Consider the following 72,089-nt stretch of genomic DNA (forward strand, 5'->3'; position numbering starts at 1 on the left):
TTTTGACTCTGAAACTTATTCTCTCTGAGCCTCCAGCAATTTGCCAATTGCAGCTTAGGGTTTCCTACCCCAGTACTAATTCCTGCAGTGGCTCCTGCTCATGGATTTCTGTCCCAGTAGATTACGATTCTCTGTGCTCACCTATCTGTTTCTTCAATTTGAGAAACAGAGATTGGTCCTGTGATCACACTTCTCTGAAAGATCTGGAAAGCATTGTTGATTTTTCACTGTGTTCAGTTTTTCACCTGTTGTTAGGATGGGATATATATACCCAGGCTTATATACCAGATAAGAACAATAATAACTTTTTTGAATGCCCGTTATCTTTCCCCTAAGGACTGTAAGTTCACTTAGTTATCTCCATAGTTTCCTTGGGCCTGGGTTCCTCTGGCTGCAACCCCAACCTTACCATCTGCTACAGTTTGGGTATGCTCCCCAACATTTCTGTGTTGGAAATGTAATCCCTGATGCAGCAGTGTTGGAATGTAGAGCCTAATGGGAGGTGATTGGGTCATGGGTGCACTACCCTTATAAATGGATTGATTCTATTATCATCAGAGTGGGTTTGTTATTTAGGGAGTGGTTTCCTTACAAGAAGATGAGTTTGGTCCCTTCTTCCTCCCTGTCTCTCAGGCTCTCTTTCACACTTTTACCTTCTGCCATGGGAAGATGCAGCAGGAAGGCCCTCAACAAATGCCAGCTCCTCAGTCTGGGACTTCCCAGACTCCAGAACCATAAGCCAATAAACCATAAGCCGGTAAATTTACATTTATTATAAATTACCTATTCTGTTGTATTCTGTTATAGCAGCACAAAACAAACAAAGACACCATCTATTATCATTGATTTTGCCAAACTTTTTTTCTGACAGTTAAGTACCAGCTCCTGGCATCTGTTATTTCATTCCCTTTGACTCAAGTTACACAACTCTTGATAATATCGCCTCCCAGCAGCCCTGGACTCCAGTAGAAAACCACAACTGAACATCTCAATGACATTCGTGTTTCTTTTACTGTCATATTTCTTATTGTTTTGGAGAATGGAGTTTTCTCTGGCCTTTCCCAAGAAAATAGTTAACTGGTGGAATTTCCTGATTTGTTGTATTCTGACATACCCATTTTTTCTACCTTTTGGTTGTTTTATTCGTCATGTGCCATGGCATTTCTGATATTTCTTCTTCAGTTTGTGTGAGCTATCACTCTCTCCAATATTCCACAGTCTGTCTCACCAGTGTGTTGACAATGTCTCCTAGGTTCTTCCTGGGGTAATAAATCCTATAAAATTGGAGAGTGCTCTATATTTATGAACTCTACCTTCTCCAGTTTTGTATTCTGTACCATGTAATCCAGCATTCTCAGAATCCAAGGCTTTAAAGGTAGATCTCGAGATGGGGGCAGGAATTGTCATAAAGGCACCTGCCTCATTTGAGACTTCTGCATGATCTGTATCTAAGATATGGTATGTTTTGCTTTGTTTTTTGTTTTCTTTCCAGGGGGTATACGCTTTCATAAGGGGAGGTAGACGATTTTATCACATCCAGTAGGTTTAAGGGAATGTGGGAGTTCAAGATTTTGAGTTGTATATACCCAGATATTTCAGTCTCAAGTCTCAGTATCTCAGTATTTCCCTATTTGGGCACTCACATTGGCATATGAGACATGGTCAGCCTTTCTCTGAAGCTTTATTACTCCTCCAATTAAATCCTGAGCCTGCTTTTCTGCCCTGCTTGCCTTTTAGCTATACAAAACTCACATCAAGAACATCTTCTGACTTTCACATTTTGTCTAAATTAGTAATCAACTTCCCAAATCTGACATTATCTCTTTTAGCAAATCATTGGTACTTAGTAATAGCTGCCAACCTCCCAAATCCTCATATGCATCATTTCCTTTACTGTGGATATATTTCAACAGACAGCACATCTCCTTTCACTAAGATTCTCCCTCAGAGAAGGTTTACATTAGTGAAAGTCTAAAGAGTTTGACTTCTGCACAATAGTAGTTATCTATGCACCATCTATTAAAAGTAAGGGTCTTTATTGTCCAGCAGCCAGGCCCAAAATTACATTTCAGAGTTTGCTACTTAGGACCACTTCTGGAATCAGGAATCTGAATCCGAGACAGAGAATTTGCTATAATGGACACTGTGTATGCTACCTGGATCCTCGCTTACAGACCAAGGCACCCGTTGCCCTAGTTGCCAAGAGTGTTGCCTGCTGATGGCTCAAAGGAAAGTCTTTTCCCAAGATTTTCCTTCTGCTGAAAAGAGCTGCCTCACCCAAATCTATGGGCCTTTGTCAGGGGCAGCCTACATTCTGTTAGTGCTCTAGGTGAAGGTACAAGGGCCTAGATCCCTTGCCTTGATTCAGTAAGACTTTAAAAGGCTATCCCAAATCTGAACTCCCTGGAATTAGATAAAGCTTTAATTGCAATTGCATCACAATTCAACTTTTTCCTCCACTCTTACTTCCCTAAAGGTATTGTTACTGAGGACACTCATCAATAAAAACTTTTGCATACAAATCCCTGCTTCCCGGGATTACATGGCTAAGACAAGTGCAATAAATTTGCTAAAAAGTGCTCTGGAGAAATATAATTATAAGGAGTAGAGGAAGGCAGGATTGGACAGGGGAAAAGGTTGACCTCTGGGGCAGCTTCAAATCTAACATTAGGGATTCCTATGGGGAACTTTGTAGCTATAGCTGGAACTGCCCCTCAGAATTTTGTTAAATTGTCATAAGGGGGTCATTGACAGTGACTAGCCATTGTTGTCACTTAGGAAACATCATGCTTGAGTGAAGCAGTTCTGAAGTTGAGAACACTTTCCAATGAGAGACACAACTGTGAGCATCAGGAACAAATATTTCGACAAGCTGAGGAATGAGTTCACTGACTCAAAAGCAATTTTGAAAGAGTACCAGGTGTTCACTATAGTGTATTATTGTATACATTTTAATATTTCCATATTAGCTAACAATATTAAAATGTATATAGATTACAAATAATCATAAGCAAAACTCAATATGAGCCTTTCTGCCCTTAAGATCTATATACATAACTATTCTAGCTAGCAGTCTATCAATCTTATTTATTCTTCAAAATACAAACCTCTGATTTTGTCGATCTTTTGTCTAGTTTCTTGTGTCTCAATTTTATTCTGTTCAGCTCTAAATTGGTTATTTCTTTTCTTCTGCTAGCTTTGGAGTTGATTTGCTCTTGTTTCACTATTTCCTCTAAATGTGATGTTAGGGAGGCATGTGGCCAGGCACTAGTGTGTGTGCACCATCTTCCACCCCCTGCCCTCCTAAAATATAAAAATTAAAAATTAAATGTGATGCTAAGTTGTTAACTTGTGATCTTTCTATCTTTTTGATGTGCATGCGTAGTACTATAAACTTTCCTTTTAAGGTGGCTATAACTGTGTCCCAGGTATTCTAATATGTTGTATCTTTGTTTTCTTTAGTTTCAAGGAATTCTTGGATTCTGCCTTAATTTCATTCATTGTTTACACAGAAGTTATTCAGAAGTAGGTTGTTTAATTTCCACTTAATTTTATGGTTTTGAGTAATCTTCTTAGCATTGATTTTTATCTTTGTTGTGCTATGGTCTCAGAGTGTAGTTGGTATGATTTGACTTTCTTAAATTTGCTGAGAATTGTTTTATTGCCAATTGTGTAGTCAATTCTAGAGTATGTGCTATATGCGGAAGAGAAGAAAGTATATTCTGTTGTTTGGAGGTGGAGAGTTTTGTAGATGTCTGTTAGGTCTATTTACCCAAGTGTTTAATCCAGGTCCCAAATATCTTTGTTAGTGTTCTGCCTTGATGATCTGTCTAATACTTGGCACTTTTGTCTCACACAGTGACATATTGAAGTCTCTCGCTGTTATTGTGTGGTTATCTAAGTCTCTTCATAGGTCTCTAAGAACTTGTTTTATGAATCTGGGTGCTCCTCTGTTGGCTTCATATATATTTATTTTCATATACATATATTTTATTTTAAAATGTTGTGAGTACATAGTAGGCATATGTATTTATGGGATAAATGAGTTATTTTGGTACAGGCATGAAATGCATAATAATCACATCATGGAAAATTGCATCTCCAAACCCTCAAGCATTTATCTTTTGTATTACAAAAAATCCAATTACATCTCTTAGTTATTTTTAAATGTATGATTAAATTATTATTGACTATAGTCTCCCTTTTATGCTATCAAGTATTTTTTTTTTTTTTTAGGTTCTAGACACTGTGATCTGGGCTTTTATTTTTACCTTTTAATTTACATTTACATTTACAATTTCTTTTTTTCTCTTCAACTTTTATTTTAAGTTCTAGTGTACATGTGCAGGATATGCAGGTTTGTTACATAGGTAAATGTGTGCCATGGTGATTTGCTGCATAAATCAACCTATCATTTAGGTATTAAGCCCAGCATCCATTAGCTATTCCTGATGCTCTCCCTCTCCCCACGCCCGCACAGGCCTCAGTGTGTGTTTTCCCCTCCCTGTGTCCATGTGTTTTTATTATTTTTTATTTTTTTATTATTATACTTTAAGTTCTAGGGTAGATGTGCACAATGTGCAGGTTTGTTACATATGTATACATGTGCCCTGTTGGTGTGCTGCACCCATCAATTCGTCAGCACCCATCAACTCATTATTTACATCAGGTATAACTCCCAATGCAATCCCTCCCCATAACCCTCCCCACAATAGGTCCCGGTGTGTGATGTTCCCCTTCCCATTTCCAAGTGATCTCATTGTTCAATTCCCACCTATGAGTGAGAACATGCGGTGTTGAGTTTTCTGTTCTTGCAATAGTTTGCTGGGAATGATGGTTTCCAGCTACATCCATGTCCCTACAAAGGACATGAACTCACCCTTTTTTTTGGCTGCATAGTATTCCATGGTGTATATGTGCCACATTTTCTTAATCCAGTCTGTCACTGATGGACATTTGGGTTGATTCCAAGTCTTTGCTATTGTAAATAGTGTCACAATAAACATACATCTGTATGTGTCTTTATAGCAGCATGATTTATAATCCTTTGGGTATATCCTCAGTAATGGGATGCCTGGGTCAAATGATATTTCTAGTTCTAGATCCTTGAGGAATTGCCATACTGTTTTCCACAATGGTTGAACTAGTTTACAATCCCACCAACAGTATAAAAGTGTTCCTATTTCTCCACATCCTCTCTAGCTCCTGCTGTTTCCTGACTTTTTAATGATTTCCATTCTAACTGGTGTGAGATGGTATCTCATTGTGGTTTTGATTTGCATTTCTCTGATGGCCCGTGATGATGAGCATTTTTTCATGTGTCTGTTGGCTGCATACATGTCTTCTTTTGAGAAGTGTCTGTTCATATCCTTTGCCCACTTTTTGATGGGGTTGTTTTTTTCTTGTAAATTTGTTTGAGTTCTTTGTAGGTTCTGGATATTAGCCCTTTGTCTGATGAGTAGATTACAAAAATTTTCTCCCATTCTGTAGGTTGCCTGTTCACTCTGATGGTAGTTTCTTTTGCTGTGCAGAAGCTCTTTAGTTTAATTAGATCCCATTTGTCAATTTTGGCTTTTGTTGCCATTGCTTTTGTTGTTTTAAACATGAAGTCCTTGCCCATGCCTATGTCCTGAATGGTATTACCTAGGTTTTCTTCTAGGGTTTTTATAATTTTAGGTCTAACATTTAAGTCTCTAATCCATCTTGAATTAATTTTCATATAAGGAGTAAGGAAAGGATTCAGTTTCAGCTTTCTACTTATAGTTGGCCAATTTTTCCAGCACCATTTATTAAATAAGGTATCCTTTCCCCATTTCTTGTTTTTCTGAAGTTTGTCAAAGATCAGATGGCTGTAGATGTGTGGTATTATTTCTGAGGACTCTGTTCGGTTCCATTGGTCTATATGTCTGTTTTGATACTAGTATCATGCTGTTTTGGTTACTGTAGCCTCGTAGTATAGTTTGAAGTCAGGTAGCGTGATGCCTCCAGCTTAGTTCTTTTGACTTAGGATTGTCTTGGCAATGCAGGCTCTTTTTTGGTTCCATATGAATTTTAAAGCAGTATTTTTCCAATTCTGTGAAGAAGGTCATTGATAGCTTGATGGGGATGACACTGAATCTATAAAATACCTTGGGCAATATAGCCATTTTCATGATATTGATTCTTCCTATCCATGAGCATGGTATGTTCTTCCATTTGTTTGTGTCCTCTTTTATTTCACTGAGCAGTGGTTTGTAGTTCTCCTTGAAGAGGTCCTTCACATCCCTTGTAAGTTGGATTCCTAGGTATTTTATTCTCTTTGAAGCTATTGTGAATGGGAGTTCATTCAGGATTTGCCTCTCTGTTTGTCTGTTGTTGGTGGATAAGATTGCTTGTGATTTTTGCACATAGATTTTGTATCCTGAGACTGCTGAAGTTGCTTATCAGCTAAGGAGATTTTGGGCTGAGATGATGGGGTTTTCTTAATATACAATCATGTCATCTGCAAAGAGGGACAATTTGACTTCTTCTTTTCCTAACTGAATACCCTTTATTTCTTTCTCTTGCCTGATTGCCCTAGCTAGAACTTCCAACACTATGTGAATAGGAGTGGTAAGAGATGACATCCTTGTCTTGTGCCAGTTTTCAAAGGGAATTTTTCCAGTTTTTGCCCATTCAGTATGACATTGGCTGTGGGTTTGTCATAAATAGTTATTATTTTGAGATACATTCCATCAATACTGAATTTATTGAGAGTTTTTTTCATGAAGGGCTATTGAATTTTGTCAAAGGCCTTTTCTGCATCTAGTGAGATAATCATTTGGTTTTTGTCTTTGGTTCTGTTTATATGCTGGATTACATGTATTGATTTGCATATGTTGAAGCAGCCTTGCATCCCAAGGATGAAGCCCACTTGATCATGGTGGATAAGCTTTTTGATGTGCTGCTAGATCTGGTTTGCCAGTATTTTGTGAGGATTTTTGCATCGATGTTCATCAGGGATATTGGTCTAAAATTCTCTTTTTTTGTTGTGTCTCTGCCAGGCTTTGGTATCAGGATGATGTTGGCCTCATAAAATGAGTTAAGGAGGACTCCCTCTTTTTCTGTTGTTTGGAATAGTTTCAGAAGGAATGGTACCAGCTCCTCCTTGTACTTCTGGTAGAATTTGGCTGTGAATCTGTCTGGTCCTGGACTTTTTTTGGTTGGTAGGCTGTTAATTATTGCCTCAGTTTCAGAGCCTACTATTGGTCTATTCAGGGATTCAACTTCTTCCTGGTTTAGTGTTCAGAGAGTGTAAGTGTCCAGGAAATTATCCATTTCTTCTAGGTTTTATAGTTTATTTGCATAAAGGTATTTATAGTATTCTCTGATGATAGTTTGTGTTTCTGTGGGGTCGGTGTTGATATCCCCTTTATCATATTTTATTGCATCTATTTGATTCTTCCCTCTTTTCTTCTTTATTAGTCTTGCTAGGGGTCTATAAATTTTGTCAATCTTTTCAAAAAACTAGCTCCTGGATTCATTGATTTTTTGGAGGGTCTTTTGTGTCTCTATCTCCTTCAGTTCTGCTCTGATCTTAGTTATTTCTTGCCGTCTGCTAGCTTTTGAATGTGTTTGCTCTTGCTTCTCTAGTTCTTTTAATTGTGATCTTAGGGTGTCCATTTTAGATCTTTCCTGCTTTCTCTTGTGGGCATTTAGTGCTCAAAATTTCCCTCTACACATTGCTTTAAATGTGTCCCAGAGATTCTGGTTGTTGTATCTTTGTTCTCATTGGTTTCAAAGAACATCTTTATTTCTACCTTCATTTTGTCATGTACCCAGTATTCATTCAGGAGCAGGTTGTTCAGTTTCCATGTAGTTGAGCAGTTTTGATTTTCACAGTCCTGAGTTCTAGTTTGATTGCACTGTGGTCTGAGAGACAGTTTGTTATAATTTCTGTTCTTGTACATTTGCTGAGGAGTGCTTTACTTCCAACTGTGTGGTCAATTTGGGAATAAGTGAGATGTGGTGCTGAGAAGAATGTATATTCTGTTGATTTGGAGTGGAGAATTCTGTAGATGTCTATTAGGTCTGCTTGCTGCAGAGTTGAGTTCAATTCCTGGATATCCTTGTTAACTTTCTGTCTCGTTGATCTGTTCAATGTTGACAGTGGGGTGTTGAAGTCTCCCATTATTAATAAATGGTAGTCTAAGTCTCTTTGTAAGTCTCTAAGGACTTGCTTTATGAATCTGGGTGCTCCTGTATTGGGTGCATATATATTTAGGATAGTTAGCGCTTCCTGTTGAATTGATCCCTTTACCATTATGTAATGGCCTTCTTTGTCTCTTTTGATCTTTGATGGTTTAAAGTCTGTTTTATCTGAGACTAGGATTGCAACCCCTGCTTTTTGTTGTTTTCCATTTTCTTGGTAGCTCTTCCTCCATCCCTTTATTTTGAGCCTATGTATGTCTCTGCATGCGAGATGGGTCTCCTGAATACAGCAGACTGATGGGGCTTCACTCTTTATCCAATTTGCTAGTCTGTGCCTTTTAATTGGAGCATTTAGTCCATTTACATTTAAGGTTAATATTGTTTTGTGTGAACTTGATCCTGTCATTGTGATATTAGCTGGTTATTTTGCTTGTTAGTTGCAGCTGTTTCTTCTTAGCATCAATGGTCTTTACATTTTGGCATGTTTTTGCAATGGCTGGTACCGGTTGTTCCTTTCCAAGTTTAGTGCTTCCTTCAGGGTCTCTTGTAAGGCAGGCCTGGTGGTGACAAAATCTCTAAGCATTTGCTTGTCTGTAAAGGATTTTATTTCTTCTTCACTTATGAAACTTAATTTGGCTAGATATGAAATTCTGGGTTGAAAATTCTTTTCTTTAAGAATGTTGAATATTGGCCCCCACTCTCTTCTGGCTTGTAGCGTTTCTACCGAGAGATCTGCTGTTAGTCTGATGGGCTTCCCTTTGTGGATAACCCAACCTTTCTCTCTGGCCGTCCTTAATATTTTTCCCTTCATTTCAAATTTGGTGAATCTGACAATTATGTGTCTTGGAGTTGCTCTTCTCGAGGAGTATCTTTGTGGCATTCTCTGTATTTTCTGAATTTGAATATTTGCCTGCCTTACTAGGTTGGGGAAGTTCTCCTGGATGATATCCTTCAGAGTGTTTTCCAACTTGGTTCCATTTTCCCCCTCACTTTCAGGCACCCCAATCAGACGTAGATTTTTTCTTTTCACATAATCCCATATTTCTTGGAGGCTTTGTTCATTTCTTTTTCCTCTTTTTTCTCTAGACTTCTCTTCTCACTTCATTTCATTCATTTGATCTTCAATCATTGATACTCTTTCTTCCAGTTTATTGAGTAGTTACTGAAGTTTGTGCATTTGTCACATAATTCTCATGTCATGGTTTTCATCTCTGTCAGTTTGTTTATGGCCTTCTCTGCATTGATTATTCTAGTTATCCATTCTTCCATTCTTTTTTCAAGATTTTTAGTTTCTTTGCACTAGGTACATAGTTCCTCCTTTAGCACTGAGAAGTTTGTTCGACCGAAGCCTTCTTCTCTCAACTCGTCAAAGTCATTCTCCGTCCAGCTTTGATCCATTGCTGGCGATGAGCTGCGTTCCTTTGGAGGAGGAGATGCACTCTGATTTTTTGAATTTCCAGCTTTTCTCCCCTGGTTTTTCCCCATCTTTGTGGTTTTATCTGCCTTTGGTCTTTGATGCTGGTGATGTACTCATGGGGTTTTGGTGTGGGTGTCCTTTCTGTTTGTTAGTTTTCCTTCTAACAGTCAGGACCCTCAGCTGCAGGTCTGTTGAGGTTTGCTTGAGGTCCACTTCAGACTCTGTTTGCCTGGGTATCAGCAGCGGAGGCTGCAGAAGGTAGAATGTTGCTGAATAGTGAGTGTTGCTGTCTGATTCTTGCTCTGGAAACTTCATCTCAGTGGTGTGCCCTGCCATGTGAGGTATGAGGTGCCAGTCTGCACCTCAGTTGAAAATGGAGAAATCACCTGTCTTCTGTTTTGCTTGCGCTGGGAGCTGGAGGCTGGAGCTGTTCCTATTCAGCCATCTTGCTCAGGATGCCATCTATAAGTATTAGGTCTTATTCATTCTATCTATTTTTTGTACCCATTAACCTTCCCCACCTCGCTGTCACCCTGTTCCCCACCCTTCCCAGCCTCTGGTCACCATCCTTCTACTCTCTATCTCCATTAATTCAGTCATTTTAATTTTTAGTTCCCACGAATAAGTGAGAATATGTGAAGTTTGTTTTTCTGTGTCTGGCTTATTTCACTTAACATAATTACCTAGTTTCATCCATCCATGGTGTTGCAAATGACAGAATCTCATAATTTTTTATGGCTAAATAGTACCGCATTGTGTATACATACCACATTTTCTTTATCCATTCATCTGTTCATGGACACTTGGGTTGCTTCCAAATCATGACTATTGTGAATAATGCTGCAATAAACATGGGAGTGTAGATATCATTTTGATATACTGATTTCTTTTGTTGTGGGTATATACGTAGGAGTGCAATGGCTGAATCATAAAGTACCTCTATTTTCAGATTTTTGATAAACCTCCAAATTTTTCTCCTAAGTGTTTGTACTAATTTACAATCCCCCCAACAATGTACAAGGGTTCCCTTTTCTCCACATCCTTGCCCACATTTACTATTGCCTGACTTTTGGATAAAAGCCATCTTAATTGTGATGAGATGATATCTCAATGTAATTTTCATTTGCATTCCTCTGATGATCAGTGATGGTGAGCACTTCTTCATAGGCCTGTTTGTCATTCGTATATCTTCTTTTGAGAAATGTCTGTTCAAACTTGTTTTCCCATTTTTAAATCAGATTATTAGATATTTTCCATTAATTTACTCCTCTTGTCTAATTGCTCCAGGTAGACATTCAGTACTACGTTAAATTACAGTGGTGAAAGTGGACATCCTTGTTGTGTTCCAAATCTAAGAGGAAAGATTTTAATTATTCCCCATTCAGTATGATATTACCTGTGAGTCTGTCACATATTGCTTTTAGTATGTTAAGGTATATTCCTTTTACACTCAGTTTTGGGGATAATTAAGTATTCTTATTGAATTGAACGCTTTACCATATGTAATGCTGTTCTTTATCTTTTTTGATTGTTGTTGGTTTAAAGTCTGTTTTGTCTGAAATTAGAATAGCAGCTCCTGCTTCTATTTGTTTTCCATTTGCTTGGTAGACTTGTCTTTATCCTTTACTTTGAGCCTATAGGTGTAATTGCAGGTAAGATGGGTCTCTTGAAGACAGCATACATTTCACTCTTGCTTCTTTATCCAGCTTGCCATTCTATGCCTTTTCATTGGTTCACTTAGCTTATTTACATTCAAGGTTAATATTGATATGTGTGGATTTGATTCTGTCATTATATTGTTACCTGGTTATTAAGCAGACTTTATTGTGTAGCTCGTTTACAGTGTTTACATCTTTCATGGAAACATTTTCATAGAAGTGTGGAGATAAATTATATTATGGCTAGAGGCCATGATGGTGGGAGCAGTCATAAGAATTATTGTATTGTGATGAGTGTATGTAAGTTAAATGAGCCACTTATCAGTAAGACTGATAATAGGATAATGGCTAGGGTGACATCATATGAAATTGTCTGGGCCATAGCTCATAATGCATGGATTAGTGCATATTTTGAATTAGATGCTCATCCTGATCATAGAATAGAATAGATGGTTCGGCTTGATGTGGCTAGTATAAATAAGAGGCCTATATTAAAATTAATTAGATGATCTGGTATAGGGAGGGGGTTCATAAGAGGAGAGCAATAGAAAGGGCTATTGTTGGAGCAGTAATATAAAGAATAATAGTAGATGGTGAGGGCTGTAAGAGTTCTTTGTTGAAAAGTTTTACTGCATCAGCAAATGGTTGAAGCAGCCCAGAGGGGCCTACAATGTTGGGTCCTTTGCATAGTTGTATGTAGCCTAAGATTTCTCATTTGATGAGCGTAAGGAATGCTTTAGTGATAAGAGTGGGGATAATGAGTAGGAGAAGGTTAATTATAGCATGTAGTTAAGAAGAGGAGTTCAACCTCTGATTACAAAGTTTTAAGATTTGTGCAATTGCTGGGCTCTGCCATCTTAACAAACCCTGTTCATGGGTAGTGTGTGTGATGATTTTTTAGAATGAGATAGCCTCCTCTATGGAGTGAGGGCACTTTATGAAAGGGATCCTATTTCTCTTGTCCTTTCGTGCTAGGAGAAATGTTAAATAGACAGAAACCAACCTGGATTATACTGGTCTGAACTCAGATCATGTTAATCGACTTTAATCATTGAACAAATGAACCCTTAATAGTGGCTACACTATTAGGATGTCCTAATTTAACATCGAGGTCATAGACCCTATTGTCAATATGAACTCTAGAATAGATTGTGCCGTTATCCCTAGGGTACCTTACTCTGTTGATCAAATTATTGGGTCAATATGTATTAACTCACCTAGACTAGTGTGGTCGTAGTGTAGGTTGCTCAGAGGTTGAATTATGCTCCTAGATCACCCCAACCAAAATTTTTAATGCAGGAATAGTAGGCTATAGCCTGTAGGCTTGTTTGAGTTTTAATTTGCATTAATGAATGAAAGCTCTGTAGGGTCTTCTCATCTTATTTGTTTATATCTGTCTCTTCATGGATAGGTCAATTTCACTGATTAAAAGTAAGAGACAGCTGAACCCTCCTGTGGCCATTCATACAAGTCCCTATTTAGGGAACAAGTGATTAAGTTACTTTTGCACGGTCAGGATACTGCGGCCATTGAACAAATGTCACTGTGCAGGCAGTGCCTCAAATACTGGTAATGCTAGAGGTGTGCTTTTGGTAAACAGGTGGGGTATGATTTGCCAAGTTCCTTTTACTTTTTGTAATCTTTCCTTACAGCATACCTGTGTTGGGTTAACAGTGTAAATAATAGGGTGTTTATTATATTGTTCATTAATATTAGGCTGTTAACTGTCAGTGGATTATTCTGGTCTGATGTAAGCTCATGCAATGGAGAACATCTTCACGTTACTTATACTAACATTATTGCTTCTATTAAGTAATAGATTAGTCCAATGTGATGTTAAGAATTCAGTAGAGTGATTAGAATTTAAGATAGTTAGATGTTAAGCTTAAACACTTTCTTAATTGGTGTCTGCTTTTGGGCCAACTGTGGTGGTAGTATTTTTTATTCTCTGTAGGAAGGTTGTTTCCTAGGGTCTAAAGAGCTGTCCCTCTTTAGACTAACAGTTAAACTTACAGGTAGATTAAGTAATTCTGTGGGTGAGCTTCAAGTTGAACTAAGAGTCTATCTTGGACAACCAGCCATCACCAGGCTCCGTAGGCTTATCACTTCTACTCATGAATCTTTCCACTATTGTGCCACATAGGTGAGTGTGCTCTTTCAGCTATTCTTGGGTAGCTTGGCTGGTTTCGGGGAACTTGGCTATAGTTCTCTGTGTAAAGTTATTTCTGGTTAATACATTATGCAGAAGGTATAAGGGCTTGTATTTGCTTTTTAGTGCTTGATGCAGTTCTTTCATCTTTCCCTTACGGTACTATGTCTATTGTGCCAGGGTAAAAATTTCTATTGCCTATATCTTTGTTTAAGGTAAATGGTTTGATTAAGATAGTTTGATAATATTTTCACAGAAGCGTGTAGTTAAGTTTCATAGAATGTATATGTAGTTAAGTGTGTTTTAGTGGTGGCCAGTAACAGTCTGTTGTTTTCATATTGAGCACTCCCTTAAAGATCTCTTATTGCTCTACCGTAAAGATACATCCTTGTGTATGTTCATCACAGTACTATTCACAACAGCAAAGATGTGGAATCAACCTAAATGCCCATCAAGGGTAGACTGGATCAAGAAAATGTGGTCATATACACCATGACATACTATGTGCCCATAAAAAAGTATGAGATAACGTTTTTTGCAGCAGCAGCATGCATGGAACTGGAGGCCATTATCTCAAGTCAACAGAAAACCAAATAATGCATGTTCTCACTTATAATTAGAAGCTAAACATTGAGTACACAAGAACACAAATAAAGGAACAATAGATATTGGGGCCTACTTGAGGGTAAAGGGTGGAGGAGAGAAAGGATCTAAGAACTATCTGTCGGGCACTATGCTTATTACTGGAGTGACAAAATAATCAGTACACCAAACCCCAACGAAGTGCAATTTACCTAGATTACAAACCTGAACATGTATCCCCTGAAACTAAAATAAATTAAAAATCAAAAATCCATAAGCATAACCAAGTATCAATTGTAATACTTTAGAAAAATCTAATAATTTATTGGGGAAGCAGGGTTTTTCATTTTTGTTTGTTTGTTTGTTTCTGGAGTCGCCCAGGCTGGAGTGCAGTGGCGCAATCTCGGCTCACTGCAAGCTCCGCCTTCCAGGTTCACGCCATTTTCCTGTCTCAACCTCCCAAGTAGCTGGGACTATAGGCGCCCGCTACCATGCCGGACTAATTTTTTGTATTTTTAGTAGAGATGGGGTTTCACCGTGTTAGCCAGGATGGTCTCGATCTCCTGACCTTGTAATCCACTACAGTACTAATATATTTGGCCAAATACCACCAGTCTAGATATTGCTGTGAAGATGTTTTTTAGATACAGTAAAGAGTTAAATCAGTAGACTTGGAGTAAAGCAGATTACCTTCCATAATGTTGTAGGCATCATCCAATCAGTTGAAGGCTGTAAAAGAAAAAGACTGAGGTCCCCAAAGGAAGAGGAAATTCTGCCTCCAGACTCAAGCTTCACCATCAGCTCTTTCCTAGGTCTTTAGCCTGCTGACTTGCCCTGAAGATCTCAGACTTTGACTTGCTAACCTTTTGCACTGAGTCACAACACACGAGCCAATTCATTAAAGTAAATATTAAAGTACATCTCTCTAGGTAGGTAGGTAGATAGATAGAACACACATACTCACACACACATACACATACTTACGTGTGTGTGCGTGTGTAAATATGTATATACACATATATGAGCTTTTCTGGTGTTTATGTTGCTTAAGGATCTTTATGCTTCTTAAATCTGTGACTTAATGTGTTCTACCAGTTTCAAAAAATTATCTCTTCACATATTTCTTTTAGCCATAAAACATCTGCTAAAGGGCTAAAAGAAATTAAATTTTAAACACACTTGCACCCCAAACGCACACAGAAATACTAGTAACAAACTGTAGAAATGAACCCTGAAAGTATAATCTTGAAATACAAAGAGTTCTTCAGAGTTATATGTCTAGGTGGAGGGAAGGGAAGGAAAAATCAGAAGTACTAAATCTAAAAGAAGGTCATGAAAGAGAGCAAAAGGAACACAAAAGGTAGTCAATAGAAAACCATAGTAAAGAGTTCATTTAAATTCACGGTAGAAAACAAAATGATGGAAAAAGATGTATCAGGCAAAAGCTAGCTTGAAAGAAACCTTGTATGGCTATACTAATATGGTACAAAGTATACTTGAAAGAATAAACATTGGTATTGACAAAAAGGACTTTTATGAGTCTAAAATCATCAACTAAAAGAAGATGTATAATTCTATATTTACATGCTCCTAATAATATAGTCACAAAATAAGTAAACTCAGAACTTTCAGAAATAAAAAGAGAGGCATATCTGCAGTCATAGTTGGTGATTTTCACACACTTGACTCAGTAACTGATAAAATATTTTGGTGTGGAAAGAACTTGCATATGCTGTTGGTTAGAGAGTAAATTGGAACAGTCACTTTAAAAGACACTGACATTGTTCATTGAAGTTGAATATACACATAGTCTATGGCCAGAGATTTTCCTTACAGGGTATTGCCAATAGAATATCAAGAAATATGTACAAATGTTTACAGAAGCTACAGTTGTAAAAAGCAGACTGTAAATAACTCAAATGATCATCTATTGTAGAACTAGGAAATTGATTTGGATTTCATAATGATGATGATGGATTATCATCAGCAGGAAGAAAGAATGAACTAATATTATGTGCAATAATCTAAATGAATCTTACAAACATAATGATAGGTGAAATAAGTCAATTACAAATAATTCAAACCATATCATTCTATCAATAGAAAATTCAAAAAAATTCAACATAGTCTTATAAGTCAACATGCCAGCTATATTTGGAAAGAGACAATAGCTACTGGAAGAGAACACAAGGGAAGTGCTTGAGATTTAAATAAGGTTCTATTTTCCTGAGACATGGATAGCGGCTTTAATGGGTAATTTATCTTTGTGATAATTCAGTAAGCTTCTACTCATGAATATTCCCACTTAAGAGTTGAACACTTTATTTTATCCAAAATCTATTTTCAAGTTAAAGCATGTGATAGCATTTTGCAAAAAAAAAAATGATTTTCTTAATGAATTTAATCATGTTCTATTGAATCATCACTTTCAAGTTCTATTCCTGAAGACAGGCTTGGTGTACCCTTTCAGGGCATTCAGCAATATTCTCTAGTGAGGTCAAACTGAAGACACACTAGCAAAGCATCTTAGAAATTATATGGATTCCTTCCTGAACTGCCATAACATCAGTTTTGCTTACACTTGTGTTTTATACAGCATGTGTTAGGACTTATGATGTTGTCTGAGTATATATTTGGGTGTGTAAAAAGATTATCTGGTACCTTGGCAGGATTTCAGCCTTTTGTCTACATGTCATGACATAAAGTCAACAGTGAGGAAATATTTCTTTCCTGCTTTGATAGATAAAAAATCTTATTGTAAATCCTCAAAAAAAAAAAAAAGTGAGCATTTTCTGGTTTCCCCTGCCACTTACTACCAGTAGCTAAGAAATATGTTCTTTTCCCCTTCTAGATGTTTTTCTCTTATTAGCTTTTTCCTGCGGTTCCATCTTGTTAGATGCCTAGACATGCATACTTCTGTTCCTCTCCTGCATTCACAATGAAGGATGTGTATGTGCGTGGAGAGGCACAGGAGCCTGTGTTGTGGAGAGGGCAAAATCTCTCCTAAGTGGAGATTCAAGCATCTGGGAGTTTCTTTTCAGTCTTTCCCTATTTTCTTACTATAACAGAAATAAACAGTTTCTACTTTTATGGAAGGAACCACTCTTATTTAAAACTACAATTTTTGTATTTGTGTCAGGTTTCTGTCTGGTTTGTGTTGGACAAAAAGATTGTCCAGTGTGTATTTTATAGTTTCACAGACTTTATTCATCCTAGTGGACAAAGGCAGGTAAAATAAATGTTTTTCATTTTATTTTTTTCTCTGCAAAACTGTACTTTCAATAAATGATTGATTCTTAAATAGATGGTGATAACTTTTCTAGTGCAGAAATAAAGTCCACGCAACTTTCATAAAACTTGGACCATACCTTTCAAAGTTCTCCTCAAGTTACACATAGAAATGAGTATGTGATCCATAATTAGTTGCTTTCTAGAGCAACGTGAAGGGAAGAGGAAAATAACAAGAAACGGAGTTCTGGGAATAAACATATTTTCAGTCCCAGTGAAGTAAATATATTTAAGATATATATAATCTGTTCTTATAATTTGGTGTATTCCTTTGAATTAATATTTTCATTTGAGAAATGCACTGCATGCACCCTTTAGGTAAATGAAGAAAAGACTTTCAATGAGGTCATACAGGTTGTGATGTCCCTACTTAGACATGCAAATCAACATAAGGAGATTCACTGAACATGCACAAGCTTCCCAGCAGGGGAGCCAAGAGTGTTTTGGGAAACAATGAACACAGATGAACACAGATGAACACAATGAACACAATGAACACAGATGAACAATGAACACAGATGAAGAGGAACCAAAGCTATCTTATTCATAGGGAGTAGCCCTTTTGTTTTGGACTCCATTTCTGCTAGTCCTTAAAATCCCTCTTTCGTTAAAGATGGCTTTTCCAAGTGAGTATGTCTCAACACAGACTTAGGATATTAAAGTCTCACTTAAAAGCAACAAACTCTTCAACATAGAAAGAAAACAAAAAGAGTTAACAACAGACTACCATCCTCAGTGAATTCCTGGGTATTTTTTCCCAAAGCAATCAAATCTGCATTTATGCTTAAAGAGAGCTCATGAGAGTGCCCCATCTTGAATACCTGAATTGAGCTCCTGACCCTGTTCCCAGGATTTGGTCTATGAGACCTTCGTTTATAATGTGTATCAGATACACTCTTCGTGTAATAAAATATGACTCGGGGTCCTTTTTCTGACCTTTCTCCCTCTTTTTCTTCTCACTTTTACTTTCCCTTCAGTGACTTGGTGAGAGCTACACAAAATTGATAGTGTGTACTTGGCTTGCTGGAGTATTTATAGACAAAGCTGAGCTATGAGAAGCCTCAGAAGCAGAACTTAGAATTAAGTAAGAAAACAATGTCCTTGTTCTCTCCCTCCTCTTCCTTGCTGAAAACAAAAGGCCAAATCTACAAGAAAACATCACTGCAATTCAAAAGCAGGTGTATTTCTACATGCAGAGCAGGTTGTGGGCTAGAAACAGGTGCCAGTGGTTACACAGTAGCAAGGGTTTTACACTACACCCTCAAGGAAATGCTCCAGTCCATCCAAGGTCACCTCTTGTGCACGCGCGCGCGCACGCGCGCGCACACACACACACACACGGTAGAAGCTAACATTTGGCACTCTATCTTTTTCTCTATTTACGGACTAGCATACCCCAAGGTGTTCCAGATACTCATGCTGCTACCAGGTCACCAGGCCACCCCACTGCCATGTCTCTTTAAGCTCCACCCTAACTTAACAGTGCTTTTATGTTCCAGAATTTCCCCTACCTCCTTCCACTCCTTCACCTTCAGATTCATTTCTTCCTGTTCCTTCGCTTTTTGATAAAACTTACAGGACAGGGGTTATGTTAGTTAATATAGTTTACATAGCTGGAAAATAGAGAATCTGAGATTAAAACTCAGACCTTCTTTCTCTTAACCCATCAGGCTTCTTTTTGATCATTTCAATATGATGCTTCACTAGAGCCCAATTTTTTGTCACATTCTCTGCTTGAGTGTAGAAAGGACACTCATTCATGTATTTGATGTGTGCACTGTATCAGATCATAATTTACTTATGCAATAAGAAAGTAGGATTTTACTCTATAAATGTTCTACTTCATCTTTTATGGGGTCAACCATTTTCTTTAGTTGGAGAAAAATTGTCAAAATTTGTTTATCTACATCTTATGTAATATGGTCTAGACAATGATTACCTTTACCAAAAACATCAACAATAGGAGCAGAGGACTTGGATTTGAAAAACTGATATAGGTGTTCAGAAAAGCCTGGAAGAGGAACATGTAATTGAGAACAAAAAACTTTTATTGAACTCAACTCTAGAATTTTTTCACTATTTTTTCTTATATATCTTATAGTGTCTTGGGTACACCGGGTTATCATGGCCAGACCAGCAGGACAGTTTTTTGAATGAGCTCATGTATAAATAACAGCTCCGAGTAGGGGGCGCCAAGATGGCCAAATAGGAAGAGCTCCAGCCTCCAGCTCCCAGTGTGAGTGACACAGAAGACAGGTAATTTCTGCATTTCCAACTGAGATACCGGGTTCATCTCACTAAGGCGTGTCTGACAGTCAATGCAGGACAGTGGATGCAGTCCAATGAGTGAGAGCCTAAGCACGGCAAGGCATCACCTCACCTGGGAAGCCCAAGGGGGAAGGGAGTGCCTTTTCCTACCCAAGGGAAACCGTGACACGCAACACCTGGAAAATCAGGTCACTCCCACCCTAATACTGCACTTTACCAAGGGTCATAGCAAAAGGCACATCAGGAGATTATATCCCGTGCCTGGCTCAGAGGGACCCATGCCCACAGAGCCTCCCTCATTGCTAGCACAGCAGTCTGAGATCTAACAGCAAGGTATCAGCAAGGCTGGGGGAGGGGCACCCACCATTGCTGAGGCTTAAGTAGGTAAACAAAGTGGCCAGGAAGGTCCAACTGGGTGGAGTACACCGCAGCTCAAGGAGACCTGCTTGCATGCCTCTGTAGACTCGACCTCTGGGGACAGGGCATAACTAAACAAAAAGCAGCAGAAACCTCTGCAGATGTAAATGTCACTGCCTGACAGCTTTGAAGAAAGTAGTGATTCTCCCAGCATGGAAGTTGAGATCTGAGAACACACAGACTGCCTGTTCAGGTGGGTCCCTGACCCCCGAGTAGCCTAACTGGGAGAACCTAACTGGGAGTAGCCTAACTGGAGTGGACCTCAAGCAAACTCCAACAGAACTGCAGCTGAGGGCACTGACTGTTAGAAGGAAAACTAACAAACAGAAAGGACATCCACACCAAAACCCCATCTCTATGTCACCATCATCAAAGACCAAAGGTAGATAAAACCACAAACATGGGAAAAAAGCAGTGCAGAAAAGTTCAAAATTCAAAACATCAGAATGACTCTCCCCCTCCGAAGGAACACAGCTCCTTGCCAGCAATGGAACAAAGCTGGACGGAGAATGACTTTGACGAGTTGAGAGAAGGTTTCAGTCGATCAGACTTCTCAGAGCTAAAGGAGGAGCTATGAACTCAGCACAAAGAAACTAAAAACTTTGAAGAAAGATTTGACCAATGGATAACTAGAACAACTAATGCAAAGAAGTCCATAAACGACCTTATAGAGATGAAAACCACGACACGAGAACTATGCGACAAATGCACAAGCTTCAGTAATTGATTCGATCAACTGGAAGAAAGGGAATCAGTGATTGAAGATCAAATGAATGAAATGAAGTGAGAAGAGAAGTTTAGAGAAAAAAGAGTAAAAAGAAATGAAAAAAGCCTCCAAGATATATGGGATTATGTGAAATGACCAAATGTACATCTGATTGGTGTACCTGAAAGTGACAGGGAAAATGGAACCAAGTTGGAAAACATTCTGCACAATATTATCCAGGAGAACTTCTCCAACCTAGCAAGGCAGGCCAACATTCAAATTCAGGAAATACAGAGAATGCCACAAAGATACTCCTCGAGAAGAGCAACTTCAAGACACATAATTGTCAGATTCACCAAAGTTGAAATGAAGGAAAAAATGTTAAGGGCAGCCAGAGACAAAGGTCGGTTTACCCACAAAGGGAAGCCCATCAGACTAACAGCAGATCTCTTGAAACTCTCCAAGCCAGAAGAGAGTGGGGTCCAATCCTCAACATTCTTAAAAAAAAGAATTTTCAGCCGAGAATTTCATAACCAGCCAAACTAAGTTTCATAAGTGAAGGAGAAATAAAATCCTTTACAGACAAGCAAATGCTCAGAGACATTGTCACCAACAGTCCTGCCCTACAAGAGACCCTGAAAGAAGCACTGAACATGGAAAGGAACAACCAGTACCAGCCATTGCAAAAACATGCCAAAATGTAAAGACCATCAATGCTAGGAAGAATCTGCATCAACTAACAAGCAAAATATCCAGCTAACATCATAATGACAGAATCAAGCTAACACAAAACAATGTTAACCTTAAATGTAAATGGGCTAAATATTCCAATTAAAAGACAAAAAATGGCAAATTGAATAAAGAGTCAAGCCCCATCAGTTTGCAGTATTCAGGAGACCCATCTCACATGCAGAGACACACATAGGCTCAAAATAAAGGGATGGAGGAAGATCTACCAAGAAAACGAAAAAAGGCAGGGGTTGCAATCCTAGTCTCAGATAAAACAGACTTTAAACCATCAAAGAACAAAAGAGACAAAGAAGGCCATTACATAATGGTAAAGGGATCCATTCAACAAGAAGAGTTAACTATCGTAAATATATATGCACCCAATACAGGAGCGCCCAGATTCATAAAGCAAGTCCTTAGAGACTTACAAAGAGACACAGACTCCCACACAATAATAATGGGGGACTTTAACACTCCACTGCCAACATGAGACAGATCAACAAGACAGAAAGTTAACAAGGATATCCAGGAATTGAACTCAACTCTGCACCAAGCATACCTAATAGACATCTACAAAACTCTCCACCCCAAATCAACGGAATATACATTCTTCTCAGCACCATATTGCACTTATTCCAAAATCGACCACATAGTTGGAAGTAAAGCACTCCTCAGCAAAAGTAAAAGAACAGACACTATAACAAACTGACTCTCAGACCACAGTGCAATCAAACTAGAACTTAGGACTAAGAAACTCAATCAAAACCGCTCAACTACATGGAAACTGAACAACCTGCTCCTGAATGACTACTGGGTACATAAGGAAATGAAGGCAGAAATAAAGATGTTCTTTGAAACCAATGAGAACAAAGATACAACATACCAGAATCTCTGGGACACATTTAAAGCAGTGTGTAGAGGGAAATTTAGAGCACTAAATGCCCACAAGAGAAAGCTGGAAAGATCTAAAATGGATACCCTAACATCACAATTAGAAGAACTAGAGAAGCAAGAGCAAACACATTCAAAAGCTAGCAGAAGGCAAGAAATAACTAAGATCAGAGCAGAACTGAAGGAGATAGAGACACAAAAAACCCTCCAAAAAATCAATGAATCCAGGAGCTGTTTTTTTGAAAAGATTAAAAAAAAAAAAAAAAAAAAGACCGCTAGCAAGACTAATAAAGAAGAAAAGAGAGAAGAATCAAATAGATGCAATAAAAAATGATAAAGGGGATATCACCACCAACCCCACAGAAATACAAACTACCATCAGAGAATACTATAAACACCTCTACACAAACAAACTAGAAAACCTAGAAGAAATGGATAAATTCCTGGATGCATATACTCTCCCAAGACTAAACCAGGAAGAAGCTGAATCCCTGAATAGACCAATAGTAGGCTCTGAAATTGAGGCAATAATTAATAGCCTACCAGCCAAAAAAAAATCCAGGACCAGATGGATTCACAGCCAAATTCTACCAGAAGTAAAAGGAGGAGCTGGTACCATTCCTTCTGAAACTATTCCAATCAATAGAAAAAGAGGGAATCCTATCTAACTCATTTTATGAGTCCAGCATCATCCTGACACCAAAGCCTGGCAGAGACACAGAAAAAAAAGAGAGAATTTTAGACCAATATCCCTGATGAACATCGATGCAAAAATCCTCAATAAAATACTGGCAAACTGAATCCAGCAACACATCAAAAACTTATTCACCATGATCAAGATGGCTTCATCCCTCGGATGCAAGGCTGGTTCAACATACACAAATCAATAAATGTAATCCAGCATATAAACAGAACCAAAGATGAAAACCACATGATTATCTCAATACATGCAGAAAAGGCTTTTGACAAAATTCAACAGCCCTTCATGCTAAAAACTCTCAATAAATTAGGTATTGATGGAACATATCTCAAAATAATAAGAGCTATTTATGACAAACTCATAGCCAATATCATACTGAATGGGCAAAAACTGGAAGCATTCCCTTTGAAAACTGGTACAAGACAGGGATGCCCTCTCTCTCCACTCCCATTTAACATAGTTTTGGAAGTTCTGGCCAAGGCAATCAGGCAATAGAAAGAAATAAAGGGTACTCAATTAGCAAAAGAAGAAGTCAAATTGTCCCTGTTTGCAGATGACATGATTGTCTATTTAGAAAACCCCATTGTCTCAGCACAAAATCTCCTTAAGCTGATAAGCAACTTCAGCAAAGTCTCAGGATACAAATCAATGTGCAAAAATCACAAGCATTCTTATACACCAATAACAGACAAACAGAGAGGCAAATCGTGAATGAACTCCCATTCAAAATGCTTCAAATAGAATACAATACCTAGAAATCCAACTTACAAGGGATGTGAAGGACCTCTTCAAGGAGAACTACAAACCACTGCTCAATGAAATAAAAGAGGACACCAACAAATGGAAGAACATTCCATGATCATGGATAGGAAGAATCAATATCATGAAAATGGCCATACTGCCCAAGGTAATTTACAGATTCAATGCCATCCCCACCAAGCTACCAATTACTTTCTTCACAGAATTGGAAAAAAACTGCTTTAAAGTTCATATGGAACCAAAAAGGAGCCCGCATGGCCAAGACAATTCTAAGTCAGAAGAACAAAGCTGCAGGCATCACACTACCTGACTTCAAACTATACTACAAGGCTACAGTAACCAAAACAGCATGGTACTGGTACCAAAACAGAGATATAGACCAATGGAACAGAACAGAGTCCTCAGAAATAATACCACACATCTTCAACCATCTGATCTTTGACAAACCTGACAAAAACAAGAAATGGGGACAGGATTCCCTATTTAATAAATGGCTCTGGGAAAACTGGCTAGCTGTAAATAGAAAGCTGAAACTGGATCCCCTCCTTACTCCTTACACAGAAATTAGACTTAAATGTTAGACCTAAAATCATAAAAACCCTGGAAGAAAACCTAGGTAATACCATTCAGGACATAGGCATGGGCAAGGACTTCATGTCTAAAACACCAAAAGCAATGGCAACAAAAGCCAAAATTGACAAATGGGATCTAATTAAACTAAAGAGCTTCTGCACAGCAAAAGAAACTACCATCAGAGTGAACAGACAACCTACAGAATGGGAGAACATTTTTGCAATCTACTCATCTGACAAAGGGCTAATATCCAGAACCTACAAAGAACTCAAACAAATTTACAAGAAAAAACAACCCCATCAAAAAGTGGTCAAAATATATGAACAGACACTTCTCAAAAGAAGACATGTATGCAGCCAACAGACACATGAAAAAATGCTCATCATCACTGGCCATCAGAGAAATGCAAATCAAAACTACAATGAGATACCATCTCACACCAGTTAGAATGGCAATCATTAAAAAATCAGGAAACAACAGATGCTGGAGAGGATGTGGAGAAATAGGAACACTTTTACACTGCTGGTGGGACTGTAAACTAGTTCAACCATTGTAGAAAACAATGTGGCAATTCCTCAAGGATCTAGAACTAGAAATACCATTTGACCCAGCCATCCCATTACGGGGGTTATACCCAAAGGATTATAAATCATGCTGCCATAAAGACACATGCACATGTATGTTTATTGAGGCACTATTTACAATAGCAAAGACTTGGAATCAACCCAAATGTCCATCAGTGACACACTGGATTAAGAAAATGTGGCACATATACACTATGGAATACTATGCAGCCATAAAAAAGGATGAGTTTGTGTCCTTTGTAGGGACATGGATGCAGCTGGAAACCATCATTCTCAGCAAACTATCACAAGAACAGAAAACCAAACACCACATGTTCTCACTCATAGGTGGGAATTGAACAATGTGATCACCTGGAAACAGGAAGGGGAACATCACACACCGGGGCCTACTGTGGGGAGGGAGGAGCAGGGAGGGATAGCATTAAGAGATGTACCGAATGTAAATGACGAGTTAATGGGTGCAGCACACCAACATGGCAACATGTATACATATGCAACAAACCTGCATGTTTTGCACATGTACCCTAGAACTTAAAGTATAATAATAAAAAGGGTCAGGGGTTGCAATCCTAGTCTCTGATAAAACAGACTTTAAACCAACAAAGATCAAAGGAGACAAAGAAGGCCATTACATAATGGTAAAGGGATCTATTCAACAAAAAGGGCTAACTATCCTAAATATATATGCACCCAATACAGGAGCACCCAGATTCATAAAGCAAATCCTCAGAGACCTACAAAAAGACTTAGACTTCCACATAACAGTAATGAGAGACTCTAACACCCCACTGTCAATATTAGACAGATCAACAAGACAGAGAGTTAACAAGGATATCCAGGAATTGAACTCAGGATTTGAACACAGCTCTGCACCAAGCAGACCTAATAGACATCTACAGAACTCTCCACCCCAGATTAACAGAATATACATTTTTCTCAGCACCACATCGCACTTATTCCAAAATTGACCACATAGTTGGAAGTAAAGCACTCCTTAGCAAATGCAAAAGAACAGAAATTATAACAAACTGTCTCTCAGACCACAGTGCAATCAAACTAGAACTCAGGATTAAGAAACTCACTCAAAACCACTCAACTACATGGAAACTGAACAACCTGCTCCTAAATGATTACTGGATACATAACAAAATGAAGGCAGAAATAAAGATGTTTTATGAAACCAATGAGAACAAAGACACAACATACTAGAATCTCTGGGACACATTTAAAGCAGTGTGTAGAGGAAAATTTATAGCATTAAATGCCCACAAGAGAAAGCAGGAGAGATCTAAAATTGACACTCTAACATCACAATTAAAAGAACTAGAGAAGCAAGAGCAAACACATTCAAAAGCTAGCAGAAGGCAAGAAATAACTAAGATCAGAGCAGAACTGAAGGAGATAGAGACACAAAAAAATCCCTTCAAAAAATCAATGAATCCAGGAGCTGATGTTTTGAAAAGATCAACAAAATTGATAGATCGCTAGTAAGACTAATAAAGAAGAAAAGAGAGAAGAATTAAATAGATGCAATAAAAGATTATAAATGGGATGTCACCACCAATCCCACAGAAATTCAAACTACCATCAGAGAATACTATAAACACCTCTATGCAAATAAACTAGAAAATCTAGGAGAAATGGATAAATTCCTGGACACATACACTCTCCCAAGACTAAACCAGGAAGAAGTTGAATCTGAATAGACCAATAGCAGGCTTTGAAATTGAGGCAATAATTAATAGCCTACCAACCAAAAAAAGTCCAGCACCAGAAGGATTCACAACCGAATTCTACCAGAGGCACCAAGAGGAGCTGGTACCATTCCTTCTGAAATTACTCCAATCAATAGAAAAAGAGGGAATCCTCCCTAACTCATTTTATGAGGCTAGCATCATCCTGATACCAAAGCCTGGCAGAGAAACAACAAAAAAACAGTTTTAGGCCAATATCCCTGATGAACATTGATGTAAAAAACCTCAATAAATTACTGGCAAACCGAATCAAGCAGCACATCAAAAAACTTTTCCACCATGATCAAGCTGGCTTCATCCCTGGGATGCAAGGCTGGTTCAACATTCGTAAATCTATAAACATAATCCATCATATAAACAGAACCAAAGACAAAAACCACACAATTATCTCAATAGATGCATAAAAGGCCTTTGACAAAATTCAACAGCCCTTCATGCTAAAAACTCTCAAACTACGTTTTGATGGGATGTATCTCAAAATAATAAGAACTATTTATGACAAACCCACAGCCAATATCATACCGAATGGGCAAAAACTGGAAGCATTCCCTTTGAAAACTGGCACAAGACAGTGCACATGCACCCTAGAACTTAAAGTATAAGGGGAAAAAAAAGACTTTGACTTGAGTAGCAGACTTCACATCAGAGTAATTTATCACCTCATAAGGTTCAACTTCCTTGGGAAGGGCCCTCCATGCTGGGTACATCCTGAGAGTGCCGATTCAACAGACTGGAGGAGGGAACTTGGGCAGAGGCCTCGTGAGGGCCTGAGTGGCAGCAGACTGTAGGCACAGGGATGGAGAGAGGATGTTGTGTGTGGGCAGGTCAGCAAGGAAGGCTGGTGTGGCCCCTGGTCCTAAGGGGATGAGGAAGAGTCAAAGATGACTTGAGGGTTTTTGGGAACACAAAAGGGAGGATGGTGAGGCCATCAGGGATGGGGCAAGCTGTAGAGGGTGCCTTGAGGGGCTTTGGCAGTTGAGATTTGAGCTTTCGGAGTCTAATGGAAGAAAGAGAAATTGGAGAGAAGGGCCCCAAGGGGTGCTGACCTGGGTCGGGCTCCAGCACCCGAGTCCTGTAGAGGCTGTGAAGGCCTGAGGTGAGGATCTGTCTCTGAATTTCAGGTGGATTTCTCTGCTGTGGCTGAAGCAGCCTGAAGCTAGGCCAGGAGCTTTGTCTCCTCACTGCCTTTTCTGGAGTGCCCCACAGGAGTTAATGCAGGAGGAAAACCCAGTTGATTTCAGGTGTGCCAGGGCATCCTGGGGAGAATTATCGGTGAAGAGCCTGCACCCTTGAACTATCCTGAATTGTCAGTGCCCTCAATGAGCCTTTGTATGAATTGGAAAGAGATGGTGACCCTGACTCAGGGTACACTGGAGTCCAGGGCTGGGGCCACTCCCTGGAGGGATCACAGCCCCCCTCTCACAGGGCATGACCTACATACCTGCATGCTGTGCCCCTGGACTTTTGGGCCCCATGGGGTTACCAAGCAAGCACTGGCTCCCAGTCTTGTGACTTCCGCATGGCCAGGAGCACACTTCTGGTGGCCCCAGAGAAAAGACACAGGAGGCCCCAAACTTTTGCTGGGCTTCCTACCTCCCAGGAGAGGGGTGGCCCTTTCCACACAACTGCACCTCTCTTTTTCCCTGGGAAAAAGATCTGCAGCTGTGGGGCAGCCCCCAAGCCCTTGCTAGACTGCTTGGGATTCCTGCAGGCTCAGGGCCAAGATAGTCTGAGTGGGGAAGGTAACAGGTACCCCATACTCAGTGTGCTCCATGCTCTTGGTGGCTGTGGCCTTCCTGCATGTGTACCTGTCAGTGGAGTGGCATTGGCACACTCACCTGCTCGCCCAGACCATCACAGCCCTGATGATTAATTCCATAATTAGCTAGAAGCCACATGTTGTTGCTCAGGATGAATTTGGTCTAAAAATATTTTCTTGAATAGGAACAGCTCCAGTCTCCAACTCCCAGCGCGAGCGACACAGAAGACCGGTGATTTCTGCATTTTCAACTGAGGTACTGGGTTCATCTCACTGGGGAGAGCCGGCAGATCGGTGCTGGTCAGCTGCTGCAGCCCGACCAGCGAGAGCTGAAGCAGGGCGAGGCATTGCCTCACCTGGGAAGCGCAAAGGGGAAGGGAATCCCTTTTCCTAGGCAGGGGAACTGAGACACACAACACCTGGAAAATCGGGTAACTCCCACCCCAATACTGCGCTTTAAGCAAACAGGCACACCAGGAGATCATATCCCACACCTGGCCGGGAGGGTCCCACACCCACGGAGCCTCCCTCATTGCTAGCACAGCAGTCTGTGATCTACCGGCAAGGCAGCAGTGAGGCTGGGGGAGGGGCGCCCACCATTGCTGAGGCTTAAGTAGGTAAACAAAGCTGCTGGGAAGCTCGAGCTGGGTGGAGCTCACAGCAGCTCAAGGAAACCTGCCTGTCTCTGTAGACTCCACCTCTGGGGACAGGGCAATAACAAACACAGCCGAAACCTCTGCAGACGCAAACGACTCTGTCTGACAGCTTTGAAGAGAGCAGTGGATCTCCCAACACGGAGGTTGAGATCTGAGAAGGGACAGACTCCCTGCTCAAGTGGGTCCCTGACCCCTGAGTAGCCTAACTGGGAGACATCCCCCACTAGGGGCAGTCTGACACCCCACACCTCACAGGGTGGAGTACACCCCTGAGAGGAAGCTTCCAAAGCAAGAATCAGACAGGTACACTCGCTGTTCAGAAATATTCTATCTTCTGCAGCCTCTGCTGCTGATACCCAGGCAAACAGGATCTGGAGTGGACCTCAAGCAATCTCCAACAGAGATACAGCTGAGGGTCCTGACTGTTAGAAGGAAAACTATCAAACAGGAAGGACACCTACACCAAAACCCCATCAGTACATCACCATCATCAAAGACCAGAGGCAGATAAAACCACAAAGATGGGGAAAAAGCAGGGCAGAAAAGCTGGAAATTCAAAAAATAAGAGCGCATCTCCCCCGGCAAAGGAGCGCAGCTCATCGCCAGCAACGGATCAAAGCTGGACGGAGAATGACTTTGACGAGATGAGAGAAGAAGGCTTCAGTCCATCAAATTTCTCAGAGCTAAAGGAGGAATTACGTACCCAGCGCAAAGAAACTAAAAATCTTGAAAAAAAAAAGTGGAAGAATTGATGGCTAGAGTAATTAATGCAGAGAAGGTCATAAACGAAATGAAAGAGATGAAAACCATGACACGAGAAATACGTGACAAATGCACAAGCTTCAGTAACCGACTCGATCAACTGGAAGAAAGAGTATCTGCGATTGAGGATCAAATGAATGAAATGAAGCGAGAAGAGAAACCAAAAGAAAAAAGAAGAAAAAGAAATGAACAAAGCCTGCAAGAAGTATGGGATTATGTAAAAAGACCAAATCTACGTCTGATTGGGGTGCCTGAAAGTGAGGGGGAAAATGGAACCAAGTTAGAAAACACTCTTCAGGATATCATCCAGGAGAACTTCCCCAACCTAGTAGGGCAGGCCAACATTCAAATCCAGGAAATACAGAGAACGCCACAAAGATATTCCTCGAGAAGAGCAACTCCAAGACACATAATTGCCAGATTCACCAAAGTTGAAATGAAGGAAAAAATCTTAAGGGCAGCCAGAGAGAAAGGTCGGGTTACCCACAAAGGGAAGCCCATCAGACTAACAGCAGATCTCTCGGTAGAAACTCTCCAAGCCAGAAGAGAGTGGGGGCCAATATTCAACATTCTTAAAGAAAAGAATTTTCAACCCAGAATTTCATATCCAGCCAAACTAAGTTTCATAAGTGAAGGAGAAATAAAATCCTTTACAGATAAGCAAATGCTTAGAGATTTTGGCACCACTAGGCCTGCCTTACAAGAGGCCCTGAAGGAAGCACTAAACATGGAAAGGAACAACCGGTACCAGCCATTGCAAAAACATGCCAAAACATAAAGACTATCGAGGCTAGGAAGAAACTGCATCAACTAACAAGCAAAATAACCAGCTAATATCACAATGGCAGGATCAAGTTCACACATAAAAATCTTAACCTTAAATGAAAATGGACTAAATGCTCCAATTAAAAGACACAGACTGGCAAACTGGATAAAGAGTCAAGACCCATCAGTCTGCTGTATTCAGGAGACCCATCTCGCATGCAGAGACATACATAGGCTCAAAATAAAGGGATGGAGGAAGATTTACCAAGCAAATGGAAAACAAAAAAAAGCGGGGGTTGCAATACTAGTCTCTGATAAAACAGACTTTAAACCATCAAAGATCAAAAGAGACAAAGAAGGCCATTACATAATGGTAAAAGGATCAATTCAACAAGAAGAGCTAACTATCCTAAATATATATGCACCCAATACAGGAGCACCCAGATTCATAAAGCAAGTCCTTAGAGACTTACAAAGAGACTTAGACTCCCATACAATAATAATGGGAGACTTCAACACTCCACTGTCAACATTAGACAGATCAACGAGACAGAAAGTTAACAAGGATATCCAGGAATTGAACTCATCTCTGCAGCAAGCAGACCTAATAGACATCTATAGAACTCTCCACCCCAAATCAACAGAATATACATTCTTCTCATCACCACATCGTACTTACTCCAAAATCGACCACGTAATTGGAAGTAAAGCACTCCTCAGCAAATGTACAAGAACAGAAATTATAACAAACTGTCTCTCAGACCACAGTGCAATCAAACTAGAACTCAGGACTAAGAAACTCAATCAAAACCGCTCAACTACATGGAAACTGAACAACCTGCTCCTGAATGACTATTGGGTACATAACGAAATGAAGGCAGAAATAAAGATGTTCTTGGAAACCAATGAGAACAAAGATACAACATACCAGAATCTCTAGGACACATTTAAAGCAGTGTGTAGAGGGAAATTTATAGCACTAAATGCCCACAAGAGAAAGCAGGAAAGATCTAAAATTGACACTCTAACATCGCAATTAGAACTAGAGAAGCAAGAGCAAACACATTCGAAAGCTAGCAGAAGGCAAGAAATAACTAAGATCAGAGCAGAACTGAAGGAGATAGAGACACAAAAAACTCTCCAAAAAATCAATGAATCCAGGAGTTGGTTTCTTGAAAAGATCAACAAAATTGACAGACCACTAGCAAGACTAATAAGAAGAAAAGAGAGAAGAATCAAATCGACGCAATTAAAAATGATAAAGGGGATATCACCACCGACCCCACAGAAATACAAACTACCATCAGAGAATACTATAAACACCTCTATGCAAATAAACTGGAAAATCTAGAAGAAATGGATAATTTCCTGGACACTTACACTCTTCCTAGACTAAACCAGGAAGACGTTGAATCCCTGAATAGACCAATAGCAGGCTCTGAAATTGAGGCAATAATTAATAGCCTACCAACCAAAAAAAGTCCAGGACCAGATGGATTCACAGCTGAATTCTACCAGAGATACAAGGAGGAGTTGGTACCATTCCTTCTGAAACTATTCCAATCAATAGAAAAAGAGGGAATCCTCCCTAACTCATTTTATGAGGCCAACATCATCCTGATACCAAAGCCTGGCAGAGACACAACAAAAAAAGAGAATTTTAGACCAATATCCCTGATGGACATCGATGCAAAAATCCTCAATAAAATACTGGCAAACCGGATTCAGCAACACATCAAAAAGCTTATCCACCATGATCAAGTGGGCTTCATCCCTGGGATGCAAGGCTGGTTCAACATTCGCAAATCAATAAACATAATCCAGCATATAAACAGAACCAAAGACAAGAACCACATGATTATCTCAATAGATGTAGAAAAGGCTTTTGACAAAATTCAACAGCCCTTCATGCTAAAAACGCTCAATAAATTCGGTATTGATGGAACGTACCTCAAAATAATAAGAGCTATTTATGACAAACCCACAGCCAATATCATACTGAATGGGCAAAAACTGGAAAAATTCCCTTTGAAAACTGGCACAAGACAGGGATGCTCTCTCTCACCACTCCTATTCAACATAGTGTTGGAAGTTCTGGCTAGGGCAATTAGGCAAGAGAAAGAAATCAAGGGTATTCAGTTAGGAAAAGAAGAAGTCAAACTGCCCCTGTTTGCAGATGACATGATTGTATATTTAGAAAACCCCATTGTCTCAGCCCAAAATCTCCTTAAGCTGATAAGCAACTTCAGCCAAGTCTCAGGATACAAAATTAATGTGCAAAAATCACAAGCATTCTTATACACCAGTAACAGACAAACAGAGAGCCAAATCAGGAATGAACTTCCATTCACAATTGCTTCAAAGAGAATAAAATACCTAGGAATCCAACTTACAAGGGATGTAAAGGACCTCTTCAAGGAGAACTACAAACCACTGCTCAGTGAAATAAAAGAGGACACAAACAAATGGAAGAACATACCATGCTCATGGATAGGAAGAATCAATATTGTGAAAATGGCCATACTGCCCAAGGTAATTTATAGATTCAATGCCATCCCCATCAAGCTACCAATGAGTTTCTTCACAGAATTGGAGAAAACTGCTTTAAAGTTCATATGGAACCAAAAAAGAGCCCGCATCTCCAAGACAATCCTCAGTCAAAAGAACAAAGCTGGAGGCATCACGCTACCTGACTTCAAACTATACTACAAGGCTACAGTAACCAAAACAGCATGGTACTGGTACCAAAACAGAGATATAGATCAATGGAACAGAACAGAGTCCTCAGAAATAATACCACACATCTACAGCCATCTGATCTTTGACAAACCTGAGAGAAACAAGAAATTCGGAAAGGATTCCCTATTTAATAAATGGTGCTGGGAAAATTGGCTAGCCATAAGTAGAAAGCTGAAACTGGATCCCTTCCTTACTCCTTATACGAAAATTAATTCAAGATGGATTAGAGACTTAAATGTTAGACCTAATACCATAAAAACCCTAGAGGAAAACCTAGGTAGTACCATTCAGGACATAGGCATGGGCAAAGACTTCATGTCTAAAACACCAAAAGCAACGGCAGCAAAAGCCAAAATTGACAAATGGGATCTCATTAAACTAAAGAGCTTCTGCACAGCAAAAGAAACTACCATCAGAGTGAACAGGCAACCTACAGAATGGGAGAACATTTTTGCAATCTACTCATCTGACAAAGGGCTAATATCCAGAACCTACAAAGAACTCAAACAAATTTACAAGAAAAAAACAAACAACCCCATCAAAAAGTGGGCAAAGGATATGAACAGACATTTCTCAAAAGAAGACATTCATACAGCCAACAGACACATGAAAAAATGCTCATCATTACTGGCCATCAGAGAAATGCAAATCAAAACCACAATGAGATACCATCTCACACCAGTTAGAATGGCGATCATTAAAAAGTCAGGAAACAACAGGTGCTGGAGACAATGTGGAGAAATAGGAACACTTTTACACTGTTGGTGGGATTGTAAACTAGTTCAACCATTATGGAAAACAGTATGGCGATTCCTCAAGGATCTAGAACTAGAAGTACCATATGACCCAGCCATCCCATTACTGGGTATATACCCAAAGGATTATAAATTATGCTGCTATAAAGACACATGCACACGTATGTTTATTGCAGCACTATTCACAATAGCAAAGACTTGGAATCAACCCAAATGTCCATCACTGACAGATTGGATTAGAAAATGTGGCACATATACACCATGGAATACTATGCAGCCATAAAAAAGGATGAGTTTGTGTCCTTTGTAGGGACATGGATGCAGCTGGAAACCATCATTCTTAGCAAACTATCACAAGAACAGAAAAGCAAACACTGCATGTTCTCACTCATAGGTGGGAACTGAACAATGAGATCACTTGGACTCAGGAAGGGGAACATCACACACCGGGGCCTATCATGGGGAGGGGGGAGGGGGAGGTGGGAGGGATTGCATTGGGAGTTATACCTGATGTAAATGACGAGTTGATGGGTGCAGCACACCACCATGGCACAAGTATACATATGTAACAAACCTGCCCGTTATGCACATGTACCCTACAACTTAAAGTATAATAATAATAAATAAATTTAAAAAAATAAATAAATAAAATAAAATAAATAAATAAAAATAAAAATATTTTCTTATGAAAAACATAGCAGAATCTAAAAATATCTCCTCCACAGTTGCTCAGGGAAGCCTCCTGCTTGGACCACCCCAAGACACCCCTAGATGCAACTCAGTTTCTTGGAGAGTCTGGAATGCAGAGGCAGAGGGCTGGCCAGGCACTGCTTCCTGCCTGGGCAGAGTGAGTTGGGGCATCAAGTCTGTCCCTGGCATTGCCAGTTCCCACAGGCTCCCAATGCCCACAGGTGGTCAGAGGCTGCTGGGGCTGCCTGCAGGTTCCCACATGCACACAGGATGCATGCCAGCCTGACTTCAGGGAGACTGGGTCAGGGCCACAGGGAAGGCACAGACCTTGTGGGGTGAGGTCTTGGAAAGGGCTTCCTCACCCTGGTGAGCCACCAGGGAAGGCCCACAAAGAACCAGTGCTGACCTAGGTGGGACCCTGTACAGGCACAAGTCCCTGCTGACCTGTTCAGAGCAGCAAGGGAGGCTGGAGGAGAACGCTGGCCCTGCCCTAGAGCCTCTGAACCGAGCATTGCTGTGGCTGAGGTCCGGGCACCTGGTGTCATCCTTATGTAGGGTTTGGTTGACTGACTGCATGCCCTGTGGCTGGTGGGACAGACATGAGCAGGGACATGGAGCATCTGTGCTTCCAGGCTTTCGCACACAGAAGCAACCACCCTACTCTGGCACACAGTTCTCTCTGGATGGGTTAGTCACAGGGTCAAGAACTTACCATCTTGCCCTTCTCCTCTTCCCTTATGATGTCCTTAAATGGGGGCCACCATCTCCTGCTTTGGAGGCTCTGCCTTGGTCTCAGGAGAGGACCCCGTCCACCTGGCCTGTCTGTGCACCTTCTATCCCATCTCTGGGGTAGATGATGAACCCTTGGTGCCTCCACTCCCTCCTGGCCCAGTGGAGTCCCAGAGCACATTTCCAGGCCCTTCCCTCTGATCTCAGGTGGGTGGCTCAGGCCCAGGGAAGGTGGCCCCTCTGGATGACACAGAGAAGTGGGGGTGCAGCTGGGATGGGCACTGCCTTCTCCTAAGCCAGTCCAGGTGCATGGATGGAGCAGGTGAGGGCTCCCTGCAGCCCCACCCAGCCCTGAGTCTCAGGCCCAGGGTGGTACGGCAGGGATTTGGACTGAGTGTGGCTTGCAGCGGGCACACCCACCTGGGGCCAAACTTTGTTAACCCCAAGCTTAAACAACAAAGGCATTAACAATCTAGCCTCCAGAGAATGGGGAGGTGCGTGGCCCCAGGTTCCTGTTACAGTTAAACCCCCATGAGGCCTGGCTCCTGTCTCTACAGTCGCCTCATCTTCCTTCATGCTTCAAAGATATCTGCTGCAGCCTCAGGTATCACATGAATCGCAAAGGGAAGAGATGGTACCAGCAAAATGTCTTCTTCCACCTCCCTCATTTTTCAGAACGCCAAAGCCCTCTTGCCAATAGCTTCTCCTTATCTTGACTGAACTCTGACCACTGTGGTCACGTGGCCACTCCCAACTGCTAGAGTGTCTGGTGAAGCTAGTTTCTGACAAGGGAGAGCCCAGGTGCTATAACTGAACTGGACTAAACAGAATTGCAGCCTCTGAAGCTGAGCACATTGCAACCTCAAACTAAAGCAGGTGCTGAGGGGAAGAAGAGGTTGGGAGAATGTTTTCCACAGGAGGAAGCTTCATCCTTGTGATCTGGGGAGGGGCAAAGTCTGAGGGTCAGAGAAGGGGAGAGGCTCTGCCTTCCCCCAACCCCACTTTTCCATCTCTGATGACCAATTTGTAGGTGTCGTTCCCTGGAGCAGATCTATAACTCACTGACGGGACCTTTCAAGCTGGTTCTGTGTCAAATACACAAATCTTACCACAGCCTTTCTGCCAATCAGGCATCTAGGCTCTGCTAGATTCCTGTTGAAAGGGAACTCATCACATGCCAGGCAGCCCATTTCTTCTGGAGGCTTCTCTGACAGGAACCACATCCTTATTTTGAGCTAAATTGGGCTACCCTTGGCTTCTAGTCATTAACCCTAGTTCTACTTTCCTGCATTTTTTTTTCCATCAACTTTCTATGAATCTATTATTTCAAAACACAAAATTAAAAATAAGGTAAGGAGAAAGATGAAAGGTCTAAGAAGTACCTGAATTGTACTTCCAGAGATGAACATTACAATGTCTGAGATAAATAGTACACTCGATGGCATGAGCGGCAGATTAGACATTACAAAGGAGCTTAGTGGACTAGAGACATTGCCATAAGGACTACCCAAAATGAACTACACGAGGAATTAGGAATACAAATGAGGAAAAATCTTCAAGTAGCGTAATACATGTTGGAATTGTAGTGACCAGAGGAGTGTGGCACCAGAAAATAATATTTGAAGAAATAGTGGTTGAAGAGTTTCCAAACTGGATGAACACTTTAAACTCTAGTGCAAGCACAGCCAACCACAAGCACAAGTACAAGAAGCAGGAAGAAAACCAAGGTGCAATCATGATCAAATTACTTAAAACCAGCAACAAAGAAACATCTTCAAAGCAGCCAGAAAAATAAGGAAACTTTTCATCAAGAGGATCATGAAGATAAGAGATTTTTCACCAGAAACAATGCGGGCAAGAAGTCAGTGGAAAAACATCATTTAAGCACTGACTGTACAAAACTGTCATCAGAGGATTGCACACCCAGCAATTTCAGAAGCCTGAAATTGAGGCTTCCTCAGACATGTGGAAGCTGAAATCATCACCAGAAGATCTTGTCTGCAAGAAATGTTAAAAGAAATCCATCAGGCAAAGCGATACTTTGGAGATCTGGATGTACAAACAGGAATGAAAATCACTACGGTGGGAGGTACATAGGTAAATTTATTATTAGATCTCTTTAAAAGAAAATTGATTCTTTTAAAAAACAGTAACAACGTATATTGGGGTCTGTGATAAGTAAAAGTGAACTGTGACAATAGCACTGACAACAATAGCATAAACGCAGGGAGAAGAGTGGAGGAAGTATCTCACTATAAAAATCTCAGACTCTGCTAAAGTCCTGTGATGCCAAGATTGCTTGAAGGGACTGTGATCAGTTAAAGACCGACATTATAACACTTAAAGCCAACACTAACATAGCAAAACAAAGAGTTATAGCTAATGAATCAAAAAAAAAAGAACTAAAATGTAATCACAAATACTTGATTAATGCAAAAGGAAGACAGAAAAAGAGGAAAAAAACCACAAAAACCAGACGTTATTCTGCACTGGGAACAGCCCCAGGAGGAGCTCTATTGATTCACTCCCAGCAAAATAAACATGACAGATAAAAATTATTTTTTGAATCCAAAAATTTAAAGCTCAAAGCCTCTTAAAATTATCCTGAGGCATATAGCAGATGAAGAAACTCTTATTTAAGAAAATATACTGAAACTTGGTAAGAACTATGAAAGTCTGTAGCATTTGAGCCACAACCTGTTCCCTCCCTCCATACCCTATCTCCAGCTCCATTTGCTGGAAACATCCCTCTCGGCAGTGGCCAAGAAGATGAGGCTCCCTTACCCTTCAATTCCTAGTCAAGGGATATGGTACATGTCAGACAGAATATTATCCCTGGAACCTGTAAACACTACCTTGTAAGGAACAACGGTCTTTGCAGGTGTGGTTAAGTCTAGAACCTTAAGATGAAGAAATCATCTTGGATTATCTGAGTGGGCCTTAAATGCCATCACAGATGCCCTTATAAGAAAGAGGCAGAGGGAGATTTAACACACAACAGAAAAAGAGGAGTCAGTGTGACCAAAGAGGCAGAGATTGGGTGCAGCTGCCATAAGCAGAGGAAGGTGGGCAGCCACCAGAAGGCAGAAGAGGCAAGGAATGGATCCTGCCCCAGAGCAACCAGTGAGACTGCAGCCCTGCCAGCACCTCAATTTCAGTCCTGTGGTGCTGATTGCAGACTTCTGGCCTCCAGAACTATGGTAAGATAAATTTCTGTTTTAAGACACAAAGTGTGTGATTCTTTCTTACACTAGTCATGGAAATGAATGCATTGTATCTCCCTGCAGGGGCAGGCCACCAAGATTCATCATCCCCTCCCACTCTCTGTCGTAAAGTCCAGGCAGACAATGTTGCTGAGAAGTTAGGGGCTCTTTTTTTCCACTTCCTGAATCATGGGTGGAGGCTCTACCCCAGGTTCAGTGGGCTGAGAATATGGAGGCTCTGACTACTCTCACCCAACTCACTCACAGGGTATAAGTTGCACTCCAGTCAAGTCAAGTGAAAAGGATCAGAGGCTTCCACTCCCACCCAGTGACAAGAGAAGTGTGTAGCTGTTTTTCGCAGTAGAGGCTACTCAGGAGAACACAGAGCTCCAAACTCCAAAGGTCTCCCCCTGAAGACTGAGGTTATTTGAAATAGTGTAGGCAAATTCAAGTCTAAGGGCTATCTCAAAAGCAACAGAGATTTTATTAGCAGGCAAAGAGCAGGCTGATCACTCTGTGGCAACAAGCCAATTGTAGGCCAACGAGTTTACCAGGAAGAACCAAGAAAAGAGCCCTACTGGGACTAGAAAAACATCCAAATATTATCCCTAAAATTAATTTTATCAGACTAGAGAAATTCATGCCCAGGACATTATCAAAATTGTTTATGCTTTTTGTTTTTGAGGCACTTGTAGGTCCTAAAGATAATTGTACATAGTCTCTTCTAAAAACTTTGTATTTCTTTTACATGTAAATGTTTCATCTACTTGGAATTGATTTTTGTAAATAGTATGAAGTAGGGATATAATTTTAGTTTTTTCCACATAGATTTGCAGTCTCCTAAGGACCACTGATTGAAAACTCAGCCTGTTCCTCACTGATCAAGCACATACATGTAGTATATAGATTATGGGGATTGTTTCTGGGCTATGAATTCTATTCCTTTGTTTACATGTGTGGTTATTTTTGTCTGTAAGCATTTCATTTTACCTTGGAGTATTATTTGTGGGTTCCTGCAGGGAGGATTTGTCTTCCATCTCTCAAGTGCCTGGGACCACCACCGCTCTATCTCATTGAAAATTGAACTTCCATCCTGAAGTTTTCAGACCACCTAGATCTTATGAATTCAGGCTGCAAAATCTACATGAAGACCACTGGCTTTTGTTGATAAATTCTCAGCAGAGGTTTTCACCTTTCTCATCTTGGCACTGAGGTTCAAAATGGTTGGTTTTCTGTTATACCCTTGGGAGAGGCAGATTTATTTCCAGTTGACCCTCATTTTGAGCAGATAGCTGATTGGGGTCTCAGCTCCATGGGGATTTCCCGTGGAAATCTGAGCCTGCCATGGGTTTTGACTTCTGCCCTCTGCCCACCAGGAAGTCATGAAACTTGAAGTTCAACTTCTCATTGCTGGCCAATTCCCCCAGGCCACGCACTGGTGTCAGGCCTTGGTTTGCCTTTTGGGTGTCTGTAGTCTCTAAATGTTTGGATTTGAGAAGTTCTTACTTTTTGGCTAAATCTTTAATACATGTTAAAAAGATTATTTATAAAATTTTGTCCAGGTTTTCAGTTGTTTTCAGTGCAAGAGCTGATCCAGGTACCTAGCTCACCATGTTATCAAAAAGTGTCCAGTACAACTCAATATTTAAGTTTCCAAATTGTATAATTTTAAAATTATGAAATGTGTTTCGTCTTTAGGGTTTTGGAAGATCTGAGAGATCTGCGTTGTCCCCAGAGGTAATTGATGTCCCTTCTTTCCTACTCCTGCCCCTGTTACCTGACTCCACTCGTAGCATGTACTTTAACATACATAACTTGTGACCTGCTGGTGCCAGAGTGGGGTTCACTTCACTTCCACAGTGGCTTATGCAGGGGCAGGGAGTCCTGGAGCCCTCTGTGTCCCACACCCCAGTTCTGACTTTATTTGGGTCATGAGCCCCTTTAAGAATCTGATGAGGCCAGCTGCAGTGGCTCACACCTATAACTCCAGCACTTTGGGAGGCTGATGTGGGAGGATCACTTGAGCCCAGGAGTTCAAGACCAGCCTGGGCAAACATAGGGAGACACTGTTTCTACAAAAACACATTTTTTAAATTAGCCAGGTATGGTGGCATGTGCCTATGATCCCAGTTACTCAGGAGGCTGAGGTAGGAGGATCACTTGAGCCCAAGAGGTTGAGGCTGCAGTGAGCCATGACTGCATCACTGCATTCCAGCCTAGGTAACAGAGTGAGATTCTGTCTCCAAAACAAAACAAAACAAATTCTGATGAAAGCTAGACAAGGACATACAGACCACACACAGCAGACAAAGTTTCTGTTGGATACACATTCAGAAGGCCTGTGGATCCCCTGCCATGGGATCCCCTAATTCTAAGACTCCCCTACCCCTCTCTACAACCATTCCCTGTGTTTGCTGCTGGTAGGACAGGAGACAGCAGGGGCTAGCACAGGCCAGCCTGCTCAGCTGTGGTTGCTCTGCTGTGAACCCGCTGTGTCTGTGTCACATATCAAGGGCATGACTAAGGGCTACTGATGCAGAGTCAGAAGTGTTTCAACCCTGGCCCCCACCTCCTCCCAGTCACCTCTGAGACTTCGCAGAGACTGGCCAAGTAGTGAGGTCTCTGGCAGACATCTGGACCTGCAAGCCATCCAGAGCATCGTCCTTGGCAGTGGCAAGACGGTCAGGTCAGCACCTGGGTCCTTCCCAGCTCAGGCATGCTTTTTGCCAGGATGGGAGCTTCTCAGGCCAGGGCCTCTCTTGCCAGTGCAGACAGTCATGCCTGGCACCCAGTCCAGCAGGCGCAGAGGGGACTGCAGGCCACAGCTGTTCAAGTGGGGGCCTCTTCTCTGTCCTGCAAGGCCCTCTCGGCCTTGATGAGATCACTCGGGGGCCTTCTATCTTTGGGACCCCAGAGATAGGGACAGGGAACTGGGAGCAAAAGCAGCCATGTGTACTTGAGCGGTGCCTGCAGGTGCCAGAGGAGCAGAAAGGACCAGGTCGGGGACTGCAGCCCAGGACAAGCCAGTGGGGCTTCCACAGCACCTCATCCTGTCTCACCAGTGCCTCACTGCTGGGAAAACAGCTACCCTTGACCACCTGTCCACCGGCCCCTCCCGCAGAAGACACTCTCAGAAACAACTGCTAGAATTTTCTCAGGGCTAATAACAGTTGCTGGCTGTCTCCAAAGCACATTCAGCTGTCCTTGGGGCTCAGCCAGCCCCATACATAGGAGGGACGAGACCCACAGTGCACAGACTCAGCTCCACAGCACAGAGTTTCTGTCCTGAGGACCCCTAAGCCTCCTTCCAGCATGCCTTTCTGTTTACAGAATATACACTTGATGATGATACAGCATTCTCCCAAACTGGACTTACTCAGAGGGGGTCTGTGCTCTGAGGGTGACGCTAGCATGGCTGCTGCCTGGGCACCTCAGAGCAGTCCTGACACAGCCCCCATGGAGCCCCACCTTGAGGAGAATGGGACACAGCCTGGGGAGCCTGGGCTCAGAGTCACAGAGGGCCTCACATGAGTCCAGCCTGCGCCAGCTGACTCTCTCTGGGCCTCCATTTTCTTGTCTGGGATGGGAGGAAATGATCCCCCCTGCTCATAATAATCATGTTTATGCCAGATCCTTCCTAGGATTTCCTAAACCTCCACGTGCCTGGGAGAGGAGCGAGTTCTCCAGCTCCCTGGGACCCTCAGGGGTTAGACACACCACCACCGGCCCTTCCATGAAGGCTGCACCTTGGCTTGGCCTCCACTGTGGGCCTGGCTGCAGGCTGTCACCCCAGCCGCGGGACCAGGGATGAAGGAAGCCAGTTCAGGCGAGTCCTCTGCACCGTGAACCTGATTTCCTGATCAGCGCTGGATCAGCCTGAGCGCCTGAATCCAGAGCCCACTCTCCACTTGGGTGCGAGCATGACTGCTTCCTGTCAGCCCCAGTGGCGTGACTGGGACCAGAAAGTCTCCTGCAGACTGAACCGTTGTCCCAGCCTGCTCACCCTCGGCCTCCTGTGCTCCAGGCAGGCGTGGCTTTCCGTGTGGCCGATCCCACTCTTTGTCAGGGCCTCTGCATCCTTCCTCCTGGGACAGGCCTGGCCTCAGAGGGTGGGAGGGGCACTGCAGCCGCAGCTGCTGCATCAGGAGGGGCCAGGAGTCCCCGAGGTCAAGTCCAGGGCAGAGCAGGGAGTCCCAGTCGTAATGCTTGACACATGCAGTGTCCTTATCTTACTCCAGCTACAGGCTCCTTGTACAAAAGCACATGAAGGGGCAGCAGAGGTTTTCTGAGGACAGTAGCTGAGGCTGGGGGCCAGTGTGCTGGTTCACAGGCTGTGAGGCTGGGGAGCGGTGATGTTGTGCCACTGTGGCCTGCCAAGGGAGCCTGCTGGCAATGGGCCAGCTGTGGCCCAGGCTGCATCCCTGGTCAGTCCTCTCTCACTAGAGGCCTGGACCCATCCCTGCCAGGAGGGGAGCACTCCCTCTTCCTGTGTGCTCCCTTCCTGGCTGTCTGGCAGCACAGTGGCCACCTCCCAGGAACCTGTCCCAGCAAAGGACTGGGGCCTCAGGGCAAGAGGGAGAAGAACCAGGGGCCCTCAGTGATATGGCCTGAAGGGGGCCTTGGCTGGCACTGGCCACTGGTGTCGGGCAGACACTGGCCCCTCCACCCACCAGAAGATCTCAGGCACACCTGCCCACCTGAAAGCAAGCAGGCCAAGGGTGGCCCCCAGAGCTGACCAGAGGGAGAGATGCCCGGAGCTGTAGAGACAAGAGGAGTCCACAGCCCAGCCTGGGGCAGCACCTTGGAGGCTGGAGCAGCCATCCAACTAGACGGGACAGAAGCCAGATGTGGGGTTGGCGGTGGGCTGACAGGGGCAGAGGGACTCAGGTTCCTTACCAGGAGCCTTCCACAGCCACACCCACTTCCCTCCCTCCCCAGCCCCTCCATAACCCCTGGCAGCCACTCACCACTTCTCCATTTCTACAGTTTTGTCATTTCAAGAATGTTATATAAGTGGAATCATTGCATTATGTATCCTCCTGGCATTGGCTTTTTTCACTCGGCCCAGGTCCCTATAGATCCATCCAAGTTGTCCAGCAGTTGATTTCTTTCCAATGTTGAGTAAGATTCCATGGAGTGGATCCGCTACACCTTGACCATTCACCCATTGAAGACTCTCTGGAGAGCTCCCGGTTTGGGGCTACTGTGAACAAAGCTACTATAAGCTTTTGTGTACAGATTTTTTCATGACTACAAGTCTTCATTTCTCTGAGATAAATGCCTGGGAGTGCAATTCCTGGGTCACATGTCAGTTGCATGTTTAGTTTTTATAAGAAACTAACAAACTGTTTTCTGGAGTAGCTTTAACATTTTACATTTCCACCAACAACATATATGTGATGCACTTTCTCCACATCCTTACCAGCATGTGGGGTTGTCACTGTTTTTTATTTTAGCTATGTTCATGTGTATATAATGATATCTCCATGCAATTTTAACTTGTATTTCCCTAACAAGTAATGATGACTAATGTGTTTTCATGGGTTTATTTGTCATCTGTGTATGCTCTTATATGAATTAACTCTTCATATCTTTTGCCTGTTTCCTAATTTGCTTGTCTATTTGTTTACTACTGTATTTTGAGAGTTCTTTATTCTAGACATTAAAAGCCTTCATTGGGTAAGTAGTTTGTAAATGTTTTCTCCCAGTCTGTAGCTTGTCTTTATATTTACTTAACAGGCTCTTTCACAGAACAAAAGTTTCTAATTTTAAGAAAGTCCAATTGTTTTTAATGTCAACTCTAACAACCTGGCTAGTTCTAGATTCCAAAAATTTTCTGCTATTAAAAAAAATGTTTTATAGCTTTACATTTACATCCATGATCCATTTTGAATTAGTTTTTGTTTGTTTGTTTGTTTGTTTTGTTTTGTTTTTAATTTATTTATTATTATTATACTTTAAGTTGTAGGGTACATGTGCATAACGTGCAGGTTTGTTACATATGTATACTTGTGCCATGTTGGTGTGCTGCACCCATCAACTCGTCATTTACATCAGGTATAACTCCCAATGCAATACCTCCCACCTCCCCCTCCCCCCTCCCCATGATAGGCCCCTGTGTGTGATGTTCCCCTTCCTGAGTCCAAGTGATCTCATTATTCAGTTCCCACCTATGAGTGAGAACATGCGGTGTTTGGTTTTCTGTTCTTGTGATAGTTTGCTAAGAATGATGGTTTCCAGCTGCATCCATGTCCCTACAAAGGACACAAACCAATCCTTTTTGATGGCTGCATAGTATTCCATGGTGTATATGTGCCACATTTTCTTAATCCAATCTGTCACTGATGGACATTTGGGTTGATTCCAAGACTTTGCTATTGTGAATAGTGCTGCAATAAACATACGTATGCATGTGTCTTTATAGCAGCATGATTTATAATCCTTTGGGTATATACCCAGTAATGGGATGGCTGGGTCATATGGTACATCTAGTTCTAGATCCTTGAGGAATTGCCATACTGTTTTCCATAATGGTTGAACTAGTTTACAATCCCACCAACAGTGTAAAAGTGTTCCTATTTCTCCACATCCTCTCCAGCACCTGTTGTTTCCTGACTTTTTAATGATCGCCATTCTAACTGGTGTGAGATGGTATCTCATTGCACTTTTGATTTGCATTTCTCTGATGGCCAGTGATGATGAGCATTTTTTCATGTGTCTGTTGGCTGTATGAATGTCTTCTTTTGAGAAATGTCTGTTCATATCCTTTGCCCACTTTTTGATGGGGTTGTTTGTTTTTTTTCTTGTAAATTTGTTTGAGTTCTTTGTAGGTTCTGGATATTAGCCCTTTGTCAGATGAGTAGATTGCGAAAATTTTCTCCCATTCTGTAGGTTGCCTGTTCACTCTGATGGTAGTTTCTTTTGCTGTGCAGAAGCTCTTTAGTTTAATGAGATCCCATTTGTCAATTTTGGCTTTTGCTGCCATTGCTTTTGGTGTTTTAGACATGAAGTCTTTGCCCATGCCTATGTCCTGAATGGTACTACCTAGGTTTTCCTCTAGGATTTTTATGGTATTAGGTCTAACATTTAAGTCTCTAATCCATCTTGAATTAATTTTCGTATAAGGAGTAAGGAAAGGATCCAGTTTCAGCTTTCTACTTATGGCTAGCCAATTTTCCCAGCACCATTTATTAAATAGGGAATCCTTTCCCCATTTCTTGTTTCTCTCAGGTTTGTCAAAGATCAGATGGCTGTAGATGTGTGGTATTATTTCTGAGGACTCTGTTCTGTTCCATTGATCTATATCTCTGTTTTGGTACCAGTACCATGCTGTTTTGGTTACTGTAGCCTTGTAGTATAGTTTGAAGTCAGGTAGCCTGATGCCTCCAGCTTTGTTCTTTTGACTTAGGATTGTCTTGGAGATGCGGGCTCTTTTTTGGTTCCATATGAACTTTAAAGCAGTTTTTTCCAATTCTGTGAAGAAACTCATTGGTAGCTTGATGGGGATGGCATTGAATCTATAAATTACCTTGGGCAGTATGGCCATTTTCACGATATTGATTCTTCCTATCCATGAGCATGGTATGTTCTTCCATTTGTTTGTGTCCTCTTTTATTTCACTGAGCAGTGGTTTGTAGTTCTCCTTGAAGAGGTCCTTTATATCCCTTGTAAGTTGGATTCCTAGGTATTTTATTCTCTTTGAAGCAATTGTGAATGGAAGTTCATTCATGATTTGGCTCTCTGTTTGTCTGTTACTGGTGTATAAGAATGCTTGTGATTTTTTTGCACATTAATTTTGTATCCTGAGACTTGGCTGAAGTTGCTTATCAGCTTAAGGAGATTTTGGGCTGAGACAATGGGGTTTTCTAAATATACAATCATGTCATCTGCAAACAGGGACAGTTTGACTTCTTCTTTTCCTAACTGAATACCCTTGATTTCTTTCTCTTGCCTAATTGCCCTAGCCAGAACTTCCAGCACTATGTTGAATAGGAGTGGAGAGAGAGGGCATCCCTGTCTTGTGCCAGTTTTCAAAGGGAATTTTTCCAGTTTTTGCCCATTCAGTATGATATTGGCTGTGGGTTTGTCATAAATAGCTCTTATTATTTTGAGGTACATTCCATCAATACCGAATTTATTGAGCGTTTTTAGCATGAAGGGCTGTTGAATTTTGTCAAAGGCCTTTTCTGCATCTATTGAGATAATCATGTGGTTCTTGTCTTTGGTTCTGTTTATATGCTGGATTATGTTTATTGATTTGCGAATGTTGAACCAGCCTTGCATCCCAGGGATAAAGCCCACTTGATCATGGTGGATAAGCTTTTTGATGTGTTGCTGAATCCGGTTAGCCAGTATTTTATTGAGGATTTTTGTATCGATGTTCATCAGGGATATTGGTCTAAAATTCTCTTTTTTTGTTGTGTCTCTGCCAGGCTTTGGTATCAGGATGATGTTGGCCTCATAAAATGAGTTAGGGAGGATTCCCTCTTTTTCTATTGATTGGAATAGTTTCAGAAGGAATGGTACCAACTCCTCCTTGTACATCTGGTAGAATTCAGCTGTGAATCCATCTGGTCCTGGACTTTTTTTGGTTGGTAGGCTATTAATTATTGCCTCAATTTCAGAGCCTGCTATCAGTCTATTCAGGGATTCAAATTCTTCCTGGTTTAGTCTTGGGAGAGTGTAAGTGTCCAGGAAATTATCCATTTCTTCTAGATTTTCTAGTTTATTTGCATAGAGGTGTTTATAGTATTCTCTGATGGTAGTTTGTATTTCTGTGGGGTCGGTGGTGATATCCCCTTTATCATTTTTTATTGCGTCTGTTTGATTCTTCTCTCTTTTCTTCTTTATTAGTCCTGCTAGCAGTCTATCAATTTTGTTGATCTTTTCAAAAAACCAACTTCTGGATTCATTGATTTTTTGGAGGGTTTTTTGTGTCTCTATCTCCTTCAGTTCTGCTCTGATCTTAGTTATTTCTTGCCTTCTGCTAGCTTTTGAATGTATTTGCTCTTGCTTCTCTAGTTCTTTTGATTGTGATGTTAGAGTGTCAATTTTAGATCTTTCCAGCTTTCTCTTGTGGGCATTTAGTGCTATAAATTTCCCTCTACACACTGCTTTAAATGTGTCCCAGAGATTCTGGTATGTTGTATCTGTGTTCTCATTGGTTTCAAAGCATATCTTTATTTCTGCCTTCATTTCGTTATGTACCCAGTAGTGATTTAGGAGCGGATTATTCAATTTCCATGTAGTTGAGTGGTTTTGATTGAGTTTCTTACTCCTGAGTTCTAGTTTGATTGCGCTGTGGTCTGCGAGACAGTTTGTTATAATTTCTGTTCTTGTACATTTGCTGAGGAGTGCTTTACTTCCAATTACGTGGTCGATTTTGGAGTAAGTACGATGTGGTGCTGAGAAGAATGTATATTCTGTTGATTTGGAGTGGAGAGTTCTACAGATGTCTATTAGGTCTGCTTGCTGCAAAGATGAGTTCAATTCCTGGATATCCTTGGTAACTTTCTGTCTCGTTGATCTGTCTAATGTTGACAGTGGAGTGTTGAAGTCTCCCATTATTATTGTATGGGAGTCTAAGTCTCTTTGTAAGTCTCTAAGGACTTGCTTTATGAATCTGGGTGCTCCTGTATTGGGTGCATATATATTTAGGATAGTTAGCTCTTCCTGTTGAATTGATCCCTTTACCATTATGTAATGGCCTTCTTTGTCTCTTTTGATCTTTGATGGTTTAAAGTCTGTTTTATCAGAGACTAGTATTGCAACCCCCGCTTTTTTTTGTTCTCCATTTGCTTGGTAAATCTTCCTCCATCTCTTTATTTTGAGCCTATGTATGTCTCTGCGTGTGAGATTGGTCTCCTGAATACAGCAGACTGATGGGTCTTGAGTCTTTATCCAGTTTGCCAGTCTGTGTCTTTTAATTGGAGCATTTAGTCCATTTACATTTAAGGTTAAGATTGTTATGTGTGAACTTGATCCTGCCATTATGATATTAACTGGTTATTTTGCTCGTTAGTTGATGCAGTTTCTTCCTAGCCTCGATGGTCTTTACATTTTGGCATGTTTTTGCAATGGCTGGTACTGGTTGTTCCTTTCCATGTTTAGTGCTTCCTTCAGGATCTCTTGTAAGGCAGGCCTAGTGGTGCCAAAATCTCTAAGCATTTGCTTATCTGTAAAGGATTTTATTTCTCCTTCACTTATGAAACTTAGTTTGGCTGGATATGAAATTCTGGGTTGAAAATTCTTTTCTTTAAGAATGTTGAATATTGGCCCCCACTCTCTTCTGGCTTGGAGAGTTTCTGCCAAGAGATCTGCTGTTAGTCTGATGGGCTTCCCTTTGTGGGTAACCCGACCTTTCTCTCTGGCTGCCCTTAAGATTTTTTCCTTCATTTCAACTTTGGTGAATCTGGCAATTATGTGTCTTGGAGTTGCTCTTCTCGAGGAGTATCTTTGTGGCGTTCTCTGTATTTCCTGGATTTGAATGTTGGCCTGCCCTACTAGGTTGGAGAAGTTCTCCTGGATGATCTCCTGTAGAGTGTTTTCCAACTTGGTTCCATTTTCCCCCTCACTTTCAGGCACCCCAATCAGACGTAGATTTGGTCTTTTTACATAATCCCATACTTCTTGCAGGCTTTGTTCATTTCTTTTTCTTCTTTTTTCTTTTGGTTTCTCTTCTCGCTTCATTTCATTCATTTGATCACCAATCGCAGATACTCTTTCTTCCAGTTGATCGAGTCGGTTACTGAAGCTTGTGCATTTGTCACGTATTTCTCGTGTCATGGTTTTCATCTCTTTCATTTCGTTTATGACCTTCTCTGCATTAATTACTCTAGCCATCAATTCTTCCACTTTTTTTTCAAGATTTTTAGTTTCTTTGTGCTGGGTACGTAATTCCTCCTTTAGCTCTGAGAAATTTGATGGACTGAAGCCTTCTTCTCTCATCTCGTCAAAGTCATTCTCTGTCCAGCTTTGATCCGTTGCTGGCGATGAGCTGCACTCCTTTGCCGGGGGAGATGCGCTCTTATTTTTTGAATTTCCAGCTTTTCTGCCCTGCTTTTTCCCCATCTTTGTGGTTTTATCTGCCTCTGGTCTTGATGATGGTGATGTACTGATGGGGTTTTGCAGTAGGTGTCCTTCCTGTTTGATAGTTTTCCTTCTAACAGTCAGGACCCTCAGCTGTAGGTCTGTTGGAGATTGCTTGAGGTCCACTCCAGACCCTGTTTACCTGGGTATCAGCAGCAGAGGCTGCAGAAGATAGAATATTTCTGAACAGCGAGTGTACCTGTCTGATTCTTGCTTTGGAAGCTTCCTCTCAGGGGTGTACTCCACCTTGTGAGGTGTAGGGTGTCAGACTGCCCCTAGTGGGGGATGTCTCCCAGTTAGGCTACTCAGGGGTCAGGGACCCACTTGAGCAGGGAGTCTGTCCCTTCTCAGATCTCAACCTCCATGTTGGGAGATCCACTACTCTGTCAGACAGAGTCGTTTGCGTCTGCAGAGGTTTCGGCTGCGTTTGTTATTGCCCTGTCCCCAGAGGTGGAGTCTACAGAGACAGGCAGGTTTCCTTGAGCTGCTGTGAGCTCCACCCAGTTGGAGCTTCCCAGCAGCTTTGTTTAGCTACTTAAGCCTCAGCAATGGCGGGCGCCCCTCCCCCAGCCTCGCTGCTGCCTTGCTGGTAGATCACAGACTGCTGTGCTAGCAATGAGGGAGGCTCCGTGGGTGTGAGACCCTCCCGGCCAGGTGTGGGATATGATCTCCTGGTGTGCCTGTTTGCTTAAAGCGCAGTATTGGGGTGGGAGTTACCCAATTTTCCAGGTGTTGTGTGTCTCAGTTCCCCTGGCTAGGAAAAGGGATTCCCTTCCCCTTTGCGCTTCCCAGGTGAGGCAATGCCTCGCCCTGCTTCAGCTCTCACTGGTCGGGCTGCAGCAGCTGACCAGCACCGATCGTCTGGCACTCCCCAGTGAGATGAACCCAGTACCTCAGTTGAAAATGCAGAAATCACCGGTCTTCTGTGTCGCTCGCGCTGGGAGTTGGAGACTGGAGCTGTTCCTATTCGGCCATCTTGCTCTGGCCCCCTCGCATCTGTGTCTTGAATTAGTTTTTGTATAAGGTGTGAATTCATTATTTTTCCTATGATGTCCAGTTACTCCTGCATCATTTTTTGGAAAGGCTGTCCATCCTCTGATGAATGGCTTTGGTAACTTTGTGGAAGATTAGCTGGGCATATTTGTGTGAGTCGGTTTCTAAGTCCCATTGATCTATGTCTGTCCATCCCTCTGCCAATACCCCACTGTCTTGATTAGTAAGCTTTAATTTCAAATGGTGATTCCTCCCATTTATTCTTCCTTCTCAAGATGGTTTTTGCTGTTCTAGGTCCTGTGTGTTTCCACATAAATTTTATGGAAAAATAAGCTTGTCTATATCCACAAAAATTCTTGTAAAATTTTGACCGTAACTACATAAAATCTATAGAATTTTAGAAGAATTGACATCCTTATATATTGAGCCCTGTACATGTTTTGTTGTTTACAATGAAGTATTTCATTATTTTGGAATGATTTTAAATGATATTGTATTTTTAATTTGTTTTCATGCCTTCTTTGTTATTCTAGACAAATGAGATTGATTTTTGGGTGTTGATCTTACATACTGCAACTTGCTAAACCCACTTATCAGTTCTTTTGCAGATTCCTTGGAATTTTCTACAGAGACTATCATGTCATCTGCAAATACAGACAGTTAAATTCTTTCATTCCAATCTGCATGTCTTTTATTTATTTTTCTTGACATATTGCAGTTGGTAGAACTTCCAGTAGCCTACTGCATAAGAAAGGTGAGAATGGACACTTTTCCTTGTACCAAATCATAGAAGGAAAGTATTCAGTCTTTTACCGTTAAGTATGTTAGCTATAGGTTTTTACAGATGCTCTTCATGAAGTTAAGGAAATTCTCCTTTACTCCAAGTTTGCTGAGAGTTTTTATCATGACTAGGTGTTGGATTTTGTCAAATGCTTTTCCTGTGTCAACTGATAGAATCACATGACTTTTCCTCTGTAGCCTGTTTGTAGGTGTATTACATTGGTTAATCTTGTAATAACAAACCAAGCCTGCATACCTGGGATAAATCTCAACTACTCGTGGTATATAATTCATTTTAAATGTTGCTGAATTTGATTTGCTGATATTTTGTCAACAATCCTTGTGCTGAAGTTCATGAGAAATGTTGGTCTATACTTTTATTTTCAGGTGTTGTCTTTGTCTGCTTTTGGCCTAGTCTCATTAAATTAGTTGGCAAGTGTCTTTCCTCTTCTATATTTTTAAGACACATTTTGCAAAATAGGTGTTAATTCTTCATAAATACGTGGTAGAACTCGCCAATGAAAGGATCTGGGCCTAAAGCTTTCTTTTAAATTTCACGTTCAAATTTATAATTATTATAAGACTATTCAAGTTGCGTGTTTCATGTTGGCTGAGTTTTGGTCATTTGTGGGTTTCTTTTTATTATTATTATTATACTTTAAGTTCTAGGGTACATGTGCATAATGTGCAGGTTTGTTACATAGCACTTTTGCCATGTTGGCGTGCTGCACCCATCAACTCGTCAGCACCCATCAACTCGTCATTTACATCAGGTATAACTCCCAATGCAATCCCTCCCCCCTCCCCGCTCCCCATGATAGGCCCCGAGTATGATGTTCCCCTTCCCAAGTCCAAGTGATCTCATTATTCAGTTCCCACCTATGAGTGAGAGCATGTGGTGTTTGGTTTTCTGTTCTTGTAATAGTTTGCTAAGAATGATGGTTTCCAGCTGCATCCATGTCCCTACAAAGGACACAAACTCATCCTTTTTTATGGCTGCATAGTATTCCACGGTATATATGTGCCACATATTCTTAATCCAGTCTGTCACTGATAGACATTTGGGTTGATTCCAAGTCTTTGCTATTGTAAATAGTGCCGCAATAAACATACGCATGCATGTGTCTTTATAGCAGCATGATTAATAATCCTTTGGGTATATACCCAGTAATGGGATGGCTGGGTCATATGGTACTTCTACTTCTAGATCCTTGAGGGATCGCCATACTGTTGTACACAATGGTTGAACTAGTTTACAAACCCACCAACAGTGTAAAAGTGTTCCTATTTCTCCACATCCTCTCCAGCACCTGTTGTTTCCTGACTTTTTAATGATTGCCATTCTAACTGGTGTGAGATGGTATCTCATTGTGGTTTTGATTTGCATTTCTCTGATGGCCAGTGATGATGAGCATTTTTTCATGTGTCTGTTGGCTGTATGAATGTCTTCTTTTGAGAAATGTCTGTTCATATCCTTTGCCCACTTTTTGATGGGGTTGTTTGTTTTTTTCTTGTAAATTTGTTTGAGTTCTTTGTAGGTTCTGGATATTAGCCCTTTGTCAGATGAGTAGATTGCAAAAAGTTTCTCCCATTCTGTAGGTTGCCTGTTCACTCTGATGGTAGTTTCTTTTGCTGTGCAGAAGCTCTTTAGTTTAATTAGATCCCATTTGCTAATTTTGGCTTTTGTTGCCATTGCTTTTGGTGTTTTAGACATGAAGTCCTTGCCCATGCCTATGTCCTGAATGGTATTACCAAGGATTTCTTCTAGGATTTTTATGGTATTAGGTCTAACATTTAAGTCTCTAATCCATCTTGAATTAATTTTCGTATAAGGAGTAAGGAAAGGATCCAGTTTCAGCTTTCTACTTATGGCTAGCCAATTTTCCCAGCACCATTTATGAAATAGAGAATCCTTTCCCCATTTCTTGTTTTTCTGAGGTTTGTCAAAGATCAGGTGGTGGTAAATGTGTGGTATTATTTCTGAGGACTCTGTTCTGTTCCATTGGTCTATATATCTGTTTTGGTATCAGTACCATGCTGTTTTGGTTACTGTAGCCTTGTAGTATAGTTTGAAGTCAGGTAGTGTGATGCCTCCAGCTTTGTTCTTTAGACTTAGGATTGTCTTGGCAATGAGAGCTCTTTTTTGGTTCCATATGAACTTTAAAGCAGTTTTTTCCAATTCTGTGAAGAAACTCATTGGTAGCTTAATGGGGATGGCATTAAATCTATAAATTACTTGGGCAGTATGGACATTTTCACAATATTGATTCTTCCTATCCATGAGCATGGTATGTTCTTCCATTTGTTTGTGTCCTCTTTTATTTCATTGAGCAGTGGTTTGTAGTTCTCCTTGAAGAGGTCCTTTACATCCCTTGTAAGTCGGATTCCTAAGTATTTTATTCTCTTTGAAGCAATTGTGAATGGAAGTTCAGTCACGATTTGGCTCTCTGTTTGTCTGTTACTGGTGTATAAGAATGCTTGTGATTTTTGCACATTAATTTTGTATCCTCAGACTTGGCTGAAGTTGCTTATCAGCTTAAAGAGATTTTGGGCTGAGACAATGGAGTTCTCTATATATACAATCATGTCATCTGCAAACAGGGACAATTTGACTTCTTCTTTTCCTAACTGAATACCCTTGATTTCTTTCTCTTGCCTGATTGCCCTAGCCAGAACTTCCAACACTATGTTGAATAGGAGTGGTGAGAGAGGGCATCCCTGTCTTGTGCCAGTTTTCAAAGGGAATTTTTCCAGTTTTTGCCCATTCAGTATGATATTGGCTGTGGGTTTGTCATAAATAGCTCTTATTATTTTGAGATACGCTCCATCAATAACAAATTTATTGAGCGTTTTTGGCATGAAGGACTGTTGAATTTTGTCAAAGGCCTTTTCTGCATCTATTGAGACAATCATATGGCTTTTGTCTTTGGTTCTGTTTATATGTTGGATTACGTTTATTGATTTGCATACATTGAAACAGACTTGCATCCCAGGGATGAAGCCCACTTGATCATGGTGGATAAGCTTTTTGATGTGCTGCTGGATCCGGATTGCCAGTATTTTATTGAGGATTTTTGCATCAATGTTCATCAGGGATATTGGTCTAAAATTCTCTTTATTTGTTGTGTCTCTGCCAGGCTTTGGTATCAGGATGATGTTGATCTCATAAAATGAGTTAGGGGGGATTCCTTCTTTTTCTATTGATTGGAATAGTTTCAGAAGGAATGATACCAGCTCCTCCTTGTACATCTGGTAGAATTCAGCTGTGAATCCATCTGGTCCTGGACTTTTTTTCGTTGGTAGGCTATAAATTATTGCCTCAATTTCAGAGCCTGCTATTGGTCTATTCAGGGATTCAACTTCTTCCTGGTTTAGTCTTGGGAGAGTGTAAGTGTCCAGGAAATTATCCATTTCTTCTAGATTTTCTAGTTTATTTGCATAGAGGTGTTTATAGTATTCTCTGATGGTAGTTTGTATTTCTGTGGGGTCGGTGGTGATATCCCCTTTATCATTTTTTATTGCGTCTGTTTGATTCTTCTCTCTTTTCTTCTTTATTAGTCCTGCTAGCAGTCTATCAATTTTGTTGATCTTTTCAAAAAACCAACTTCTGGATTCATTGATTTTTTGGAGGGTTTTTTGTGTCTCTATCTCCTTCAGTTCTGCTCTGATCTTAGTTATTTCTTGCCTTCTGCTAGCTTTTGAATGTATTTGCTCTTGCTTCTCTAATTCTTTTGATTGTGATGTTAGAATGTCAATTTTAGATCTTTCCAGCTTTCTCTTGTGGGCATTTAGTGCTATAAATTTCCCTCTACACACTGCTTTAAATGTGTCCCAGAGATTCTGGTATGTTGTATCTGTGTTCTCATTGGTTTCAAAGCATATCTTTATTTCTGCCTTCATTTCGTTATGTACCCAGTAGTCATTTAGGAGTGGATTATTCAGTTTCCATGTAGTTGAGTGGTTTTGATTGAGTTTCTTAGTCCTGAGTTCTAGTTTGGTTGCGCTGTGGTCTGAGAGACAGTTTGTTATAATTTCTGTTCTTGTACATTTGCTGAGGAGTGCTTTACTTCCAATTATGTGGTCAATTTTGGAATAAGTGCTATGTGGTGCTGAGAAGAATGTATATTCTGTTGATTTGGGGTGGAGAGTTCTGTAGATGTCTATTAGGTCTACTTGCTGCAGAGATGAGTTCCATTCCTGGATATCCTTGGTAACTTTCTGTCTCGTTGACCTGTCTAATGTTGACAGTGGGATGTTGAAGTCTCCCATTATTATTGTATGGGAGTCTAAGTCTCTTTGTAAGTCTCTAAGGACTTGCCTTATGAATCTGGGTGCTCCTGTATTGGGTGCATATATATTTAGGATAGTTAGCTCTTCCTGTTGAATTGATCCCTTTACCATTATGTAATGGCCTTCTTTGTCTCTTTTGATCTTTGATGGTTTAAAGTCTGTTTTATCAGAGACTGGTATTGCACCCCCTGCTTTTTTTTTTTTTGTTCTCCATTTGCTTGGTAGATCTTCCTCCATCCCTTTATTTTGAGTCTATGTATGTCTCTTCATGTGAGATGGGTCTCCTGAATACAGCAGACTGATGGGTCTTGAGTCTTTATCCAGTTTGCCAGTCTGTGTCTTTTAATTGGAGCATTTAGTCCATTTACATTTAAAGTTAATATTGTTTATGTGTGAACTTGATTCTGCCATTATGATATGAACTGGTTATTTTGCTCGTTAGTTGATGCAGTTTCTTCCTAGCCTCAATGGTCTTTACATTTTGGCATGTTTTTGCAATGGCTTTTACCGGTTGTTCCTTTCCATTTTTAGTGCTTCCTTCAGGGTCTCTTGTAAGGCAGGCCTAGTGGTGACAAAATCTCTAAGCATTTGCTTATCTGTAAAGGATTTTATTTCTCCTTCACTTATGAAACTTATTTTGGCTGGATATGAAATTCTGGGTTGAAAATTCTTTTCTTTAAGAATGTTGAATTTTGGCCCCCTTTCTCTTCTGGCTTGGAGAGTTTCTGCCAAGAGATCTGCTGTTAGTCTGATGGGCTTCCCTTTGTGGGTAACCCGACCTTTGTCTCTGGCTGCCCTGAAGATTTTTCCTTCATTTCAACTTTGGTGAATCCGGCAATTATGTGTCTTGGAGTTGCTCTTCTTGAGGAGTATCTTTGTGGCGTTCTCTGTATTTCCGGAATTTGAATGTTGGCCTGCCGTACTAGGTTGGGGAAGTTCTCCTGGATGATATCCTGCAGAGTGTTTTCCAACTTGGTTCCATTTTCCCCTTCACTTTCAGGCACCCTAATCAGACGTAGATTTGGTCTTTTTACATAATCCCATACTTCTTGCAGGCTTTGTTCATTTCTTTTTCTTCTTTTTCTTTAGTTTTCTCTTCTCGCTTCATTTCATTCATTTGATCCTCAATAGCTGATACTGTTTCTTCCAGTTGATCAAGTTGGTTACTGAAGCTTGTGCATTTGTCACATATTTCTCATGTCATGGTTTTCATCTCTGTCAATTTGTTTATTGCCTTCTCTGCATTAATTATTCTAGTTATCAATTCTTCCACTATTTTTTCAAGATTTTTAGTTGCTTTGCACTGGGTACATAATTCCTCCTTAACTCTGAGAAGTTTGATGGACTGAAGCCTTCTTCTCTCATCTTGTCAAAGTCATTCTCTGTCCAGTTTTGATCCATTGCTAGCGATGAGCTGCATTCCTTAGCAGGGAGTGATGCACTCTTATTTTTTGAATTTCCAGCTTTTCTGCCTTGCTTTTTCCCCATCTTCGTGGTTTTATCTGCCTCTGGTCTTTGGTGATGGTGACGTACTGATGGGGTTTTGGTGTGGGTGTCCTTTCTGTTTGTTAGTTTTCCTTCTAACAGTCAGGAGCCTGAGCTGTAGGTCTGTTGGAGATTGCTTGAGGTCCACTCCAGACCCTGTTTGCCTGGGTATCAGCAGCAGAGGCTGCAGAAGATAGAATATTGCTGAACAACGACTATACCTGTCTGATTCTTGCTTTGGAAGCTTCCTCTCAGGGGTTACTCCACCGTGTGAAGTGTGGGGTGTCGGTCTGCCCCTAGTGGGGATGTCTCCCAGTTAGGCTACTCAGGGGTCAGGGACCCACTTGAGCAGGCAGTCTACCGTTCTCAGATCTCAACCTCTGTGTTGGGAGTTCCACTGCTCTCTTCAAAGCTGTCAGACAGAGTCGTTTGCATCTGCAGAGGTTTCAGCTGCTTTTTGTTGTTGTGGTTGTTGTTGTTGTTTAGCTGTGCCCTGACCCCAGAGGTGGAGTCTACAGAGACAGGCAGGACTCCTTGAGCTGCTGTGAGCTCCACCCAGTTCGAGCTTCCCAGCCACTTTGTTTATCTACTTACGCCTCAGCAATGGCGGGCGCCCACCCCCCAGCCTCACTGCTGCCTTGACCTTAGATCACAGACTGCTGTGCTAGCAATAAGGGAGGCTCCATGGGCATGGGACCCTCCTGGCCAGATGTGGGATATAATCTCCTGGTGTGCCCATTTGCTAAGATCCTTGGTAGAGAGCAGTATTGGGGAGGGAGTTACCCGATTTTCCAGGTGTTGTGTGTCTCAGCTCCTTTGGCTAGGAAAAGGGATTCCCTTCCCCCTTCCACTTCCCAGGTGAGGCAATGCCTCGCCCTGCTTCAGCTCTCGCTGTTTGGGCTGCAGCAGCTGACCAGCACCGATTGTCCCGCACTCCCTAGTGAGATGAACCCAGTACCTCAGTTGAAAATGCAGAAATCACCTGTCTTCTGTGTCGCTGGTGCTGGGAGTTGGAGACTGGAGCTGTTCCTATTCGGCCATCTTACTCCCCCCCCCCCCCGCCCTATTTGTGGTTTTTAAGGAATTTGTTCATTTCTTCCATGCTGATGAATTTATGAGGGTAAAACTGTTTGTAGCATTCCTTTGCTGTTTTTAAAATGGCTGCAAGATCTGTAATATCTCTGTTTTATTCCTGATATTGGTGATTTGAGTATTCTCTTGTTTTATCTTTGTGAATCTTGCCAGAGGTTTATTTTTTGAAGAACTAGATTTTTGTTTCCTTGTTTTTCTCTATTGTTTTCCTGTTGTCAATTTCATCAACTGCTGCTCTTTATTATTTCCTTTGCTCTGCCTTGCTCTGGGTTTATTTTGCTTTTCTTTCTCATGTTTCTTGGGGTAGTAATTTCTATGATTGATCTGACACTTTTCCTGTTTTCTAATGTAAGCTTTCAGTGCTGTAAAATTCTGTTTCAGGCTTTTTTCATTTGAAAGTGGAAGGTTTGCATAGGCACATGGAATAGAGAAGACAGGTGTGCTTGACAATGTGCTCTACCACCTTTCAGCCTGCTCCCTGGGTTGGTTATTTCAACTCTTAGGGATTCTTCATCCAAAACCTGGCTGTCATGCACAAGACTGTGGGTTTCTGGGAAGACTAAGCCTCCAGCTTGAAGCAGACCCTCAGCAAACAGCCTTTCCTCTCCACTCTTTTATTTCCTGCTCTAGCAGTTTGATTCTGTGATTAACTTTAAAATAACATTTATTTTACATGATAACAGAATAAATACATTTTCATTGGAGAAAATTTGGAAAACACAAAAAGCTATTGAGAAAACAACCTATCTACAAACCTTGCCACTCCACCTGGCCCAGACCTCTGCTCACTTTGGCAGGCACCCTCCTGACTTCCTGATGTGAATTTTTTTTTCCATAAGTTATTGAGGTACAGGTGGTATTTTCTTACAAGGGTAAGTCCTTTGATGGTGATTTGTGAGATTTTGGTGCACCCATCACCCAAGCAGTATACACTGCACCATATTTGGAGTTTTTTATCCCTCAGCCCCCTCCCACTCTTCCCCTCAAGTTCCCAAAGTCCATTGCATCATTCTTATGATTTTGCATCCTCATAGCTTAGCTACCACGTATCAGTGAGAACATATGATGTTTAGTTTTCCATTCCTGAGTTACTTCACTTAGAATAATAATCTCCAATGTCACAGTTTCTTTATCTACCAATTGATTGATGGGCATTTGGATTTGTTCCACGATTTTGCTATTGTGAATTGTGCTGCTGTAAACAAGTGTGTGCAAGTATCTTTTTTATTTAATAATGACTTCTTTTCCTGTGGGTAGATAACCAGTAGTGGGATTGCTGGGTCAAATGGTAGTTCTACTCTTGTGGGAAGTCAGGGACCCAGAAAAGAGGGACCAGCTGAAGCCACAGCAGAAGAACATAAATTGTGAAGATTTCATGGACATTTATCAGTTCCAAAATTAATACTTTTCTAATTTCTTACACCTGTCTTTACTACAATCTCTGAACATAAATTGTGAAGATTTCATGGACATTTTTCACTTCCCTAATCAATACTCTTAAAATTTCCTATGCCTGTCTTTACTTTATTCTCTTAATCCCATCATCTTCATAAGCTGAGGATGTATGTCACCTCAGGACCCTGTGTTGATTGCGTTAACTGTACAAATTGTTGTAAAGCATGTGTATTTGAACAATATGAAATCAGTGCACCCTGAAACAGAACAGAATAACAGCGATTTTCAGGGAACAAGGAAAGATAACCATAAGGTCTGACTGCCTGCAGGTTCAGATAGAATAGAGTCATTATTTTTCTTCTTGCAGAAAGCCTATAGATGGATGTGCATGTAGGAGAAATATCACTGAATTCTTTTTCCAGCAAGGAATAGCCTGGGAAAGGAATGCATTCCAGGACATAGGTCTATAGATGACTGTTTTGGGAGTGTCTGTCTTATGCAGTTGAGATAAGGACTGAAATACACCCTGGTCTCCTGGAGTGCCCTCAGGCTTATTAGGATTTGGAAATTCCAGCCTGGTAAATTCTAGTCATACTGGTTGTCTGCTCTTGAACCCTGTTTCCTGTTAAGATGTTTATCAAGACAATGCATGCACAGTGGGACATAGATCCTCATCAGTAATTCTAATTTTGCCTTGCCTTGTGATCTTCATTGCCCTTTGAAGCATGTGATCTTTGTGACTTATTCCCTGTTCGTACAACCCCTCCTCTTCTAAAATCCCTAATAAAAACTTTCTGGTTTTGAATCTCGAGGTCACCATCACGGGCCTACCAATATGGGATGACACCCCCAGAGGCCCAGCTTTAAAATTTCCCTCTTTGTACTTTTTATTTCTCAGACCGGCCAACACTTAGGAAAATAGAAAAGAATCTATGTTGAAATATTGGGGGCTGGTTCCCCCGATATTCTGCTTTTAGTTATTTAAGGAATCTTCACACCTTTTTCCATAATGGCTATACTAGTTTGCATTCCCATCAGCAGTGTAGCAGTGTTCCCTGATCACTGCATCAATGCCAACATCTACTGTTTTTTTATTTTTTGGTTATGGCCATTCTTGCAGGAGTAAGGTGGTATCGTGTTGTGGTTTTGATTTGCATTTCCCTGATCACTAGTGATGTTGAGCATTTTTTCATATGTTTGTTGTCCATTTGTATATCTTCTTTTAAGAACTGTCTATTCATGTCCTTAGCCCACTTTTTGATGGGATTGTTTGTTTGTTTGTTTGTTTTTCCTTACTGATTTGTTTGAGTTTGCTGTAGTTTCTGGATATTAGTCCTTTGTCAGAGGTATAGACTGTGAAGATTTTCTCCTACTCTGTGGGTTATCTGTTTCTCTGCTGACTTTTCCTTTTGCCATGCAAAAGCTCTTTAGGTTAATTAAGTCCCAGCTATTTAACTTTGTTTTTATTGCATTTGCTTTTGGGTTCTTGGTCATGAAATCCTTGCCTAAGCCAATGTCTACGAGGGTTTTTCCAATGTTATCTTCTAACATTATCTCACTTCACTTAATGGTATCTCAATCATATCTTTGTGTTATCAAATATTTTTCTAAAATATGATTTTAACATATGTGGATATCCCATAATTCCACAGCCGATGTATATTCAAGCTTTAATTTTTGTCATCATGAGTTGAATTTTGTGAACAAATTCACACATCTTTGGGCATGTCTCTGATTTTTTCCTTAAGTAGATTCCTAGAAAGGGAATTTTTGTGTCAAAGACTATGATCATTTTTAAGATTACTGCCTAGAAAATTTGTCCCCAAATCCACTCCACCTGGAAGTATGCCCTACCTTCCTCTATGTGGAGTGTTCAATTACTTTTTAAATATTGTATGTGCCTTTATTGTGGATGAAATCTTACATTTTATTGTTTTAACTTGCATTCCATGCTAGTAAAGCAAGTGTGACTCTCAATGTCCAATCACAGGTGTAAAGAACAATCTTATTTATCTCTTTCTGGACAATTGCAAGCTCCCATCCCTTTCGTGGACCTTTTCTGTGGTCTGGGATCTTTTATGGATACTTTCTAGCCTCAGTGACCACCGGCCCTGGCTACCACTGAGACCCTGTTGCTCTGGTCTGCAGACCAGAAACTATAAAAATGGGCCCTTCATGTTTGCAGTCTTTGCTGCTCCCAATTCCTCCTTAGCCATAAGGCCCTCCCACCCCCTCAGGAGACTGTGGAGTCACAGGTGGAGCCCCAGCCCCTAGCAGCCCTCCAAGGCTCTGCAAGGCCCCAGGCCCCTCTGCATCTCAGATGTTCTCCCTGGCCACCATGGAACATAAGCATCCTCCATTTAGGGCACTGGGCTTTTAAGGGAGCAGCTGCCTCTGGGCTCTTCCCACTTCCAGAGAGGGCAAAACAGAAAACAACATGCATTCAGCAACTCAGAAATCATCTTGCTGCACAGCCAGTCTCCTGGGTTCACAGGTTTTCCTCCCACATGTCTCCCTGTTCTCCTGCTCTTTCATGATTTATAAGAGCTCTTTGTATGGAAAGGACAGTGGTCCTCTGGTTATAGTGTGTGTGGCAAAGGTTCCTCAAGGCAGGCATTATTTGCTCTTGAACTTCGCCTGTGAGCTGTGCCTGTGTGTTGTTTTGCTTTTTAATTTTGAAGTGAGTTGAAGCCTCCTGTGTTTGTTTGATTTCACTGTGCTTTCCTGATTGGAAAGGCTTTTCCACCCTCCATTCAGCATCTTATGGTTTCTTTGTTAACACTGGAACTCAATTGCTCTGGAATGCACTTGAGGGTTAGGGGTGTGGGCTCCCATTTTCTTACCAGGTAGGGTGTGCCCCTGGCACCCCTAGAAATGTCCCTTCTGTCTAGGTTAGCATTTGCTGGATTGCACAGGAGACCCACAGTCTCCTGACGGGGAGATGAGGAGGATGTGGAGGGATACTGATGGGTCCCCCACCCAGCACCCTGCTGAGCCCCCCTTTCTCCCTGTGGAAGGAAAGAAAAGCCTCACCCAGGCACTGACCATGGGTGATCCCTCATTCTGCAAGCAGGTGAGATCCTCGGAGTGGCTTCCTCCCAGTGCTCAGCAGGATTCCTGGACAAAGGGAATTATCACCCTTTGGGTGGTGGCCCCACGGCCCCACTGGAGAGCCCCTCGGCTCCAGCCTAGGGGCAGGGAGCTCCATCCAGCCTCTACTTCCCACCTGGGCCTTCATCTCGATTGTGCTCGAGGCAGACGGAGGGGGGCCGGGTGGGAAGGGGGCAGAGAGGGGCTTCAGAGCTGGGCTCCTGTTGGGAGGGAACCCATCCTTCTGAAGATGTCATTGGCATCTGAAGGCACCTTGGGAAGTGCACTCAGTCACTGAAATTAAATGAGGGACAATTGTGCAGACAAGGAGCTTTCACCCCTGTTAGTCGGGGACACTGCTCGACCCATGCCCCACCTCCAGGTCTCCTCCCTATCCTGCTGTGGCAGAGCCTGCCCTCTAGCCCTCTGCAGCTCTGACCCAAGTCTGGCTCCCAGTTCCCTGCCCCACAGCTGCAGAGGCATCCTGGGGAGGGGCAGCTCCTAGCCCACTCCAAAGCAGAGTTCAGCAGCTGTATTGCATCTAGCATCTGCATTGGACTAAGAGATCCATCAAGTTCAACTAGGGGAACAGCTCCTTCCTCCTCTGTTTAGCCAACTAATTTAGCAGCAGACACCCAGACCTGGGCTGACAGAGGCACTCCCAAATCCAGTGAAAGCCTCACTCTGCAGCCAGTCTGGCAGCATCACCTAGGCATTTTGCTCACTCAGCACAGACCAGAGTCAGGCCCCAGCCACCCCCACCCCCAGGAGCTCGCAAGGCCATGTACTGCCACCAGGCCTCCCCAAGCAAGTGCACTTCCTCATAAATAACATTATTTATGGTGGGCAAAGATTAGAAAAACCCAGGCTATCTCTTTGTAGTGGTGAATTTTTTAAAATTAAAACCAACAGAAAGTAACACTTCCCAAGGGAACATTCTTACAGTGACTATGACCTAAAACTTATAACATTCATCACTTCTGAAACATGTTGAGGATATTTAATATATCATTGCATTGTGAACTCATTAAATATTTGCATAATTATAAGTAGAAAACATAAATAAAAGGAAAGGTTACAATATGAACAAACAAATATAACTGATATTTAATTCACTGTTCTGATTAACAGTACACTTATTTATATTGGTAATGGAGTTTAAGACTATAAGCATACTTTTTTCTTTGTTTCAAATTTTTATTTTTTTAAATAAAATTTATATATATGAATATCTATATATGTGTTTGTATATATACATATATATATACGCAGTTAAATGATTACTACAGTCAAACTAATTAACATATCTATCTTCTCATATAATTAGACGACAGCAACTGAAATATATTCACTTCACAAATTTCCAGTATACAATATTATTAACTATAATCACATAACTGCAACTTTGTACTCTTGAACCAACAGATTCCCTTTTCTCTTACCTCCCTGGTAACTATCATTCTACCTTGCTTCCATGCATGAAATTTTTAAGATTCCGACCAGGCGCAGTGGCTCACGCCTGTAATCCCAGCACTTTCAGAAGCCAAGGCAGGTGGATCACCTGAGGTTGGGAGTTCGAGACCAGCCTGACCAATGTGGAGAAACCCCATCTCTACTAAAAATGCAAACAATTAGCAGGGCGTAGTGACACATCCCAGTAATTCCAATTACTTGGGAGGCTGAGGCAAGAGAATCGCTTGAACACAGGAGGTGGAGGTTGCAGTGAGCTGAGTTCGTGCCATTGCACTCCAGCCTGGGCAACAATAGAGAAACTCCATCTCAAAAAAAAAAAAAAAAAAAAACAATGATAATAGAGTACCCCAACACTCCATTATAATCAACACTCTGCTATCATCAATGGACAGATCATCCAGACAACAAAAAAGAATGAGTTAAGCTGTACTGTATACCAAATGAACCTAATAGAAATTTACATGGCTTTCCACTCCACAACTGCACAATGCACATTCTACTCAGTAGCACATGGATTATTCTTCAGGATACACTATGTGTTAGGCTAAAACACAAGTAACAGCACATTTTTAAAAACTGAAATCATATCTTTTCTTACCACAGTGGAGCACTACTAGAAATCAATAACAGCAAGAAATTTAAAAACTGTACAAATAGCCACAGTGGCTCAGGCTGGTTGTCCTGGTGCTCAGGGAGGCAAGGCTATACATTCGAGGCCAACCTGGTCAATGCTGACCAAAAAAAAAAAAAAAAAAAATAGGCTGGGCGCAGTGGCTCATACCTGTAACCCTAGCACTTTGGGAGGTCGAGGCAGGAGGATCACCTGAGGTCAGGAGTTCAAGACCAACCTGGCCTACATAGCAAAAGCCCATCTATACTACAAATGCAAAAATTAGCCAAGCATGGTGGCAGTTGTCTGTAATCCCAGCTACTTGGGAGGCTAAGGCAGGAGAATTGCTTGAACCCATGAGGCAGAGGTTGCAGTGAGCCAAAATCATGCCACTGCACTCCAGCCTGGTGGACAAGAGTGAGACTTCATCTCAAAAAACAACAACAACAAAACATACAAAAATATATGAAAATTAAAATACATGCTGATGAACAACCAATAAAGAAAAAAATTAAAATTCATTGAAATAAATAAGGGAAATTAAAATTTCATTGAAACAAGAATAGAAACAATATAACAAAACCTGTAGGATGCAACAAAAGCAGTTGTAAGAGGAAAAGTGCATAGCTATAAATGCCTACATCTGAAAAGTAGAAAGATCTCAAATAGCCAACCTGACAGTACACTGCAAGTAATGAGGAAAACAAGAAAAGGACCTGATTGTTTCCACTCCTGCTGCTCACCACTGCCTTTTCAACCTCCATCTACCCAAAAACTTATTTTCTCACCACCTTTTCCCCCACCCTCTTCTTGCAACTGCCTTCTCCTGCTCGTCATCCTTTTTTCCCTTTGGCACTCACCACCCTCTTTATCCCTCCATGTACCCCAAAACTATTTTCTCCCCTCCTACCACTCCAGCTGCACAGCAGTCTCCCCGGCTGCCACCAATTGCAGCCAGGCGAGGTACCGTTTCACAGGCCCCAGCTTTCAATGTGCGGCACATAGCTCCCCTTCTCGTCGTCTAGCCGGACAGGAGCAGCTCCTGCTGCGGGCAGCCCTCCTGTCTCCTTCTGGGGCGCTGCAGTCTCTGTTGCCACCACCAACCTCAGCGAGGCAAAGCTAGCAGCAGTTCTGCAGGCTCCAGCCTCCAACAGGTGGCTTCCCTTCTCCTGATTTTTTTTTTTTTTTTTTTTTTTTGAGACAGAGTCTGGCCCTGTCACCCAGGCAGTGGCGCTATCTCAGCTCACTGCAAGCTCCGCCTCCCGGGTTCAGGCCATTCTCCTGCCTTAGGCTGCCAAGTAGCTGGGTACACTGGTGAGAGGTGACAACAGGCTAGCAGCCCTCCCTCTGGGCGCCTCCTCTGCCTCGGGTCCACTGTGGCTGTGCTTGAGGAGCCCTTCAGCCCACCACCGCACTGTGGGAGCCCCTCTCTGGTCTGGCCAAGGTGGAGCCGGCTCCCTCTGCTTGAGGGGAGGTGTGGAGGGAGAGGCACAGGCAGGAACAATCAGTACTCTGTACCCAGCTAACTTAGTGGGTGAGAGGTGACAATGTGCTAGTAGCCCTCACTCTCAGCTCCTCCTCGGCCTCCGGCCTCGGCCTCCACTCGGGCGGGGCTTGAGGAGTCCTTCAGCCCACCACTGCACCTTGGCAGCCCATCTCTGGACTGACTGAGGCCGGAGCCTCCTCCCTCTGCTTGCCTGGAGGTGTGGAGGGAGAGGCCTCAGTGGGAATCAGGGCTGTGCTCAAGGGCCAGTGTGAGTACCAGCAAGTGTGGGTGCAGGCAATCTGGGGACCACACACAGAGCCGCCGGTGGGCACCACTGGCCCAGGGCAGTGAGGGACTTAGCACCCAGTCCAACAGCTGAGGAGGTTGCACCGGGTCCCCCAGCAGTGCCAGCCTGCCGGTGTGGCACTCAAATTCTCACCCGGCCTTAGCTGCTTCAGCGGGGCAGGGCTGGGGACCTGCAGCCCACCATGTCTGAGCTCCCACCCTGCCGTGGGCTCCCATGCTGCCTGAGCCTCCCCCACAGGCACCGCCTCCTGCTCATGGCCCCCAGTCCCATCAGCCCAAGGGCTGAGGAGTGCAGGAGCTGCCAGGGACTGGGGGGCAGCTCCGCCTACAGACCTGAAGCAGCATCCACTGGGTGAAGCCAGCTGGGCTCCTGAACTGGATGGGGACTTTGAGAATTTTATATCTAGCGGGAGGATGGTATGTGCACCAATCAGCACTCCGTGTCTAGCTCAGGGTTTGTAAACACACCAATCAGTACTCTGTGTCTAACTCAAGGTTTGTGAATACACTCAATTGGTACTCTGTATCTAGCTAACCTAGTGGAGACTTGGAGGACTAGCACTCTGTGCCTCTGTGTCTAGCTCAAGGATTGTAGACACACCAATCAGCACTCTGTCTAAATGGACCAATCACCTCTCTTTAAAGTGGACCAATCAGCTCTCTGTAAAATGGACCAATCAGCAGGATGTGGGTGGTGCCAGATAAGGGAATAAAAGCAGGCTGCCTGAGCCAGCAGCGGCAATGTGCTCGGGTCCTCTTCCACTTTGTGGAAGCTTTATTCTTTTGCTCTTTGCAGTAAATCTTGCTGCTGCTCACTCTTTGGGTCCACGCTGCGTTTATGAGCTGTGACACTCACGAGGAAGGTCTGCAGCTTCACTCCTGAAGCCAGCGAGACCACAAACCCACCGGGAAGAACGAACAACTCCAGATGCACTGCCTTTAAGAGCTGTAACACTCACCACCAAGGTCTGCAGCTTCCCTCCTAACAGCAAGACCATGAACCCACAAGAAGGAAGAAGCTCCAGACACATCTGAATGTCTGAAGGAACAAACTCCGGATACACCATCTTTAAGAATTCTAACACTCACCACAAGGGTCTGCAGCTTCATTCTTGAAGTCAGGGAGACCAAGAACCCACCCATTCTGGACACATGGGGACTTGGAGAACGTTTCTGTCTTGCGCTCTGTGTCTAGCTAAAGGTTTGTAAATGCACCAATCAGCACTCTTGTCAAAATGGACCAATCAGCTCTCTGTAAAACGGACCAATTAGCTCTCTGTGAAATAGATCAATCAGCTCTCTGTAAAATAGACCAATCTGCAGGATGTGGGTGGGGTCAGATAAGGGAACAAAAGTAGGCTCCCCAGGCCAGCAGTGGCAACAGGCTCGGGTCCCTTTCCACACCATGGAAGCTTTGTTCTTTCGCTCTTTGTGATGAATCTTGCTGCTGCTCACTCTTTGGGTCCACACTGCCTTTATGAGCTGTAACACTCACTGCAAAGGTCTGCAGCTTCACTCCTGAGGCCAGCGAGACCATGAACCCACTGGGAGAAATGAACAATTCTGGATGAGAGGAATGAACAACTCCAGACACGCCACCTTAAGAGCTGTAACACTCACTGCAAAGTTCTGCAGCTTCACTCCTGAAGCCAGCGAGACCACGAACTCACCAGGAGGAAGAAACTCCAAACACATCAGAACATCAGAAGGAACAAACTCCAGACACACTAACTTTAAGAACTGTGTAACACTGACTACGAGGGTCTGCAGCTTCATTTTTGAAGTCAGAGAGACCAAGAACCCACCAATTCCAGACACACTGGGACTACAGGTGCCCACCACCATGCCTGGCTAATTTTTTGTATTTTTCAGTAGAGACAAGGTTTCACCTGTTAGCCACGATGGTCTCAATCTCCTGACCTCGTGATCCACCCACCTTGGCCTCCAAAAGTGCTGGGATTACAAGCGTGAGCCACCACACCAGGCCCTCCTCATCCTCTAAGCTAGCGTGGAACAGCTGGGTGGGCAGACACAGAAAAGCCTGGAGCAGCCCGACTCCTCATCTCAGCATGTTTTATATACTGTGGTTATGCAAATGGGGTTCCTAGAATACATATTCTAATTGTATAAGAGGAAAATCTCTAAGCCTACTCTGATTGGACTTTGTTATCATGTTCTAATTGTATGAGAGCAAGTCTTAGGACAGCCAATCACGGCATGAAAATAAAGTCCAATCAGAGTAAGCCGAAAAGTTCATCTTATCCAATCAGAACACGTAGTCCAGGAACCCCATTGCCTAAGCTCAGTATATAAAGCATGCTGAGGGTGAGTCAGGTCATTCCAGGCTCTGTTGTGTCTGCCACCCAGCTCTTTCCTCCCGGGCTTAGAGGACAAGAAGAGGGAGACACCTGCTGCACGCTGGAGGCTGTAGGCTGGAGCCTGTGGCACCTTAGCTCACCTTAACTGCTGACAGGATGACGGAGACCACGGTGTGGCCAGAGTGGCAGAATGGTGGCAGGTATGTTATCCAAGGCATCACTTCCCGCAGCTTGGGGCAGTTTTCGGGCCTTTCCTGGGCTTCACTGCCCGTGGCAGGGACTGGTTGGGTGCAGTATCCCGGGCTGCATTGCTGGCAGCAGTGGGGCACTTGAGGGGAGCTATCCAGGACGGTGTTGCCCACCGTGTGGGGGGGATTGAGGACATGATCCTGGACGGATGGGGTCTGCTTGAGTGTGCTATCCAGGGCATCATTTCCCCTGGCAGGGGGCTGGTTGAGGGCACTATCCTAGACTGCCCTGCCTGTGGGGTGGCGGGAGGTGCTGTTTGGGTGCACTATCCTGAACTGCACTGCTGGCAGCAGTGGGGTTCTTGGGGGGAGCTATCTGGGGCTGTGTTGCCCATGGTGTGGGGTGGATTGGGAACACAATCCTGGAGAGCCGTGGGCTGGTTGGGTGCACTATCCAGGGCATCACTTCCCCTGGCAGGGGGCTGGTTGAAGGTGCTATCCCAGGCTGCACTGCTGGGGGAAGTGGGGCATTTTTGGGATGCTATCCAGGGCTTCACTGCCTACAGTGGGGGCCCTATCAGGTCCTGCAATGCCCATGTCTGTGACAGGTTGTGAGCAATATAGGTACTACACTGCTGGTGGTGGTGGTGGGGGGGGGTGATTTGAGGGTGCTATCAGGGTTTCACTGCCTGCCAGGGGTGGAGGGATGTTAGAGGCGCTGTCTGGGGGCTGCACTGCTGGAAGCAGGAGACAGAGGTGGCAGCAACAGCGGTGGTCTCTAAGGAAGAGGACGTTCTCCTCTTCCTGGACTCTGTATTCTAGAGGGTGACCTCTTCTGCTCGTTCTGGAGCACTGTGGATGAACAGCATTTCTGCAGGAATCCTGAGTAGGGCAGGGCTCCCATACCCACCATGGTTCCCAGGCCCACACTCTCTTGTTGTGTTCCAGAAACCATCTGGGATCCCCTGACCCTGGCACAGAGTAGCAGGCCCCCCTAGGGGTTGGGGGAGAGACAGGGCCCTGTGGTTTCAGGGGTCAGGAACAGGAACCAGCACTTGGGTGTGGGGGTTGCTAGGTCTGAGTTTCTGATGCTCCTGTTCCCCAAGGTGTTCAGCCCCAGTGGGCCCAGGGGTTCCTGTCTAGTTGGACCTGGCCAGGACCCAGTTTCAGTGAAGACAATCACACACCCCCCCCCCCCAGGCCCCAGTTCCTGGCCAACTTGGGCCAAAAGGAGAGGCTGGACTTCAGAGGGTGGGTGTGACTGCCTTGGTTGAAACCAGCCCCTGCCACCCAGTGGCCAGCATGACAAGGTGAGGCTCTAATGCTACCACTCCCTACATCCTGTTCTAGGCTTTTCTGGCTTTGCCCACCCAGCTGCTCCATACCTGGCTAGAGGAGAAGAAGGAGGAAGCACCAGATGCATGCTGGAGGCTGGAGCCTGCAGATGGTGTGGCTCTGTGGCTCACCTCACTGTGTTTGGTGGCCATGATGGAGACTGCAACTCGACTGGAGTGGTAGGAGGGGGCCAGGGGTGGCCAGGTGGTAGGAGCCTTGTAGGGTGGGCCGGTGCATTGAGGGTGACAGCAGCAGTTGTATTGGCATCAGCACTAGTGGTGGCAGCAACAGCAAGTCTGGAGCCTGGGAAGGGGGACTAGGAGCACTGTGGAGCCTGACCCAGCCTGGAATGAGGAAGAAGTTGCAGGTGCTGTACTCTGGGCCTTGTGTGACAGTGGTGAAGTTGCAGTCAGGCCAAGGAGGAGTCCTCCCTCTTCTCCTGCAGAATCTGGAGTGTCCCTTCCTCCTGCTGGTACCTGAGCCAGGTGAGAGTGGTAGCACTGTCTCATTCTTAACAAAATTCAGTGGGTGACTATTTGTGTATTTTCTACTTGTTTTGGTTGTAATAGTCCTGGATTTTTTCAAATTTCATTAATTGGGGAGGAGAAAATATCATAATAGGCCTTTGTTTTTTCAGATAGAGTCTCTGTCACCCACGCTGGAGTGTAGTGGCATAATCTCAGCTCATTGCAACCTCTCCCTCCCAGGTTTAAGCTATCCTCCTATCTCAGCCTCCTGAGTAGCTGGGATTACAGGCACCTGCCACCACACCTCGCTAATTTTTGTATTTTTAGTAGAGATGTTTCTCCATGTTGGCCAGGCTGGTCTTGAACTTCTGACCTCAGGTTATCCACCCACCTCAGCCTCCCAAAATGCTGGATTACAAGCGTGAGCCACCACACCCAGCCACTTTAATAGACCTCCTAATTTCCTCACCTGTTTTTTCCTTTCTTCCAGTCTCTTTTTCCTTCTCATTATCATCATCATCTTGTTCCTCTTCATTTTCTTATGCTGCTGCTTCTATTTCTTGTTTCTATTCTTGTTTCTCCTTCTCCTCTTGTTTTCTTTATCCCGATCCATGACCTTAACAAAACAACAAACCAAAATTGAGTTAAAAATAAACTACCTGTGTGCTGTATTTTTAAAATAATTGGCCCATTACTATGTTTTAGAGATGAGAAAAAAGTAGTTGCGTAGTTATTTAGTTATTTGAATAGCTATGCTTTCATGATCCTGTTAATGTGTTGTAAGTAGTTATTCAAGGAAACAAAAACAGGAACCATCAAATCAAATATTAGTAGCAAACAGCCATTTCGTTTCTCTCACATAGTAGTCTGGAGATACCCAAGAGTCATGGAAGTATTAAGTTCCAATGTTTGAAATCATTAAGTGAACCATAATCCCTTCATTTTATTTTTCTGCCACCATTTTCAAGAGTATTGTCATCTGCATAGTGAA

At 42.3% G+C, this 72,089-nt stretch overlaps 1 protein-coding gene and 1 pseudogene across 1 annotated transcript; both read right to left on the reverse strand.

Annotated features, from left to right (window-relative positions):
* Positions 1 to 12,099: 12,099 nt before the first annotated feature.
* On the reverse strand, positions 12,100 to 13,640 carry MTRNR2L7 (MT-RNR2 like 7). The gene is given in 1 exon segment (NM_001195085.2): positions 12,100 to 13,640. A coding segment is annotated over 1 exon segment (75 nt). The 5' UTR covers positions 12,707 to 13,640; the 3' UTR covers positions 12,100 to 12,631.
* Positions 13,641 to 15,088: 1,448 nt separating this feature from the next.
* Positions 15,089 to 15,222, reverse strand: LOC114670265 (small nucleolar RNA U3; annotated as a pseudogene).
* Positions 15,223 to 72,089: the final 56,867 nt, after the last annotated feature.

This window comes from Macaca mulatta, chromosome 9 (genome assembly GCF_049350105.2).
Source record: "Macaca mulatta isolate MMU2019108-1 chromosome 9, T2T-MMU8v2.0, whole genome shotgun sequence".
In the NCBI taxonomy this organism is placed as follows: domain Eukaryota; kingdom Metazoa; phylum Chordata; class Mammalia; order Primates; family Cercopithecidae; genus Macaca; species Macaca mulatta.